At 37.2% G+C, this 72,089-nt stretch overlaps 1 protein-coding gene across 1 annotated transcript; it reads left to right on the forward strand.

The window, feature by feature from the left end:
* Positions 1-7,863: 7,863 nt before the first annotated feature.
* On the forward strand, positions 7,864-35,604 carry LOC128641453 (dual specificity protein phosphatase 12). The gene is made up of 7 exons (XM_053694094.1): positions 7,864-7,980; positions 9,414-9,696; positions 18,363-18,476; positions 20,396-20,514; positions 25,997-26,087; positions 29,919-30,096; positions 35,052-35,604. Exons 2-7 carry the CDS (start codon positions 9,443-9,445, stop codon positions 35,211-35,213), a joined length of 918 nt encoding a protein of 305 aa, XP_053550069.1. The 5' UTR covers positions 7,864-7,980; positions 9,414-9,442; the 3' UTR covers positions 35,214-35,604.
* The last annotated feature ends 36,485 nt before the right edge of the window (positions 35,605-72,089 follow it).

Genomic DNA, 72,089 nt, shown 5'->3' on the forward strand with positions numbered 1-72,089 from the left:
TCAATATATGAATGAACTAGAGAATAAAATAGACAACCTTGAAAACCGGTCACACAAAGCAACCTTAGATTCAGAGATATACCTGAATCAGTTCAAACCGCTGACATTCTAACTTATCTACTGGACTGGACATGTTCTCTGAGTTAGCTAAAACTAATGACTCTGACATCCCTGAAATCATACTGGATAGGGCGCACCGTTCGTTATGCCTTAAACCGGCTGATAGCCAGTGAGATATCATTGTGAGATTGCAGCACTATCAACATAGAGAACTGATCTATACATATGCTAGAAAACATCAATACTTTTCATTCCAAGGTTCTCGCATACAGATATTCCAGGATTTATCCACAAGAACATTTCAACAAAGAAAAGATCTTTTAGTCCTGACCTCCCATCTTCGCTCCATTTAAATTCCTTATCTTTGGGGATTCCATACAGCAGTCACAGTAATCAAAAGAGGGAAAAGATTTGAATGCAACTCTATGCAAGACATCACTTAATTTTGCAAGGCAATAAGCATCCCACCCCCAGATAATGAACCTTCTACACAAAACCTTAAATCTACTACCACACGAGATGCACCCAAGCCCCAACGACAAACAGGGGCTGAACTTCCTTCTAAACAATACAAGCGGAGACAACTTCAGGATCAAGTAAAGGACCCAACATGAGGTTTGACTATATATTAAAGGTTTTTCCCTCACTGGTTTATTTACTATCTAGATACACAGTCCTTCCTGGATAGTAGGCCTTTTCTTTAATTTTCTTTTTTCCTACATACAGGCTATGACATGTCCAGGAACTAAATTCAATTTAAATGTTAGAAAATATGTTTTACCCTATATTGCAGTATATGTTAATAACTTTGTTTTCATACCAGTTAAAGTTTTGCAACTGCAGATTTTACATCTTTTTTTATGCATGATATGGGTTAAGATTAATTAAAGGCAAGAAATATCTATTAGGACCACACGAGTATAAACACCATTTGTCTAGAATTTCCTGTATCTATGTTTGTCTCTTCTCTTCTTCTCTAGGTTTAAAGATCAATATCCGGTTTAATCTAATTTATATAATTGCTAAGGTAAAGGATGTTATATTTGATATTTCTTCTAATACAATATGTTGACGTGTATATCTTTCTAAAATTGTAACTGTCATCAAATATAACATGGAATACACTTGGACCAGATTGATCATTAGCCCCTAACACATCAATCAATAAGGAAATTGCAGAGATAATTTTGCTTTCTGCAATCTTATAAAAAAGCTACATATTTACTCTAATCGCTTTATACATACTTCCCCCTCCCTAATTCTCCCGACCTAATGAACCAAACCTTACACCCCCCCTTAATACTCCCCTAAACAGATCACTCAAGCCAGATATTATTACCACTGATTACACACCTGCTTTTTGTTATAACATTAGCATAATGAAACGCCATATATACGACGGACCAGTAAATATAGCCACTCAAAACATCAAAGGGTTCCTCTCAGCAGAGAAAAGATCAATAGCTTACCATGATTTCCATCAACACACATTAGCCATCCTCTCCACTGATGCAGAAAAGGCTTTCAACAGGGTCGACTGGACCTTTATGTGGTCAACCCTGTCAAAGTTTGGATTTTTCAATACCTTCATATCCAGAATTAGGGCATTATATACCAATCCCTATGCTAGAATTAATATTATTAACACGTTATCTCAACCATTCCCTATTTCCAATGGCACCAGGCAAGGCTGTCCGCTATCCCCCTTGCTTTTTGCCCTAACGGCAGAAATACTCTCAATACAGATTAGAAATCATCCAGATATCATAGGTGTCACTTATGGAAATATTACCCAAAAATGCCTCCTTTTTGCTGACAACATAGTCTTTACTTTACAAAACCCAGTATCATCCTTACCAGCATTAATTCACACATTAGAAGATTATAAACGGGTCTCAAATTTTTCTATTAACATGGGAAAGTCCAATGCCTATAATATGACACAGAATGATATTAACTATATAAAACAGAATACGATATTCCCGATAGTAAATAATCTTAAATACCTTGTACTCCATATATCACTTAACCCACAAGACCTATTCCAGAATAACTATATCAACCTCCAGACCACTTCATCTAAGTTGTTAGAGAACTGGCACAAACAGGGACACTTGTCATGGATAGGCCACAAAAAAACGATCAAAATGATGATCATACCTAATTATCTATATATACTCCAAACTCTGCCTATACCCATACCCAACAAATATTTAGCCACACAACAAAAGATGATGGAAAATGTTATATGGTCTTATAAAAAACCCAGGGTAGCCAGACAAACCCTATATTTAAGTAAAGAGGATGGCGGATTTAACATTCCTAATCTTAAAAATTACTATAGTGCATCACACCTAGCTCGGATTATTGCCTGGAATCATAACAGCCCCCCAAAAATATGGGTCCATATGGAAGCAAACATATCTAAACTACACAGCATGAGAGATGTATGCTGGTTACCCAAATCTGCTAGGCCAGAGAGCATCTCGAAGAATAAACTTATTAAAACTACTCTGGAGATCTGGGATGACACAGTTAACTTACTTTCTACTCCAGTCTCGCCCCTGACCCCACTGTTAAATAACCAACTTTTCTTTATTCAGTGCCCCTTTCCATGCAATAAAGAAAAAATTGAATATCAAAATCTACCTATTTTTCTATTAACTGACACAAATTATATCAAAGACAGAACCACATTGAACGACACTATTGGAATGCCATTCAATACATGGTTTGCATATCTCCAAATCCATCATGCAATAACCACTAGCCCACATTAACAAAACATCCTAAGACCCCTTACCCCATTTGAAAACATCTGTACCAACACCAAACTATATAAATCACACCTGGTCATCACATATAAATTACTCAGAGGATCTTTTCCTACCAAATGACCCATATATTTATTAAAATGGGAATCTGAACTTCAATGCCAACAAACTGACATGTTTTAGAAACACAGTTTTAAAACAACACATACCCATCTATCTATAGCTTTAAATGAACTAAACTTCAAAATTATTTCAAGATGTTACCTCACACCACACAGAATAGGGGAAATATTTCCTGGTGCCTCATCCAGCTGTTGGAAGAGATTTTGGGAAATAGGAACTCACTCCCACATATGGTGGTCCTGTCCTAAACTCAGGTCATACTGGACTCAAATTGAGAGGTACATCGATCAAACACTAATGTCTCTCTTACTGCTAACAATATACTTCTTAATCAGCCCCCGAATATAAACTGTTTATACAGATTAAAATTGTTTTATTTGATGATCTCTAGTGCCAAAAGATTAATTCCTAGACTTTGGAAACAACAACAACGCACACCAACCCTAGATCAATGGATCTCTGAAATGAATCACATTATCTCTTTGGAAAAGATGCACTATTGCTTTAAAGGAAAACGTGACTGTATTCTTGATATTATTTTTATCTGGGATCAATCAAAGACCCCAATCTCATTAGTTTGCTTAAAAATAAACACAAGGATACCACACTACACTTTACAACTAGAACTATACTGATATGTTGTAATCATTACTTACGCCTTCTTATTCTGGCAACTTTTCGCTCCCCCACTTTTTTTTCCCACCCCCACCCAATACCCCATTAAACTTCACAGAGAATATTCATGTGACATAGAAATGCGGAAAACGCTAATTTACTTTGTGTACTTTTGTGAACAATTGCTTTGTATTTTCTGAACAACCTAGTAAAAATTATTTAAAATAAAAGTCTATTTATATACTCTCTAGTCTCTGCTTGTCTGTCTCTAAGGGCCAGATTTAACAAAGTAAGGCGGACAGGGGTGTACATCTTCGACCCTGTCTGCCTGGATTCACGTCTAGTGGGCAGCAGTACTATGACTAGTGTGCAATATTGCGCCCTGCTCACGCGTGTGCAAGGGCCGCCAATCTCCCTGGTCGGAAAAGTCAGGGGGGATTGACAATGTGTTTTTACACCATAGCATTAACCACCATTATAAAGGAGAACATTTGAATACTAAGTGTCCTATCCTTTTACACAGTGGGGTCACATAGGATTTATTGACTTACTAGGAGGATCCAGCTACCAAATTTCATAATTATTAAAAAAAAATGATTTTATTTTAATAAATTAAAGGGACAGTAAACACCAAAAATTTTCTTATTTAAAAAGATAGATAATCCCTTTATTAACCATTCCCCATTTTTGCACAGTTATATTAATATACTTTTTACCTCTGTGATTACCTTGTATCTAAGCCTCTGCAGACAGCCTCCTTATCTAAGTGCTTTTGACAGACATGCAGTATAGTCAATCAGTGAAGACTCCTAAATAGCTTCATGGGAGTGAGTACAATGTTATTTATATGACACACATGAACTAACACTGTCTAACTGTGAAAAACTTTCACAATGCTCTGAGCTAAGAGGCGGTTTTCAACGATTTAGAAATCAGTTTGAGCCTAGCTAGGTTTAGCTTTTCAAAAATACCACCAAGGGAACAAAGCAAATTTGATGATAAAAGTAAATTGGAAAGTTGTTTAGAATTGCATGCCCTATCTGAATCATGAAAGTGTAGTTTTGACTTTACTGTCCCTTTAATATGTTTCACTTTTATTTCCCTTGTGCCCTGTGCTTCACTTAAAGGGACATTAAAACTTAGGGCTAGATTGCGATTTTTATCACGGCTCTTTCTTTGCATGTGTCGGAAGTACTTGAAAAATGTTATTGTTTAAAAAGATAGATAATCTCTTAATTACCCATTCCTCAGATTTGCACAATCAACACTGTTATATTAAGATACCTTGTATATATGCCTCTGCAGACTGCCCCTTTATCTCAGTCCTTTGCCATACATGCATTTTAGCCAATCAGTGCTGACTCTTAAAGTGATAGTAAATCCTAGCGTTTCTGAAACGCTAGGATTTACCATTGTAACAAATAAAGGGGACTTTCGTTCATGAACTATACAATACTTTATTCTGAAAGCCTTTTTATTTGTTAGCAGCGTTTGCTGCGCTGAGCTGCTAAAGGCAGCCCACAGCAGAACGCTATTGGCTGAGAGGTGACGTTTCCACCTCTTAGCCAATAGCCATGCGGGAAATCCAGCTTGGCGTGGTGTTTTGCAGCACCAAGCTGGATTTCCTGCACAGCTATTGGCTAAGAGGTGAAAATGTCACCTCTCAGCCAAATAGCGTTCTGCCGTTGGCTGCCTTTAGCAGCTACACGCAGCGAACGCTACTAACAAATAAAAGGGCTTTCAGAATTAAGTATTTTATACTTCATGAATGAAAGTCCCCTTTATTTGTTACAATGGTAAATCCTAGCGTTTCACAAATTTATGATTAAAGTACATTGGAAAGTTGTTTAAAATTGCATGCACTATGTGAATTATTAAACTGTCCCCTTAAACAGTTATAAGATCTGAAGTCTCAGAAACAAAAGGGCTGCAAAGGGCTTTAACATATGTATATGTATGTGTATATATATATATATATATATATATATATATATATATATATATATATATATATATATATATATTTATATATACCTGTACATATATATACTGTATGTGTGTTTACATACATATTTAAATATTTAATGTGTGTATATGTATTTACAGATGTATATACATATAAAAACACATAAATACATATGAATACATATATAGACACACACATACATATTAGAGGCAGATAGGCATTGGAATATGTAATATTAACATTTCATGTCAGGTTAGCGCACTTGAGAAAATGCGATTGGGTTTGCGCAACTTGTTGGGTGTTAGGTTTTTCTCCACTTTTCGCGCTCCATAGAAGTCTATGGGGTAATACGATAATGCAATAGCGATATTAGAAGTTAGGCTTTTTGCGCGCATCGGGTTAGTGTGCAAGCTAAAACTTTTTACTTTTAACTTGTAATAAGCACGCAATCCAACACGCGGGAGTGCAAACTACTGCTCCATTAGTGATGTAGCCCTAAATACATTTCATGCATTTTCTTCTAATTATGGGTTTCATTGCAGGAATGTGAAAGAGAATTGCTGCAAATGTGCAAACACATCAGCACTGGAATGTAGTGAGATAGATTATGGGGAAAAAACTTCAATACTATACTATGTGCAGCTGCAGGGGACAAACAATTTTTTTCTAGGCCTCCAGCATTTATTTTTCTAAGCCCCCTGCCCCTATTCTCTATGGCTGCGTTCGGCAAGCTCTCGAAGCGAACTGGGACTCGCTTGGGCGTTCTCTGAGTGCTCTGATGATGTAAGTCCCAGCGCTTCCAGCATGCTGGAAAAGCTGGTACTTTTCAGAGCAAGCTGAGACGCTTGACAACATGGCAGCCTCCACGAGCAACACGTGTGTATTTATACATACAATATATTTATATACACACACGTGTTGCTCGTGGAGGCTGCCATGTTTACAATAATGTAAAAGTGACTGTAAACGTTCTATCATTTTTGCTTTAGTTCACCCATCAATTATTTTGCACAGCTGATGCACTTTCAAATGGTTTTATTAAAACATTCTTACTTACCATCTCAGTACTCCCCTGCCCGCCCACAATGGCGAAGCTTTTTTTATTTTTTTATTTCGAGTGATTCACAATTCAAAAAGCATTGCGATGCACTGTTTATATTTCACCCGTTTCTTATTTTTGTGCATGAGCAGGAGTAAGGGGAACGAGCACTGTAAAAATCAATGAAGACATGCGTTCGCTCGCCAGTTGGCTAAGAGAAAAAAAAGCTCTGGCATTGTGGGCGGCCAGGGAGTGCTGAGATGGCAAGTAAGAATGTTTTAATAAAACGTTTCCAAAGTGCATCTGCCCTGAAATTAAACAAGTAATATATTGTTTTTAAGGATGAACAATTAATGAATGCGTGGTGACGTGGGACGTTGTGATAGGAGCGTTTTGTCAGAGCTCCCTAACTGGTGACGTACCCACAGCGCCACGTCATCACCCCTGCATATGTGCCGGCGCTGGGAGTAAGCGCTGCCCGAACACGGCCTATGATTCACTCATCTGTAACAGTCAAGACGGTTAATGAAATGTGAAAACATATCACTTGCAGTGTGAACATATCATTTTCATTCCTATTTCTTAATCTTTAAAATAATAATAATAATAATAATAATAATAATAATAATAATAATAATAATAAATACAGGTACAAATCCTCAAATCCAGAATTCCAAAATTCAAACTTTTTAATTAATATATTTTTTTCAAATAAATTTATCAAAAATTACTATTTTTTACACTCTTCCCTGCCTGCATCTTTGGTTAATTTTTTTTGTTTTAAATGTAAACAATAGTCAATATTTTCTATTTTTCTGAGGGTGCTATGTAAGCAAAAATATTAAAAATGATATAAAACTACCTTTAGTTGTGCATGTTGTATAATGACATGTAAATATTGCCTAAATGACATAAGATTATTGCTGTTTACACTTAGTCCCATCCCCTCTTCAAGCTGTCACATTTTACAAGAAACAAATATTCCAAAATCCAAACTATTTTGAAACCCAATCTTTTCCCAGTCCCAAGCAGTTGGAATAAAGGTTTTTCTACTTATATTTATAGATCTATGTATGTATCAGTTGGTCTGTAACCAGACTACAAGGTTTATGTCGTTATAACAACACTGAAATACTCTTTAGCTAACTTTGTATTTGTTAATAAAGCTTTAAATTAAAAGAAAAAGAAAAAAAAACATGATAGCAGAGGCAGCCAATGAATAACATAGACAGGCATCATGTGATAGAGGAAGCAAGCATGTTTGCAGAGTGTAATCTTCCTGTCTGTGCTTGTGGCAGTGACCATGTGACAGCACAGGAGAGCTCAGCAGCTGGGTATATACTTGTTTAAACTGTGTCTGTCACATCAGGACAGAAACTCAGCATATATTTCTGATGAGAAAGGTTGGATATTTTATTTCTACACATTTACAGTTATGGGGAAAGTAATGCAATAAGATTATGCATATACAGTATATTTTCTTTTTTTTTTTTATTACGAATAGTAACAGCTTTAATTATATTCTGAAACTGTAGAAGATTGTATAACACATATTTATGATAATAATACTCATTACACTGCATATTATGTGTCTTTTGCAGGATAGATATGACATACCATATTATTATTAATTTAAAATATCATTAGTGTTATATAATGCATGTTTCACTGATATATGTAATCTTGTGGATTGTTAAAATCCTGATTTGATATATATTCCAAAATATTGTTTTGCCATATTACTCATAAAAAGATAATACATATCCCAAGTCTTTCTGGTATTATTTTTATTATTACTATATAAAACAAAACTGTGTATATGTTTAATAATATGAGATTGTTCTGTATCACTGTGTTTCACATAATAGTGGGTTTGCTACAGTATCATATGGAAGAATGTATTTTATATTGTTAATATTGGCAGAGAATCTATATTTGCATGCATAAGCTCACCACTAAACCAAGATTTTTGACTGAAGGGGTACAATTGCATTTTATTCTATTGAAATATAGTTATGTTTTATAAAGTAGCATTAACATCTTTTTGCATTATTGTCAAGCAATTGTCATTTTATGTATACATTTCTCAATTATTTCTTATTTAGAATATGTTTTAGATGAATGCAAATAAATTAACTGTAGAACTGTGTAAAACTATCATAATACGCATGAGAAAACAAAAATCAAGGACATTAATGTGTCAAATCTACCCCATATTTCATAGTTTAAAATCTGTTCCCTTTGCATCTTTTGGTATGGCGTCCTGTATTCTAGTGGGAAATTTAAATGTGAAACGTGTACAAAAATAAAATGCGTTATTTATTTATATATTTGTGCGTGTGTATTTATATGTAAAACAATTATGTTTATCAAAGAAGATTGAAATATTATTTAAACACCTCCTTATGCTATTCTAAAATGAAACTGATAGAAACGTCTGTATATTTATGTGTTTGTGTGTATATGTTGCGGGTAAAGTAAGAAATTGGGTAATCCAAGCATTACCCGGGTCAACCTGACATTACCCAAGCATCTGTGTAATGTAATTCCCCCATCTACACAATTTTTTTTGCCTCTGTCTGAGGGGTTGAAGGGGTAATGCTAGGATTACCCAATTTCTTACTTTACCTGTAAAGTTTTTTATATATATATATATATATATATATATATATATATATATATATATATATATATATATATATATATATATATGTGTGTATGAAAAACATTAAAGCCTCTTTTTATTTGTTACATCTAATAGATGAATGTTTGTTTATGTTTGTAGCAGGGGATTCAATTTATTCTCTATTATTTTCAATTTATTGGTTGCTTGCAGAATCCATTGCTAACTCTTGACTCTAGAAGATGATCTGCGTGCTGCCCAGACTCTATCTCGGCAGTATCAGTGATGCGGCAGATATTCCACGGTTGCAAGAAGCTGGAATTACCCATGTTTTGACTATTGACAGTGAGGAGCTGATGCAGATAGATACGTTCCACACCAAATATGTTCACTTGTTGGATGACTCAAGTGCAGATCTCCTGAGCTGTTTGCCAGAATGTTTACTCTTTGTAAAACAAGCCCTGGAAGTGTCTGGGTCATCTGTGCTGGTTCACTGGTAAGCTTGGTACTTTTTATTTACGTATTGGAATCAGGATTTATGGTAATGAAAAAAACGCAATACGCAAAATGACTAGATTCTTAAAGTGAAAGTAAATTGTGTACCTTTACAACACACTACTGCATTGTCTATATCTCTAACAACAAAATCGCTATATTTTTTTTAAATAAAATTATTGATTTAGTTATTTATTTGATTACTTTTATCGTTGTTCTGTTCTGCTCCTGACTCCTCCCATCTTCTACTTCCTATTATTTTGACTGTTTACGTATAGAGCGGTCCCACCCGCTCCATACGTATCAGAGATGCGCGTTCCCAAGGACCCTTACTATTGCGCATGCGCGATTCAAACACTCTAACCGCATTGCGCATGCGATTGTCACTCTGCCCGGTCTCAAGAGCGCATGCGTCTACTTCGAAAGTTGTGAAAATAAGAACAAGCCAATGTTAGCATAAAATAAAATAAAATCGTTGGTTTTGGCTTTCACACGGACCGAGGCACTTGCATTGCAATATGTCTGCAGATGACGTATATGATCACTCAGGCAAAAAAATGATGCGCATGCGCGAATCGGCTACGCGCATTCAAGCCTAAACAAAAGATAGTATGTGTAACGCATGCGCAGATGCAAGAATAAGGTGATGATGTTGCTGCACGGCCGCCTATCGGCCAGAATTTCAATTGGCCCACATAAAAACGTGATCAGGAAGAAAATAAGAGAAAAAAAACGGGTTGTTTTTAGCGACGGAAAAATTACTAGTTTATTACAGGTAAAACTTGATTTTAACACAAGGAACAACAATTTCATGAATGAAAGTCCTATTGATTTTAAAGCTAAAATTAAATTACGGTTAGCAGCAAAGTAAAGTTTACTTTCACTTTAAGTATTACTGGAATTGTGATGATTATTAACGCGTCTTAAAAGTGTAAAAAGAAAATGCTTTAATGCTTGGAGCATTTTATTTTTGCATCATTGCTTTCATATAACTGTTTCATTGCTTGCATATAACTGCGTCAGTGTTATCCCTATAACCTATTTAATGGGCATACCCCCTGGCTAATATTAAAGAGATGGTAAGCTTAGCCGACTTCAAACTTGTATTCGGATAAAAAATAAAAAAACTAAGTGGACTTTTATTCATGAAAACATGCAAACCGCTCGTTCTATTTAATTATTTAGTCAGAAATAGTTGAATTTTAATATACTTTCCTCCTCCTGTACCACGGCCGCCATTGATTTTTCATCCCACGTCATGTTTTGACATACCAACAGCAACACTGATATCATCAAACACGCCCTAAGTTAACGATGCGCATGCGCTAGACATTGGATCGATGACTGACAGTACAATAACATGTATTTGGAATGAAACGCATGCGCATAGCTAAAGTTGAAGATTTACATTCCAATATAATGACGTTGCAAGGGGTGGTTCTGCTCTCTGTCCGGCTATAGAAAATAACAGGAAGTAATGACGTGGGCAGAGGAAGGAGCGATAACGCTCTGTGAGTAAAACATTATTTATTATAGAATACAATCAAATAAATAAGGAAAAAACATAGCGATTTACGTTAGAAAGAACTGAGGATTAATAATGTTTCCCAATTATTGAAAATTTACCATCACTTTAAAGGGACAGTAAAGGCAACTGTGAATAACTTTACTATAAACATTGTTGCAAACACTGCTGCCAGATTGGTAAGAACTAGGGTTGCCACCACAGCCATGTTTTCCTGGACACTTACACATGCTGCAGGGTGTGCAGAGGGGAACATGAATTGTGCACCTGGCCCGCGCGCACATAGTGACCCTCTACAGCACTGTTCATGTTCCTGCCTGCACACCCTGCAGCATGTGTTACTCATACGTGTCCAGGAAAACATGGTTGAGGTGGCAACCCTAGTAAGGACACGTGCACGCTCCTGAGCTTACCTGCAATTACTCTTACAAAGAATGCCAAGAGCAGAATTGACAATAGAAGTAAATTTGAAAGTTGTTTAAAATTGGATCTAAATCATGAAAGAATTTTTTTTTCATATCCCCTTAAGTGTTTTCTATGTATGTTGCACACTTTATCATTTGATCAATTTATGTTTAATGATACAGTTAAAGGGCTATAATAGTCGAAAAATGACATATCCTCACCCTACATTACTTTGTGTTTAACCAAGCTTGCAGTAGCAATAACCAGCCACTTGTAATTGGCTGGTTAATTATCACACTCCTGCAAACTAGCAAATTTGCCCGTTTGCGGGCAAGCGATAATTTAGCGCTCCACTTGTAATCTAGCCCTAGATAAATGCTAGATAGAATGATGCAGTCAAAGAAAAGATTAGTCTGAGAATAACACATTAATATATTTTGTAGAGCTTCATTAGCTGTTTAAATATTGACAAAATAAGTGTAAAGTTTTAGTGTTATAAAACAAGGATTGTTCTGTGCTTCCATTTTTAACAGGAACTAAACGGCTCACAATGTCAGAATGGAATTACAGCAAAAGGGGACAAAATAAATAATGAAAGTATATTGCAGAGTTTTTTTATATATATATATATATATATATATATATATATAAAATGTATCATTTTATATTTCCATCTCATAGTGTTTAATGTCCCTTTAATGAATGTTATAAAGACTATACACATTCTCATCCATGCACAGCTAAGTGGCACAGCTTCACATTTTTGGAGATAGTAAAAACCTAGGTCACATGGAATAAAAATATAAATGGGGCCAGATACTGTTTATATGCTTTACACCGGTAGTATAACCATAGAAGTTCTGCTAATCAGCCCTTAAAGGGATATTATAGTGCAAAAATGGTGTGCTCAGATTCATTAGAGCAGGTCATTTTAGCACTAACAACCCTGCAGTGCTATGTATTTACCCCCAAAGGGAATAAACACATAGTTAAAGTACTGTTCAAGACCAGATGGTGATACAATCGACAGGTGCACGATCCAGCTGTGCAACTGACGCTGCTGATTGGCTTAGTGTGTGTTCAACCTACAGCATTGCAGGGTCACTAGTGCTAAAAGACATGTTTTTACGAATTAGAGCATGTCATTTTTGCAATATAATGTTCCTTTAAAAAAAGGAATGAAACAATTTTTTTTTTCTTTCATGATTCAGATAGAGCATGTTATTTAGGCATAAGAGCAGCAATACATTACTGGGGGCTAGCTGCTGATTGGTGGCTGCAGTTGTATGTCTCTTGCCATTGGCTATCCAGTTGTGTTCAGCCTGCTCCCAGAAGCGTATTGCTGCTCTTCAACAAAGGATACCAAGAGAATAAAGCAAATTTTATAATAAAAGTAAATTAGAAAGTTGTTTTGTCTATCTGAATTATCAAAGAAAAAACTGTACTGTACATTTAAGGTTCAGTTGTAGACAGACATGCACTTCCTGTCTACTTTAAAAATCAAAATAAACAGTTTTATCTAACGTGTGTAAATAGTGCTTTTTCATATGTAGGATTTATTTTTGTTTACTGTGCTTTATAAATTGACATTGTATTCTAATAATAAAGCTTGAACATTTTATTCTTAAAGGGACAGTCTAATCCAAAATAAACTTTCATGATTCAGATAGAGAATGTAATTTTAAACAACTTTCCAATTTACTTTTATCACCAATTTTGCTTTGTTCTCTTGGTATTCTTAGTTGAAAGCTAAACCTAGGAGGTTCATATGCTAATTTCTAAGCCCTTGAAGGCCGCCTCTTCTCTCAGGGCATTTTGACGGTTTTTCACAACTAGAGGGTGTTAGTTCATGTGTGTCATATAGATAATATTGTGCTCACGCACGTGGAGTTCCTATGAGCCGGCAGTGATTGGCTAAAATGCAAGTCTGTCAAAAGAACTGAAATAAGGGGGTAGTTTGCAGAGGCTTAGATACAAGCTAATCACAGAAGTAAAAAGTGTATTTATATAACAGTGTTGGTTATGTAAAACTAGGGAATGGGTAATAAAGGGATTATCTTAAAACAATAATAATTCTGGTGTAGACTGCCCCTTTAAATAATAATTGCAAGTGATGTGTTCAACCTATCCAAAGAATTAGAGAATTTTATTATTACACTTGAATAGGCCTTTATATCCAGCGAATGTTTATTTTAAAGGGACCGTCTACACCAGAATTGTTATTGTTTTAAAAGATAGATAATCCCTTTTTTACCCATTCCCCAGTTTTGCATAATCAACACAGTTATATTTCTATATTTTTTACCTCCTGTGATTATCTTGTATATAAGCCTCTGCAAACTGCCCCTTTATTTCAGTTCTTTTGACAGACTTGCAGTTTAGCCAATCAGTGATGGCTCCCGGGTAACTTCACGTGCATGAGCACAGTGTTATCTATATGAAAAACATGAACTAACACCCTCTAGTGGTGAAAAACCTGTTAAAATGCATTCTTAAGAGGCTGCCTTCAAGGTCTAAGAAATTAGCATATGAACCTCTTAGGTTTAGCTTTCAACTAAGAATACCAAGAGAACAAAGAAAAATTGGTGATGAAAGTAAATTGGAAAATTGTTTAAAATTACATGCCCTATCTGAATCATGAAAGTTTTTTTTGGACTAGACTTCTTGGGAAAAAAAATGAAAGAAAATAATGAGTTCCACATGCGGCTATAGTTAGAGAGTGCATCAGGATACTAAATTAAAGGCATTTTCTTGTTTTGTTTTCCTAAAGAAGGGCAGTTCACAATGTATTTAATTTTTTTTTTTTTTTTTAAACTGTACCTGTCCTTAGAAATGACATTGTTTTCTTGCCAGACAGGGGAGGTAAATATAGGGCACAAAAGCCCAAGGTGGCACTCGACAAATTTGCTGGAATTCCACCTCTGGGGTCTATTGCTTGGATTCATTGTCTGCAATTGTAGTGTTTTTATAAATATTTTTATGAATCCATGGTATATTTTAGTAATGCACACATTCATAAAGTTTACCACCCCTATTCTATATGATAGCATGAGAAAAATGGCAATGTATTTGTACTGACTGAATCGGGCGGGCTGTGGCGTTTGAGCAACTGCCTTAGAAGTGTTAGTTGTGACTGACCTTGGGAGAGTACTAGCGCAGTGCCGTTCTGTAACACCATTATTTCATTATCAGCATGTGCTGTCCTTTTTATGTTGTCTGTAGCAGTAACCAGGAGGGAACAGTGTATTAAAGGGACACTAAATCCAAACATTTTCTTTCATGATTCAGGTAGAGAATACAATTTTGAACAATATTTCAATGTACTTCTATTCTCTGATTTGCTTCATTCTTTAGATATCCTTTGTGGAAGAAATAGAAATGCACATGGGTGAGCCAATCACACGAGGCATCTATAAGCAGCCACCAAACAGCCTATCTAGATATGCTTTTCAGCAAAGGATATCGGGAGAATGAAGCAAATTAGATAATAGAAGAAAATTAGAAAGATGTTTAAAATTGAATATTCTTTCTTAATCGTGAAAGAACATTTTTGGGTTTCATGATCTTTTAATCTCTCAAATGCCAGTAAAACACATACGCCTAGATTACGAGTCTTGCGTTAGCCTTAAAAAGCAGCGTTGAGAGGTCCCAACGCTGCTTTTTAACGCCCGCTGGTATTACGAGTCTGGCAGGTACAGGTGTACCGCTCAATTTTTTTCCGCGACTCGAGCATACCGCAAATCCCCTTACGTCAATTGCGTATCCTATCTTTTTAATGGGATTTGCCTAACGCCGGTATTACGAGTCTTGGAAAAAGTGAGCGGTACAGCCTCTTCTGTCAAGACTGATACCGCATTTAAAAGTCAGTAGTTAAGAGTTTTAGGGCCTAACGCCGTAACATAAAACTCTTAACTAAAGTGATTAAAAGTACACTAACACCCATAAACTTCCTATTAACCCCTAAACCGAGGCCCCCCCGCACATCGTAAACACTTAAATATATTTTTTAACCCCTAATCTGCCGACCGGACATCGCCGTCCCTAACATCGCCGACACCTACCTACATTTATTAACCCCTAATCTGCCGCCCACAACGTCGCCACCACTATATTAAATGTATTAACCCCTAAATCTAAGTCTAACCCTAAATCTATCCCCCCCTAACTTAAATATAATTTAAATAAATCGAAATAAAATAACTAAAATTAACTAAATTAGTCCTATTTAAAACTAAATACTTACCTTTAAAATAAACCCTAAGCTAGCTACAATATAACTAATAATTACATTGTAGCTATTTTAGGATTTATTTTTATTTTACAGGCAACTTTGTATATATTATAACTAGGTAAAATAAGTACAAATTTACCTGTAAAATAAACCCTAACCTAAGTTACAATTACACCTAACACTACACTATAAATACATTTATTACCTAAATTAAATTAAACTAATTACAATTAAATAAAATAAACTAAAGTACAAAAAAACCCACTAAATTACTAAAAAAAACCACTAAATTACAAAAAAATAATAAAATAATTACAAGAATTTTAAACTAATTACACCTACTCTAATCCCCCTAATAAAATAAAAAAAGCCCCCCAAAATAAAAAAAGCCCTACCCTATACTAAATTACAAATAGCCCTTAAAAGGGCCTTTTGCGGGGCATTGCCCCAAAGTAATCAGCTCTTTTACCTGTAAAAAAAAATTACAATACCCCCCCAACATTAAAACCCACCACCTACCCAATCCCCCCTTAATAAAACCTAACACTACCCCCTTGAAGATCACCCTACCTTGAGACGTCTTCACCCAAACGGGCAGAAGTGGACCTCCAGACAGCCAGAAGTCTTCATCCGATCCGGGCAGAAGTCTTCATCCAGATGGCATCTTCTATCTTCATCCATGCGGAGCGGGTCCATCTTCAAGCCAGCCGACGCGGAGCATCCTCTTCCAACCACATCCATCTGAAGAATGAAGGTTCCTTTAAATGACGTCATCCAAGATGGCGTCCCTTGAATTCCGATTGATTGGCTGATAGGATTCTATCAATAGAATGCGAGCTCAATCGCTGATTGCATCAGCCAATAGGATTGAACTTCAATTCTATTGGCTTATTGCATCAGCCAATAGGATTTTTTCTACCTTAATTCCGATTGGCTGATAGGATTCTATCAGCCAATCGGAATTTAAGGGACACCATCTTGGATGACGTCATTCAGTTGGATGTCGTTGGAAGAGGATGCTCTGCGTCGGCTGGCTTGAAGATGGACCCGCTCTGCTCCGGAGGGATGAAGTTAGAAGATGCCGCCTGGATGAAGATTTCTGCCCCTCTGGAGGTCCTCTTCTGCCCGGATCTGATGAAGACTTCTGGCCGTCTGGAGGTCCACTTCTGCCCGGTTGGGTGAAGACATCTCAAGGTAGGGTGATCTTCAAGGGGGTAGTGTTAGGTTTTGTTAAGGGGGGATTGGGTGGATTTTAGAGTAGGGTTGGGTGTGTGGGTGGTGGGTTGTAATGTTGGGGGGTTTATTGTTTGTTTGTTTTTTTTGTTTTTGTTTTTTTTTTACAGGTAATAGAGCTGATTACTTTGGGGCAATGCCCCGCAAAAGGCCCTTTAAAGGGCTATTTGTAATTAAGTGTAGGGTAGGCATTTTTATTATTTTGGGGGGCTTTTTTATTTTATTAGGTGGATTAGATTAGGTGTAATTAGTTTTAAAAAATTGTAATTATTTTATTATTTTCTGTAATTTAGTATTTTGTTTTTTTTCGTACTAGTTTATTTAATTGTAGTTAGTTTAGGTAATTAATTTAATTATAGTGTAGTGTTAGGTGTAATTGTAACTTAGGTTAGGGTTTATTTTACAGGTAAATGTGTTAATATTTTAACTAGGAAGTTATTACATAGTTAATAACTATTTAATAACTATTGTACCTAGTTAAAATAAATACAAACTTGTCTGTAAAATAAAAATAAATCCTAAGATGGCTACAATGTAACTGTTAATAACTATAATGGCGGTGGCGGTGTCCGGAGCGGCAGATTAGGGGTTAATAATAAAATGCAGGTGGCGGCGATGTCGGGGGCGGCAGATTAGGGGTTAATAAGTGTAAGATTAGGGGTGTTTAGACTCAGGGTTCATGTTAGGGTGTTAGGTGTAGACATAAAATGTGTTTCCCCATAGGAATCAATGGGGCTGCGTTAAGAGCTGAACGCTGCTTTTTTGCAGGTGTTAGGTTTTTTTTCAGCCGAATCAGCCCCATTGATTCCTATGGGGAAATCGTGCACGAGCACGTTTAGCCAGCTTACCGCTACCGTAAGCAGCGCTAGTATTGAGGTGAGATGTGGAGCTAAATTCTGCTCTACGCTCACCTTTTTGCGGCTAACGCCGGGTTTAAAAAAACCTGTAATACCAGCGTTACTTTTTAGGTGAGCGGTGAGGGAAAACTCTGCGTTAACACCGCACCCCTGTTACCGCAAAACTCGTAATCTAGGTGATGGTAACTAAGGCGTATATCGCTTCTTACACAGTTTTGGTTTGGGTTTTTGTTTAAAAATAAGTCCACACATCACTTTTTATAAAAATATGTATACATAGGGGTATTATAACTCATGTATTACTGTTTCCGGATAGCACATGTAAATATTCATGTCTTTATTGATTGGCTTTGTTCTAGCAGCCAATTATTTATTGCATTTTTTGCCCGTCCTTTATGGATCTCTTTCTTTTCCAGCCATGCTGGAGTGAGCCGCAGTGCTGCTGTAGTCGCCGCTTACCTGATGAACACCAACAAGCTAACATTGGAAGATGCCTACGCAAAGCTCCAGACTCTCAAAGCTGACGTCAAGTAAGTTTTTTATTCTGTGTACTAAATCAGGGCTTGGCAAACTTAGATAAAACGTAGGAGCCAGGCATTTTTTTAATTTTTGTTTAGGTTTTGGGAACCAAGATAGATCTAGGTGGCCCTGCCCTAGGGTGTTAATAAATAACTGAAATATTCAGCTTTGTATATTGGACATGTTTGTTATAATGAACATGCAGCACTGTACAGAATTAAAAAACTGTGCGAATATTATGCGTATATTATTTGGTATGTTCAGCAGTTGTTGGATTTAGGAATGAAACCCATATAATCCTAGCACTACAATTTGAGTGATTTAAACATGGGTAGCAAGTATTTCTTGCTGTTATATACTTTTGAGGTACCCACGTACTCTCTCACTAACATATCTTTTAAATATGCTGTTTTTTTTATTAAATACAATATACCAATATGGACCATGTTCTTGATTAACTCTGTAGGGAAAAATTGCATATTTTTCTTTTCTTTTTATTCCTATGATTGCTAATATCTTGTCTCGTGATTGCTTTAACCTGCACTTCTTAATTAGCTATTAAAGGGATATACTTAATTAGCTATTAAAGGGATATACAATTTTTTTAATTTTTTTTTCCAGTTTTCTTCTATTATCAAATTTGATTTGTCCCCATGATATTCTGTGTTGAAGAGATACCTAGGTAGGCATTTGGTGCACTAAGTGGCAGGAAATAGTGCTGTTATCTAGTGCTCTTGAAAGTAGATAACATTCTTGTAAAACTGCTGCCATATAGAGCTTCAGAAATGTGCACACTTCTCTTTGTATCTTTTGTTGCAAAAGCTGTGACAAACTCAGAACAAAGACAATGTTCTAATAGAAGTAAATTGTAAAATTGTTTACAATTGCATGTTCTATATGAATCATGAAAGATAAATGTTGGATTTTGTATCGCTTTAATTCCACAGGAGAATCCTATTAGATTAAATGAATGGCACAATTATTTTATACAGGAAAAAAATCAGAACTATAGGATTTGTGGCCCCAGGAATAAGGTGAAATAAAAATGTATGCTTTTAGGTGGTCAATATGGAGATGAGAACAGAAGACAGAGGGTACCCTGAAACCTTACCTATATCTGACCCTCTACCACTATTTTTAGGAAATCTGTTGTGTGTTTTATAGCCATACATTTATTTTTGGCCCTTAATGCCTCTACAACATTGATCTGTGGCCCCCGTGTGTTAGCTTTCAATGACCCGATCCCATCATTGGAAATCATACGATCGGATGAACAATCGCATGATTTCAATTTGTCAAATTAGTCCTGGCGGGAAAGGGTTAACCACCATAGAAAATACTGCAACCCCTTGTAAAACATCTGACAAATTTGTCCTGTCTAGTGTATCTTCTACTTAATTTTATTGTAGTATCTCTAAATGATCTGTTAGTTTTTGTTTTTTTTAGGAAAAATTAATTTTAATTACCCCATTCTTTGCATTTATTTTATAATTGTTATTACTTTAAAAAAAATCCATGTTTATACTCTTTAAAGATAAGTGGCAAAATAAACTTGTAGGAAACCAGGCTGACAAACCAACACCAGCACTCTTCAACCACCTTCACCCTGATGGTCCTAGGTCCTTTAGAAATGTCTCTACTCTCTTCCTGGTTCAGTTCAGAACAAGGTTACAGAAAGTTGCTCCTTCAATCCATTGACCAATTACTGATGTGCTTTGTGTCGATGAACTTGATCACTGCACAAAATGCTTCTGATTGGGCCATTCCTCCCTTTGTTTTATATATTTATTATTTATATATTTATGCTATAGAACAACAAAACTCTGTTTTGAAAACATGATTTTCATTTAAATAACCATTGAAAAGTAAATAGTTTATACGTTGTATTGCAATTTTGTTGATCTGCTTTTAATAAATATTTATATTGCAGAATTAATGAGGAATTTGTAAACCAGCTTTCTCTTTATGAAGCAATGGGCTGTGATGTGGATATGACGAGTGCAGGTTACAAACAGTATCGCCTACAAAAAGTGACAGAGAAGTACCCAGGTGAGTGTCACAGGGCCGATGATCAAAAACTCGCCAGCATGGAGATAAATTGTGTAAAATCTTTAGGATCTTTTTTAGATCTTATATTGTAATGTAGTGGTCTCACCGTCACACCCAGGATCCTGCATAGTGAGATAAATAGTTCTTAAAGGGACACTGAACCCAAATGTTTCTTTTGTGATTCAGATAGAGCATGAAATTTTAAGCAACTTTCTAATTTACTCCTATTATCAAATTTTCTTCATTCTCTTGGTATCTTTATTTGAAATGCAAGAATGTAAGTTTAGATGCCGGACCATTTTTGGTGAACAACCTGGGTTGTTCTTGCTGATTGGTGTATACATTCATCCAACAATAAAAAAGTGCTGTCCAAAGTACTGAACCAAAAAAAAAAGCTTAGATGCAAGAGAGCGAAGAAAAAGTGATAATAGGAGTAAATTAGAAAGTTGCTTAAAATTGCATGCTCTATCTGAATCACAAATGAAAAAAATTTGGGTTCAGTGTCCCTTTAAAGGAACATGAAACCCAAATATTTTCTTTCATGATTTAGGTAGAACATACAATTTTAAACAACTTTCCAGTTTACTTTTATTATCAAATTTGCTTCATTCTCTTGGTATTATTTGTTGAAGGAGCAGCAATGCACTACTGGTTTCTAACTGAACACATGGGGGGAGCCAATGACAATCGGTGTGTATGTGTGTGTGTGTATGTGTGTGTGTGTGTGTGTGTATGTATATATATATATATATATATATATATATATATATATATATATATATATATATATATATATATATATATATATACGCAGCCACCAATCAGTAGCTAGAACCTAGGTTATTTGCTGCTCTTGAGCCTACCTAGATAAACCTACAGGAGAGGATAACAAGAGAAGAAAGGAAATTAAATAATAGAAGTAAATTGGAAAGTTGTTTAAAATGGTATGCTCTGTCTAAATCATGAATGTCTAATTATGACTTTACTGTCCCTTTAAGTTAAAATTTACATTTAGTACATTATTAGAGGGACCTCGCCATACTGACAAGACAAGAACTTTAGATCATCTGGCCCGTAGTTTGTAAGCATTCTTTATTACATTCGTTGGACGTCATTCCCGTGAATACCATGTCTCATGATGATATAGATATTGCAGGATATCCGTGAAAAAAGTACATGAAAGGGACATTAAAGTACAAGTAAAACTTCAATAGATTGGATAGAATATGACATTTTAAACAACTTTCCAATTTACTTTTATTATCAATTTTGCTTAGTTCTCTTGGTATCCTTTTTTAAAGAAAGACGATAGGTGAGCTCAGGAGCGTTCACGTGTCTTTAGCCATCTGGCAGCAGTTTTTGCTACAGTAATACATACTTACAAACCATGCTGCCATTGAATACTTTAGACACTCAATGGCAGCAGAGTTTGCAACTATGTTTAAAGGGCCATAATACCCAAATGTTTAAACACTTGAAAGTGATGCAGCATAGCTGTTAAAAGCTGACTAGAAAATATCACCTGAACATCTCTATGTAAAAAAGAAAGATATTTTACCTCAAAAGTTCCTCAGTAGCCACATCCCATTGTAAAGGATTTCTAAGCAGCAAATTAGTATGTCTGTCCCGGGACGGCGGAAGGGGCGAGCTTACGTGCACTCTCATCTTATTTCCCTATTCAGTGTAAGGAAGTTTGCTATGAAATCTTATGAGAGTTAAGTGAAATCTCATGAGATCACAGTAAAAGAGTTCATGACCTCAGCACTGCTGATGCTGATTGGCTGCTGTTCATTTCTTCATTTTTTTTATTTTTTTTTACCTGCAGCTGGGCTGCAGCTGAGTATAACATTTTACACAAAACTCACTCTGCTGAGCTGAGGAGATTGTGAGGTAAAATATCTTCCTTTTTTTACATAGAGATGCTCAGGTGATATTTTCCTGTCAGCTTTTTACAGTTATACTGCATCAGTTTCAAGTGATTTAGCATATGAGTATTATGTCCCTTTAACATTGCTATAAACTTTGTGGCAATTACTGCTGCCAGGTGGTTAATAACACGTGAATGCTTCTGAGCTCACCTAGGATTACTGTTTAACAAAGGATACCAAGAGAATTAAGAACAATTGATAAAAGAAGCAAAGTAGAAGGTTGATTACAATTGCAAGTTCCATCATGAACATTTCATTTTGATTTTACTTTAAACTTGGAATTGTTGAAGGGATATCAAAGTAATACATTGATGTTAACCCCTTAATTCACATATATAAGTATCTCACAAGGGTGTATAAAGATCTGTGTGCGTCTCAGAGAACCCATCTTTAGACCACTGACCTTTCTCTCAAAGTGAATTTTATACGGCAGTTGCATGGAGCCAGTTGGCTGCATGCATTCTTTACCCCATAGCTGCCTGAACCAATCAGGTTGCCTGTAAAGTAACACAGCATATCATAGACCAAAATAAATTTAGTGCAAAATATTCCCATTTGTTAAAGGGATATTACAGCCAAAATTGAAATACACCTGCACATTTTACTTTTGCTTAGAGCAACTTTTTTACAATGTACTTGTATTTGCTTTTACTGGAAGCATGTTTTTTTTCTCACTACACAGCTAATATATACACTGACACTGGGTAAATTATAACTGCCAGGCCACTGAACAGGTGATGTTACAGAATTTGAGTACATTTGACCTACAATGCATGCACCTGTAATAATCTGTACTTACAAAACAGGAATAATGTGTAATTGTACCCCAGCACATATAGTAGCATTCTGGATAATCGTAAAATGGAACTCAGAATAAAAATTCTCCCAAGCTGTTTTGTAAAAAGATAGATAATCCCTTTATTACCCATTCCCCAGTTTTGTATAACTAACACGGTTTTATTAATGCACGTTTTACCTCTATGATTACCTTGTATCGAATCCTCTGCAGACTGTCCCCTTATCTCGGTTCTTTTGACAGACTTGCATTTTAGCCAGTCACTGCCCTCTCATAAATAACTCCACGGGCATGAGTACAATGTTATCTATATGCACACATGAACTAATGCTCGCTAGCTGTGAAAAACTGTCCAATGCATTCAGGTAAGAGGCAGCCTTCAAGGGCTTAGACATTAGCATATAAGCCTACCTAGGTTTAGCTTTGTACAAAGCAAACTTGATGAGAAAAGTAAATTGAAAGTTGTCTAAAATGACATGCCCTATCTGAATCATGAATGTTTAATTTGGACTAGACTGTCCCTTTAAAGTAAAAATTAAACTTTCATGATTCAGATAGAGCACATCATTTTAAACAACTTTCCAATTTACTTCCATTATCTAAATGGCAACATTCTTTTTATCTGCACACTTTCTGAGGCACCAGATCCTACTGAGCAAGATTAACAGGCTATATACGTATATGCATTTTGTAATTGGCTGATGGATGTCACATGATGCATTAGGCTTAAAAATGTAACTAACTTTGACATTTGACAGAAAAACGTATGCTACATCAAAATGATTCAGCAGATGTGAGAGTACAATCTATTTTGTAATAAAATAAACTTAAATTATGCAAAGCAAAATATCGAGAAGACAATTGCAATCATTTTAGCTAGAAGTTAACCCTTGGCTCAGTAGGAATTAGGCACATGCATTCGAGTAGTATGTAGCTTCATTCGGCTCTTTTTGGAGCTAGAATTGTTTTGTGTAAAAGTGCAACAGACACAGATCTGGATTTGCACAAAGCCATATGACGCTACCAACAGCTTTATTCTGCATTTGTTTAAATATACCAATGCATAATATTATTTATTTTACACTACATGTAATACATTAACCATCGTACTAGGAAAAATTATTGCAGTAAAAAAACAATTCGTATAATTTACAATATGAAATTTAGATAATTTAAACATAATTAAAGGGGCATGAAACCCAATTTTTTTTTCTTTCATTATTCATACTGAGCACACAATTTTAAACAATCTTCCAATTTACTTCTATCATCTAATTTGCTTAGTTTTCTTTGTTGAAAATCATACCTAGGTAGGCTCATGAGTTGGGAGCTAGCTGCTGATTGGTTGCACATATACGCCTCTTTTCATTGGCTTATCAATGTGTTCAGCAAACTCCCAGTAGTGTATTGCTGCACCTTTAATAAAGGATACCAAGAGAATGAAGCAAGCTTGCTAATAGAAGTAAATTGAAAAGTTCTTTACAAATGTATGTTCTATTTGAAGAAAGAAAGAAAATATTTGGGATTTCATGTCCCTTTAAGCAACTGCATTATTGTGATAAAGAAAATTCTGTAACGTTAGTTTTTGTGGTGGCGAGAAATTGATGTGGTGATTATTATTATGATAAATTATTTCCTCCAAATAATAGTGAATAAAGGAAATTAGTAAATGTATTCATCTTATTGGAGTAATATCCCCACGTAAGGAAACATTATTATAGTTTTGTGTGAAGATGGGGAGTGGGAAGATATTTAGGGGCCAATTTATCATGGCCCGAATAGAGCCAAATACCCCCGTTTCTGCGCGAGTCTTCACGCTCGCCGGAACCAGGAGTTAAGAAGTAGCATATCATGTATGCCAGACATTGATAAATCAGCCAATTAGTCTGTACGATGCTGTAGGTTTTGGAGTCTGCTTATGTTAACCCCTTCTGATCTAGGTGTAATACGACCACCATTTCTGCAAGGAATTCCCTTCCCCCAATGTATGGTGTGCTCCATATTTTACGGATAGGCCTGTATGTAAATGTTGATCCAACCTTTGCCACGTGTTTTTTCAACCTCATGCAAGAACATTTGAATAACCATGCACAATTTATAGGGCTAGTTAAATAATAATCACCCATTGTCATTTTTGTACCATAATACATTTAAAAAAAATAAAAAAAATAAACAGCTTCCTGTTGGGCTGCTAAGTTGTTTGGTAATATTTTTGAAATGTACATAGTATAGTTTAGTCATGGCTATCACTATTACTTTGGCTCCAGTGTGTATTATTAAAGGGACACTAAAAGCCAGAATCTTTCTGTCACGATTCAGAAAGACAATAGAATTTTAAACATTTTTTCACTTCTATTATCTAATTTGCTTAATTATCCTGTATTCTTTGTTGAAGCAGCATTGCATTACTGGGTGAAACAATAACATGAAGCATATATGTGCAGCCACCAATCAGCAGTTCCCGAGCCTACCTAGGTATCCTTTTCAACAACTGATACCAAGAGAACAAAACAAATTAGATAATATAAGTAAATTGGAAAGTTGACTAAAATCAATTGCTATATCTGAATCATGAAAGAAAAAATAAAATTGGGTTTCCTGACCCTTTCTAAATAAGCAATCTTAATGTTAAAAGTAAATTGCATGCCCTATTTGAATCGTAATTTGGACTTTACTGTCCCTTTAAATTTAATCTCCATGATTAATTTCTTGTTGTGAGATAAATAATCTGAATTTGTTCTCTTTTTCCATCCTGTAGAACTTCAGAAGCTGCCAAAAGAGGTCTTTGCCTTAGACCCCAATTCTGTGGGGCAAACTACAGATGCCCTCTTCAGATGTAGAAAATGCAGGTAGTTGGTTTATAAGTTGAATTCAAAAGTAGAGACAATTGTAATGTGGCATTCATATTACATACACACATATATGAGAAAATCTATGTGTGTATGTGTGTGTGAGAGATCATCAGTATGTGTAAGTATGAGAGCATGTGTGAGTGACAAAGCAGGTGTGTGTGTGTGTTAGAGAGATCATCTGTATGTGTAAGTATGAGAGCATGTGTGAGTGACAAAGCAGGTGTGTGTGTGTGTGTGTGTGTTAGAGAGATCATCTGTATGAGCATGTGTGTGTGCATATACGTGTGTCTCGGCATATCATGGCCACTGCCTCACCAGCCTCTGACCTCACCGCACGTCATATATATATATATATATATATATATATATATATATATATATATATATATATATATATATATATATATATATATATATATATATATATATATATATATATATATATATATATATATATATATATATATATATACTTCACATCACTCACAGGACTTGATTCAAAAACGTTATTTATTCATAAACAAATTACTACATAAGGTCGATGTTTCGGCTTATAACTTAAGCTGTCTTCAAGACCAGAAATTGAAGACGAAGTCAAGAGCTCAGCGTGTCGAACGCCATTGGAAAAGCTGCACAATTAGTTATTCCTTTACTGTATCTTCATTTGAGTGGCATGGAAGTCTGATGGGTGTGCAAACCACATTTTGTAGAGGTGGAAAATGATTGTGACAAAGTTAGCAGGTTTTATGCATTATAACATTTCAGAGGTGAATTTTATAGACGTCCAGGTTTGTGACACCATTTATCATCTTAAACACCTTTTATATATTGGATACTTATAATTCTTTAAGATAGGGTTTACAAATGTGTTTGAAACGCAGGATTATAATCAGCAACCAATACACCCTTTTTAGTACCTGGGCTGAATTCATGGGCATCTGCAGACATTTTTCCAGGAGGGGGGAAAAATAAAGCAAAATACCCTAAGCATAATAATATTGCACAGTGCAGGTGCAGGGTGGCAGTCACTGTCAACCACATTGAGTTTAGCACCCGTAGAGAGTGGGGGCGGAGTAACTATACAACACCACAGAATTTCTTGATAAAAAGTCTTACTTTATTCTTCACAGATAAAACACATCATGCAATGTTTCAGCCCCACTGGCCTTAATTTGATATGCATGATTTACAGGGACAGTTCACCCCAAAAAATTCTCCCATTTAAATTGTTCCCAATGATCCATTTTACCTGCTGGAGTGTAATTAAATTGTTTAATTGTTTACAAGTAGCTCCATTACCCCTATTTTCGCCTTTGAAATAGCTGATTTAGCTTGTGGTTTCCCAACCTATACTGAAAGTTTTGATACTGAAGTCTCAGCTATTGAATAGCCTAAGTAACACAGTCAGCAGAATAAATTACACTCCCAGTGGGGTCCAGGATAGTTAAGTAATAAAATGATAATTTTCCATTGTTCTCTCTATGTATTGAGCTTTAGTTTTCCAGACAAATATAAGATAAGGAAGCAAATGTGTGTACACAAAGTGATAATATAATGAGATATATTACCTGAAGCTCAAACCATTTAATAGGCTGTGGTTTAAAAGCACAAAACCAGCTACTTCATATACACAAATAAACCTGAAAATGCAATTTCTCATACATTTTATACTCTGCAGCTGGTATAACAAGTCAATGAAAATACATTCATATAAAAACAATTTTACAGTGTACTGTCCCTTTAAGGCCAGTTGGGCCAAAACGTTGCATAATTTAGTTTTTATCTGTGAAGAATAAAGTAAAGACTTTTTATCAAGAAATTCTGTGGTGCTGTAGAATTGCCTATGTCTTGCTGTACTACTTAGGGGGAAGCAGTAACCCCTTCTATGTGCACCCAATAGTTATAGAAAGATTGGTGACTCGAATAGTGCTGCGCACAGAGTGAAATAAATATTGGTAGTAGCAGTAGTGATAATGTAACAAGATATTCAGCAATGCTATCTAAGGAGTAAAAAAAAAAGTGAAGACAGACATAGGTAGAGTGAGATAAAAAGACTGGAGGACTCTGCTCCCTGGAGAGCTTAAGAGGTTTGAGCATTACTTTTTACTACAATTAAAGGGACACTGAATCCAAATTTTTTTCTTTAATGATTCAGATAGAGCATGTAATTTTAAGTAACTTTCTAATTTACTCCTATTATCAAAAAATGGGCCGGCATCTAAACTTACATTCTTGTATTTCAAATAAAGATACCAAGAGAATGAAGAAAAATTGATAATAGGAAAGTAAATTAGAAAGTTGCTTAAAATGTCATGCTCTATCTGAATCACGAAAGAAAAAATTTGGGTTCAGTGTCCCTTTAAATGTTAAAAATACCCTTTAAAGGGGCAATGTATTTCATTTTCCCTGTGCTGTCTGACACTTTTTTTTCTAAATATACTGTAAATACAGACTGTATATGGAGGCATATATTATGGAGGTGTGTATATTGGGGTATTATAGTTGAGATATGGTGAGAGGTCCCTAGGGCCCATTTAGCTTTTGCATTGCTTTTTGGTAATTAGAAGGCCGCTAAATTCCGCTGCGCACCACACTTGTTTTATGCCCAGCAGTGACAGGGTTAATTAGGAAGCTTGTTGGGAGTTTGAAGGGTTAATTTTAGCTTTAGTGTACAGATCAGCCTCCCACCTGACACATCTCACCCCCTGATCCCTCCCAAACAGCTCTCATCCCTCCCCCACCCCACAATTGTCCCCGCCATCTTAAGTACTGGCAGAAAGTCTGCCAGTACTAAAATAAAATGCTTTTTTTTTTATATATATATTTTTTTAAAATAATATATATATATATATATATATATATATATATATATATATATATATATATATATATATATATATATATTCTGCTGTGTAGGATCCCCCCTTAGCCCCCAACCTCATTGATTCCCCCCCAAAGAGCTCTCTAACCCTCCCCCCACTAACTACTTTCCACCATTTTGACCCACTTTGCATTTAAATGTGTTTTTTTTTTCTTCTTTTTTTCTTCAAATAAACCTCTGTTTTTCTGTAGTGTAGCTTCCCCCCCCCCCCTCTATACCCTACCCCCTCCTCTCCCACCCACAACCGCCACCCACCACCCTCTCCCACCACTTCCACATTATCAATACCGGATCGCGGGTGCATGCGCACACACCCCCCGCGCGCGCTCCGGCCCGCACCCGACACTCGTTTCCGACTGCTGGCCGGAAGATTGCCAGCGATGGGCCGCCCACCCAGCTCACTGCAGCTGCTCCCACCCACCAACAATCGGCACCATCGCTGGCCGATGCAGAGAGGGCCACAGAGTGTCTCTCTCTGCATCAGTGTTTGAAAAAAGGTATTGCAGTGATGCCTCAATATTGAGGCATCACGGCAATACCTTGAAAGCAGCTCACTTCCAGCCGCTTTAAACCCCTATCGACGTACAGGGTACGTTGTTGGTCTTTAAAGACCAGTTTGTGTTTGATGTACCCTGTAGGACGTGTGTCGTTAAGGGGTTAAATAAACTGATACTATTTAGTAGTATCTATCTGTTTATCCAAATATCTACAGTTTAGTGGAGAAGATATCTCACACCCTACAATGAGACAGATTTTAAAGAGACAGCATTTTTTTTCCCTGCTTAGGTGAGCCAGTGGCTCCATCATTGACTCAACTCACATGTTCTTGTCCGGAAGTCGTATAACTCTGGTTTTCAGAGGTACTTTGAGGACTGAATTAGGAAATTTGTCTTTCTCTGGTAGGTACCCATTAGCTAAGGAATCCATTGTGTGTGTTCTCTTCTCAGACGCTCCTTGTTCAGGGTAGGAAGTATTCTAAATCATGCCTTGGGGTCTGGCTCTGCTGCATTCACCCACAAGCGGGTGACCACTCTTAAAGCCAATGATTCTACAAACTGCACTTCCTATTTTGTGGAGCCTGTTCAGTGGATGGAAACGTCGCTGCTGGGGGTGATGGACGGACAGGTAAGCCCAGAGGTGTAATGAGCTACTTTTTTAGTTTTATGCTGCATCATTTTCTCTTTTATGTATGATAATACTTTAATGTGTGGTTCATTTGTTTCTAATTGATAAATAACATCTAATAAAGATATAATGAGAAAATATAAATATGTAAGTTTAAAATACTTTATGCACAATTCCTCCCATGCACTTTGTTACTCTGCACGTTACTCCACACACAACTTTCCAATTTACTTCTTTCATCAAATTTTGCTTGGTTATCTTGGTATTCTTTGGTGGAGCGTGCACGTGCCTATGGCAGCAGTGTTTGTAACAATGCTATAAACAATGTTGCAAACACTGCTGCCAGATAGCTAAAGTATTGTGCACGCTCCTGAGCTCACCAAGGATTACTCTTTAGCAATGGATACCAAGAGAACTAAGCAAAATTGATCACAGAAGTAAATTGGAAAGTTGTTTTAAATTGTCATGTTCTATCCAATCAAGTTAATTTTAATTTTGAAACAACTGTCCCTTTAAGACATTTTAGAGGCTTCTGACTTCAGTCTGTACTTTCAACCAATCCTGTAGTGTTTATAAAAGCAGGGGAGTTGCCATACTTCATTTAAAGGAGTGCCCATAAGAGATATTAACAAATAAAATAATTGCAAGATATTAAATGTACAAATTCTCAGCACATACAAATGACTTAAAACATCATTATTTGTGTAAAATGTTTTTTTTAATTAAAAAATCATCAAAGCAAAATAGAAATTAACCATAAATGATGATCGTCCCCTAAAACTCACACAAACATCCAAAATAAAACATTCTTGCGTACAAACATCTGTTTACCTGGAATCTGTATATACAAAAAGAGAGACGCGCTCAACCTTGGAACGAACAATAGCGTAATAACTTGTTCTATGGCCTAGTTACCACCCTAGGAGCAGCCTCTTTTTGATTAAAGGGATAGTAAACCCGATTTTTTTTTTTTTTTTTTTTTCTTTTTTTTTCTTTCATGATTCAGATAGAGCATGCAATTTTAAGCAACTTTCTACTTTACTCCTATTATCAATTTATCTTTGTTCTCTTGATATCTTTATTTGAAAAGCAGGAATGTAAGCATAGGAGCCGGCCCATTTTTGATTCAGCGCCCTGGCTAGTGCTTGCTTTTTGGTGTCTAAATGTAGCCACCAATAAGCAAGTGCAACCCAAGTTCTGAACCAAAAATGGTCCGGCTCCTATGTTTACATTCCTGCTTTTCAAATAAAGATACCAAGAGAACGAATAAAAATTGATAATAGGAGTAAAGTAGAAAGTTGTTTACAACTGCATGCTCTATCTGAATCATGAAAAATTTAATTTTGACTTTAGAGTCCCTTTTTAACATTTGCCTTTCACAGAGAAGAACTTTCCTGTAGTATATCAGTCTGGTGGTAACTGGCCATAGAACAAGATATGACGCTATTTTTCGTTCCCTGGTTGAGCACTTCTCTCTTTTTGTGTAACTTTAATTTGTCCAGAGGAGAGCTACTAAAGTGGTACTTGGTCTAAAAATGTAAACTTCCCAGGAAAGGACTAAATAATATCTATAGCTTATAGGAGAGCAGGGAAAGAGGTTATATGATAGAAACATTCAAGTATATTAAGGGGATTATAAAGCCGAGGCTGGGAGTATTTTTCACAAAAAGGGCAATTTCAGAATAAGGGATCATGATCTCAAGTTGAAGGGAAGTAGGTTCAGGAGTAATTTACACTTCTTCACATAAAGGGTGGTTGAATCATGGAATAAACTGCCGTTACAGCTGGTAAAGACGAACACTGTGAGGGACTCTAAGAACGCCTGAGATAAGCCTAAGGCTATAGTACAAACTACTATTACAATTTAAGGAAATATTAGGCAGACTTGTTGAGCCTACTGTTATCTACCATCAAAATGTTTGTTACTATGTCATCTCATCAGCTGTCAGTGGGAAGAAAAAAGGCAGAGGATGTCAATATCTTCACATAAATTAGTTCATTATGCAGTATTCAACATATTGTCCAAACTTGTTTTAAAAGCAGCCCCATTGTGCAATGAAGGAAAAAGTTCTCAACACGTCAACATTGTAAAAATAGTCAATAAAGTTGTCCAGGTACTACCAGGAAGTATATTTATGCAGCTTGTTTCTGTTCAGTTATACAATTACTATAAAACAGACTGGACCCTTTATCCAACAATTCAATTTTTTATTCCAATCACTTATAATATTTTTTAGTAATTTTGTATGTGCTGGGAATTAGTAAATGTAATATTTTAGATGTATTGGCTGCATCCATCCCTGGGGACTATTTTATAGTGTTAACATAAATGGTTTAAATATGTGTAGTTAAAAAAAAAAAAAAAAAACACACAACCCAGCAACTTTGAAGTATACTTTTAATTATTTATTTTATCTCTTTTTCCTAGAATTTAAAGGGACAGTCAAGTCCAAAAAAAACTTTCATGATTCAAATAGGGCATGTTATTTTAAACAACTTTCCAATTTACTTTTATAACCAATTTTGCTTTGTTCTCTTGATATTCATAGTTGAAATCTAAACCTAGGAGATTCATATACTAATTTCTTAGACCTTGAAGGCTGCCTCTAATCTAAATGCATTTTGACAGTTTTTCACCTCTAGAGGGTGTTGGTTCATGTGTTTCATATAGATAACATTGAGCTCATGCATGGGATTTTACAGAGGAGTGAGCACTGATTGGCTAAAATGCAAGTCTTTCAGAAGAACTGAAATAAGGGGGCAGTCTAGGGTTGACACCCGCCCCGGTTTCACCGGGACAGTCCCGTTCTGAGGCTCTGTGTCCCGTGTCCTCCCGGAACTAGACTCAAATGCCCCGGGCTGAACGCTCCCCTGGCGCAGCAGTGAGCACAGACTTTACAAAAAATAAGATGGCCAGAGGAGCGCTTAGCGCGGGGTTACTAACCGGGTAGGTGGAGTCTGCAGGAGAGACGAAGCATGATGTGGGAGGGGGAACAGAGTCCAGGAGGGGAGTCGTCACATCCTACAGCAGACAGAGAGGACGTTGCGCGTGCGCGCCCGCCCACCAGTTACCCCAGTTACCCGCCCACTAGTTACCCGAGTCCGGTCACACGGGTTCATGATGACCCCAAGCTTAGCAATCCCAGGTAATGCGCGGTCTTATCTCCATCTTTCTCATCTCCAGACACTGCTCCAATAATTTTGTAAAGTTTTTTGCCCAAAAGTTAGTGTCAATTATATTTTCTCTTAAACTTGTTAATCTGAGTTTAGCTTTTCTATTAATTTTCTCGGCTATACTTACAGCACTATTTTACTTGGTTTTGGGGTTTCAACTTGGGATAGATATATATATATATATATATATATATATATATATATCTATATATATATATATATATATATATCAAAGTGCACTCCAAACTTCACTAAAACTAGCCTTGGGTGCAGCAAACAGAGTATGCAGTATTGAGGAAAAAAGCACACTCCAAATCAGCTCGAAAACGTTCACAGAATAAAGTGGATATTAATGTAAGTCCTTTGGATATATATAATGTAGCAGAGAAGTGCACTCTCACTTAAACGTCAACTACCAGGGTGCTAGTAGATAATAATAATAAACAGCATACAGAAGAAACTTGCACTCGCTGGATTTTTCAAAAACAGATTTTACTTGTGACCGTGTAACGTTTCGGGGATAATGTATCCCCTTCCTCAGACGTCTGAGGAAGGGGATACATTATCCCCGAAACGTTACCCGGTAACAAGTAAAATCTGTTTTTGAAAAATCCAGCGAGTGCAAGTTTCTTCTGTATGCTGTTTATTATATATATATATATATATATATATATATATATATATATATATATATATATATATATATATATATATATATATATATATATATATATATATATATATATATATATAATTTCATAATGAATTTGAGGCCGTGACAAGCCATGCCCCAAGCCACACACCCAAGCCATGCCCTCCACGCCCACTTAAATAGTGTCCATAAATTTTTTGGGCAAAAGGTGGCAACCCTAGGACAGTCTGCAGAGGCTTAGATATAAGGTAATTACAGAGGTAAAACATGTATTATTATAACTGTGTTGGTTATGCAAAACTGGGGAATGGGTAATAAAGGGATTATCTATCTTTTAAAACAACAAAAATTCTGGTGTTGACTGTCCCTTTAACTAGATTTCACTGGGTTTCCATAAAGTAATGGGCATTGTCGTGTTGAAATGTAGGTTTTCCTCTAATCTTTCTCTTCTACTGAGGAGAGTTAGTGCCAGATATAAAACAAGCAGTAAAGGAGAGTGTGTATCTTCAATATTTAAACAACTAATTAAAAAAAATACATCTACGTGCGATTATCAGGCTAATCTTTGTTTTTATTATAGCATTATACCTAGTATTTATTTACTGTTAAATATCCCTATAAGATAGAACAGTGGTATTCTTGCACATAATATTTCTTAAAGGACCTCTAAACACAGTGCAATAACATAATCCGTAAATGCAATTTAAAAAGACAATGCAAAAAACACTTTGAATTACATATGAGTAGAAGATTTCTTTCTGACAATTTTTAAAGTTAGTTCTATTTTCCCTCCTACTGCATCATGTAACAGCCATCAGCCAGCCAATCACACAATGTATATAAGTATAATCTGTGAATTCTTGCACATTCTCAGTAGGAACTGGTGCCTCAGTAACTGTGCACATAAAAATACTGTGCAAATTTAGATAATGGAAGTGAATTGGAAAGTTGTTTAAAATGTATGTGTTCTATCTGAATCTTGAAAGTTTAATTTTGACTTGAGTATCCCTTTAAATAAAATAACTGATTCTGTTTCAAGTTGATCGTATGTTGTTTTAGTAACTGAAATGCCACTAAGATTGCCATTTTCCTTTTAGCTGCACTGTCTAATAATACCCTTCTCTTCCAGCTCCTCTGCCCTAAGTGCAGCTCCAAGTTGGGATCCTTTAACTGGTATGGAGAGCAGTGCTCCTGCGGGCGATGGGTAACTCCGGCATTTCAGATTCACAAGAATAGAGTGGACGAAGTGAAAGCCATTCAGATCCGCAGCTTACAGAAAAGCAAGACCTGAACAAGAGACAAAATCTGAGCACTGAGCGCTCTACTTATCTACAGATAAAATTCAGCAACAGTCAGTTAATACAGTTCGCTTTGGGACAACAAGGGTTTGAATATGCATTAAAATGTATTGATCCCTTTTGAGAATGCTGCAAATTGGAGATTGGATTATTATTAAATATAACTCTATGTTATTACTCTGTTTAAAGATGGTTTGAATTTTTTTTTTTTATGATAAGTAACTCATTCATGGATTAGTCCTTTTATCCATATTTTTTTATATTGTTTGAAAAATAGCTTTGTATTTGTCATCTCTCGACCAATAATTACTTGCCAGGTTGTTGGTCTTTTAAAGAGACATTTCAATAATGCTTAAATAAAGAATGACCTTTTTGAAATTTGAAGTTAATGTTTTTGAAGAACTTTTTCTTTATAACGGCAGTGAGAGTCCACAGATTCATTCATTACCTTTGGGAAATACTTCACCAGGCCACCAGGAGGAGGCAAATACATCCCAAACAAAGCACTAAATTATCCCTCACTCTTCCCCTTACCCTCCCAGTAGTTATTTGCCTTGAGTTGTGGAGGTAGGCAGAGAGGTTCTCTGCTGAAGATTCTGATTTCCTTCCTATGTCATGGAGAGTCCACAATGTCATTCCAATTACTAGTGGCCAGCAGGAGGAGGCAAAGAGCACCCCAGCAAAGCTGTTAAGTGTAACTTACCTTACCCATAATCCCCAGTCATTCTCTTTGCCTTTGTCAATGGAGGATGTGCGAAGATGGTGTCTGAAGATATTTAATCCTTTTATGGGTACTTTTCCCTGCAATTTTTAAAGTTAGTTCTATTTTCCCTCCCACTGCATCATGTGACAGCCACCAGCCAGCCAATCACACAATGGGGTTATGCTGTGTCCATGTCAATCTCTTTAGTAAGAGTGGCTATTAGCAGTTACAAATAAAAACCTTGCCACTTTCTAACATTATTGCTACCCCTTCACAGAAAGCCAGGGTTGGTTACTCTACTCTTTCTTTTTCTTTAAGTCCCTGATAAAGAGTGGAGTATCTATCACCTAAAAAGCTGTTCCTGCCCTGCAGCTGGATCCACAGGTTAGTGCATTTGCCTTCTAGGTATTGAAGGACAACACTTGGGAGGTTAATTCCTCTGGTGGATCATTTCATTGAACAAGACCTTACAGTTAGTTTTTCAGTTGGGCAGTTTGGCATGCACTGGCATGTGATATTTTATGGAAACGTTAAGGGGTTAATAATGTTTACCCTTAGTTAGTTTGTGGAGAGACTGGCTGAAGGGGTAATTTAAGGCAATTTTGGAACCATAGGAAATTTCTTTATTATTATGTGAGGTAGTGTGGTGTACTTTAGTTTTATGCAGGTCGGACAGAAACGTGCGTTTTTACAGTGACACAGTTTTCTTTTTTAGTCCAATCACGTGACCCGCTTCTCTTCCGTCTTTAATATGCGGAGTGAGTTAGACATCTTGCGATCTTGTTGCCTATCTCTGTGCCTGCTTCGGTTGGATCACTAAACTTTGCTACTCTGGCATCCTTCTGATAGCAGATCCAATCAGATGTCACTTGCTGATTTTCTGGAGTGACTCGGTGTGGTAAGACTCCTCAACTCAGCCTGAGGTATAGAGAGAGGTGTGAGGACTTTTTTCTAAAATATTTTTTTTTCCTTTTTGTATGTTTAGAGGTGTGTAGTTTACTTTTCCCGTACTGGTGTTAAATAATTCTCATATTTTATATATTTGATATATTTTAAAATGGATTCAGACCATAGTTCATCCATTTCTTTTGACAAATGTTTGCTTTTGTCTGGAGGCTCAGGTTGGTACCTCCTGTGCAATTTTGTTCCACTTAATGCTTATCTAAGGCCTTAAAATTTAAAGATACATTACTCCCTTCTAAGCCTTATGTCTCTCAGGATAATGCTGTTCAAGATATGCCTCAGCTTTCTCCTCAAACGTCTCAAGCTATGGTTGTTTCATATGCAGTGTCCTGCGGTTCCTCTTGCTGCGCAGATAACTTCTGCAGTGTCTGCAGCTTTATCTGCTTTCCCTACTTCGGGTAAGCGTAAGAGGAAATCCTACATTTTTCTACTAGTAAGGTTTCTGACCCTTCTAAGTCTCCTCTGGTCAACCTTTCTCAAATGTCTGAGGAGGATACTTCAGTAGCTTCTGAAGGTGAAATCTCAGACTCTGACATGATGGGGAAAATGTATTCAGAATTTGAAAAAGTTAATTTCAGATTTAAGCTTGAACATCTCTGGTTGCTTCTGAAGGAGGTTCTAGCTACTTTGGATGACTCTGAACCTTTGTTTGCTGTCTACTAAACTTAATAGAGTTTATGTATCTCCATCTGTGGATGCTTTTCCTGTTCCAGACAAGATGTCTGAAATTATAGCTCAGGAATAGGATGTCAGGGGTTTCCTTTTCTCCTTCCCCTGTTTTTAAAAAGATGTTTCCTGTTGCTGACGTCATTCGTGATTCATGGCACACTGTGCCTAAAGTAGAGGAAGCTATCTCTACTTTGGCTAAAAGAACTACCATTCCTATAGAGGATAGTTGTTCCTTTTAAGGATCCTATGGATAAGAAGCTAGAGGCTTATTTAAAAAAAGATGTACATCCATCAAGGATTACAGTGGCAACCTGATATCAGAGGAGACTACAATAGAGGAGATCCAAGATAGGATCAAAACTTTTAACTGTCCAATACATTTATCTGTGGTGCTAACATGCAGGTTACTAGACTGGGAGCTAAGATGTATAGCTTTATTGTTCTAGCTCGCAAAGCTCTGTGGTTAAAATCCTGGACGGCTGATTTAACTTCAAAAGCCAAGCTTTTGTCTTTACCTTATAAAGGTAAGACTTTATTTGGACCTGGTCTGGCGGAAATTATTTCTGAAATTACGGGTGGAAAGGGATCTTTCCTTCCTCAGAACAAGATGAACAGATCTATTGGTCGCCAGAATTCTAATTTTCGCTCCTTTTGTAACTGTAAAGGACCAAAGTCTTCCTCCTTTTTCTTTCAAGCCATAGCAAGCCAAGGCCTCTTGGAGGTCCAGTCAGCCTTGGAATAAGGGGACGCAAAACAAGAAGCCTTTCGCTGACTCTTAAGTCAGCATGAATGGTCTGCCCCGATCCAATTTTGGATCAAGTGGGGGGCAGGCTTTCCTTTATTCGACAGGCTTGGATATGCGATGCCCCAGATCCGTGGACATAGTTTCTCAGGGTTACAAAATAGGTTTTAAGTCAAGCTTTCTCCTGCCAAGACTATCCTCAAACCAGTTAAAGAGGGAGGCCTTCTTAAATTCTTCCATTGGTTCAGGAAGGTCGGTTCATGACAACCATAGACCTGAAGGACTCGTATTTACATGTTCCCATTCACAGGGATCATCACCAGTTTCTAAGGTTTGCCTTTCTGGACAAGCATTTCCAGTTTGTTGCACTTCCATATGGTCTTGCCACGGCTCCCAGAATATTCACAAAGTTTCTGGGGGCTCTATTGGCAGTGATCAGATCCCAGGGAATTGCTGTGGTTCAGGTGTCCTCTTTTCAACTTGCAAAATCTCATACGGAGATGTTGTTGTCTTTTCTATGTTCCCACGGGTGGAAAGTGAATCTGGAAAAGAGTTCTCTAGTTCCAGCTACAAGAGTGTGTTTCCTATGGACAATCATAGATTCCCTGTCCATGAAGATTTTTCTGACTGACATCAGAAAATCCAAATTCTTGCTTCTTGCCTATCTCTCCAGTCTGCTATTCGTCCATCAGTGGCTCAATGCATGGAGGTGATTGGTCTGATGGTGGCATCAATGGATATCATTCCTTTTGCTCGGTTCCATCTACGATCTCTGCAGCATTGCATGCTCAGTCAATGGAACTGTCAATGGCAGATTTATTGCAGAGGATAAATATGGATCCCCTAACAAGAAGCTCCCTCTCGTGGTGGATTTCACAGGAACATCTGTCTCGGGGCACTTGCTTCCTGAGACTTTCCTCGGTGATTGTGACTATGGACGCCAGCCTGTTAGGTTGGGAAGCTGTTTGCAGTTCTCTAAAGATCATGGCCTGTGGTCTCGGGTTCTCGTGGTTCTCTTCCCATAAACATCTTGGAGTTGAGAGCAATCTTCAATGCCTTGACAGCTTGGCCTTAATTATCTTTAGTCCGGTTTATCAGATTCCAGTCGGACAACATCACCTCAGTGGCTTACATCAACCATCAGGGAGGAACTCTGAGTTCCTTGGCCATGAAGGAGGTGACTCGCATTCTGCAGTGGGCGGAAGCTCATGATTGTCTCCTATCTGCCATTCACATACCAGGAGTGGACAATTGGGAGGCGGCTTTTCTGAGCATACAGACTTTTCATCCCGGGGAGTGGGCTCTCTATCCGGAAGTGTTCTCAAGGATAACCCTCAGGTGGGGCGTTCCATCAAAACGCCAAGCTTCAAAAGTACAGATCAAAGTCAAGAGAACCTCAGGCCGCTCTGATAGATGCTCTGGCAGTTCCTTGGAGTTTCAGTCTAGCATACCTGTTTCCTCTGTTTGCTCTCCTTCCATTAGTCATTGCTCGTAAGAAACAGGAGAGATCGTCTGTGATTCTCATAGCTCCTGCCTGGCCTTGCAGGATCTGGTTCGCGGATCTGGTGAAGATGTCATCTCTTCCACCTTGGAGGTTACCTCTGAGGAAGGACCTTCTTGTGCAGGGTCCATTCCTCCATCCAAATCAAGATATTCTGAAGAAGACTGCTTGGAGATTGAACGCCTAGTCCTGTCTAGACGTGTTTTTTCTGAAGCGGTCATTGATACTATGCTTCAGGCTCGTAAACCTGTTACTCGCAGGATTTACCATAAGGTATAGCATAAATATGTTTTTTGGTTCAAATTTAAGGGTTTCTCCTGGAGCCGGGTGAGGATTCCCCGAATGTTATCCTTTCTTTAGGATGGCCTGGAAAAAGGTTGGTCAGTCAGTACTCTGAAGGGTCAGATTTCTGCACTGTCTATTCTTTTGCACAAATGTCTGTCAGATTTTCCAGATGTTCAAGCTTTTGTTCAGGCCCTGGTTAGAATCAGGCCTGTTTTTAAACCTGTTGCTCCTCCTTGGAGCCTTAACCTAGTTCTTAAAGTTTTGCAGCAGGCTCTATTTGATGTTGATATAAAATTGTTATCTTGGAAGGTTTTGTTTCTCCTTGCTATTTCTTCCACTTGCAGAGTTTCTGAGCTTTCAGCTCTGCAGTGTTATTCCCTGTACCTATGTACTAAATTGGGGCTTCTCCCTAAGGTGGTGTCAGAGTGAAACCTTAATCAGGAAATTATTGTTCCTTCTTTTTGTCTTTAATCCTTCTCATAAGGAACGTCTTTTGCATAACCTGGATGTTGTGCATGCTCTAAAATTTTACCTACAAGCTACTAAAGATTTTCGGCAATCTTCTGTCCTGTTTGCTGTTTTCTCTGGAAGGTGTAAGGGTCAGAAGGCCACTTCTACTACCCTTTCCCTCTGGTTAGGAAGTATGATTCGTTTTGCTTATAAGACAGCTGGACAGCAGCCTCCTGAGAGAATTACAGGTCATTCCACTAGGACTTTCTCCTTATCTTGGGCTTTCAAAAATTAAGCTTCTGTGGAACAGATTTGCAAGGCGGTAACATGGTCCTCTTTGCATTTTTTTCTCAAACTCTACAAATTTGATACTTTTGCCTCGGCTGAGGCCTCTCTTGTGAGAAAGGTTCTTCAAGCGGTGGTGCCTTCGATTTAGGTCCTCCTGCCTTGTTCTCCCTCCCTTTTCATTCTGTGTACTCTAGCTTGGGTATTGGTTCCCACTAGTAATTGGAATGATGTTTTGGACTCTCCATGTCATAGGAAAGAAAACAAAATTTATGCTTACCTGATAAATGTATTTCTTTCCGGGCATGGAGAGTCCACGACCCCGCCCTCTTATAAATAAATATTCGTCAGTTTTTTTTTAGTAAACCTCAGGTACCTCTATACCTTTTTTGTGTTTCCTCTTTTTCCATTTTCCTTCGGCTAAATGACTGGGGATTATGGGTAAGGGAAGTTACACTTAACAGCTTTGCTGGGGGGTGCACAAATTGGTTAAACACACAGTAGAAATACTGTTCGGAGCTCACAGAGCACTGCTGGTCCTAAACAGAAAACGCTACTAATTTAATCAGCAGTGTGAGTTACACATCCACTCTGGACCAGCAGTATTCTGTGAGTCCTGAGCGGTATTTCTACTGTGTTTTTAACCCCATTGCGGGGTTAAACGCACAGTAGTGTAGAGTCAATAGATAAAATGAAATGATCAAAAAGAATAGAAAGTGTATATATATATTCACCTTTTTTCACTTTATTTTTTGGATGAAAAGCTTTTTCTTTATCTACCCTAAATACTCACAAAGATGACACTAGATACCTTTTGGATTTATATATTTATTTATTTTTTATATATTTTTGGATAAAAATATATCCTTCTTGTCTTTGTAATACTCAAAAGGATGGCGCTAGATTTGTTTTCAGTATTTAGATTAATATATATATATCTTATTTTCTACTTCCTCATTTATTTTCACTGCTTGAAATGTAATAAATAAAAACCAATTGTATTTTCATTTCGCCTTAAAGGGACATGAAACCCAAATATTTGCTTTCATGATTTAGGTAGAACACACAATTTGAAACAACTTTCCAGTTTACTTCTATTATCAAATTTGCTTCATTCTCTTGGTATCATTTGTTGAAGGAGCAGCAATGCACTACTAGTTTCTAACTGAGCACATGGGTGAGCCAATGACAATCGGTTTATATATGCAGCCACCAAACCAATCAGCAGCTAGAACCTAGGTTCTTTTGTTGCTTACCTAGTTAAACCTTTCAGCAAAGGGTAACAAGCGAAGGAAGCAAATTAAATAATAGAAATAAATTGAAAATTTGTTTAAAATTGCATGCTCTGTCTGAATCATGAAAGAGATTTTTTTTGGGTTTCATGACCCTTTAAAGTCGGAAATCAAGCATTGATGCTCTGAACAGAAAATGGAGGTTGAACCAATCAAAAACAGCATTTCTATGTAGCTACCAATCACTGTCCTCAGGGAATGCAATGTTTGTACCGCACATCAATCCATATAACACAAGATTGGTTTGGATTACAGCCAAATTAATATCCGCTGTTTTGTGTAACTATTTGGTCTCATTGGCTGCACTCCCAAAGTTGTATTTAAAGTGATGGTAAATTCACAAAGTTTACTTTTCTTAAAATAAAAGATTTAACTTTTAAAATATATATGTAGCTCACTATTTTCCTCAAATATTAATTATTTCCAATAATAAATTATATTTTTAAGTCTCTTCGTTACCTGCCTCCGTTTCACAATTTTAATTTTTGTTTGATAGGCGGCTTGTTCATCCAATACGGGATGCACCATACGCCATTTAGCATCCGCACGCTCGCGAGCTGATAATTGAAAGTAGCATTAGGTGATAGTCGAACTGCGCAAGTGCATCTCTAACTCCGGTGAATATTCCTCATCTTTAGCGATTCACTGTTTACTGCTGCGATGAGGAATATGTCATTAGTGTAGTTATTTTTTGTTAAATAAGTTATATGAGTTTTCATTATAGCAAATCAATTGCATGTCATGGTAAAGAAAATATCTGGCCCGACACAACTGCCCCCTCCGCCATGTTAATAGCTAAAAATGGATATATCTCATAGATATAATTAAAAGGGCTTTTACATTAAAAATACAATATCAATAATGATATATTGCTTGTTTTTATTAAGGGGTTTCTTGCACAGTAAATCCATGTGCTGCTGTCACCGCAGCAGTAAACAGTGAATCGCTAAAGATAAGGAATATTCACTGTTTATATGATGGTGTGGTGACCGGAGTTAGCGCTGCACTTACACAGTTAGACTAGCAGCTGATGCTGCTTCTAGATACCAGCTTGGAAGCATGCGGATGCTAAATTACATAGGGAGCGTGGTGCATCCCCTATTGGATAAACCAGCCGCCTGTCAAATTGTGGCCAGGACACAAGTAACGGAGGGACATGAAAATAAAAATTATTATTGGAAAGCAGTTATTATTGAGGAAAACAGTTTGTTACCTATATTTCTTTCATGTAATTAGCAAGAGTCCATGAGCTAGTGACGTATGGGATATACATTCCTACCAGGAGGGGCAAAGTTTCCCAAACCTTAAAATGCCTATAAATACACCCCTCACCACACCCACAATTCAGTTTTACAAACTTTGCCTCCGATGGAGGTGGTGAAGTAAGTTTGTGCTAGATTCTACGTTGATATGCGCTCCGCAGCAAGTTGGAGCCCGGTTTTCCTCTCAGCGTGCAGTGAATGTCAGAGGGATGTGAGGAGAGTATTGCCTATTTGAATGCAGTGATCTCCTTCTAAGGGGTCTATTTCATAGGTTCTCTGTTATCGGTCGTAGAGATTCATCTCTTACCTCCCTTTTCAGATCGACGATATACTCTTATATATACCATTACCTCTACTGATTCTCGTTTCAGTACTGGTTTGGCTATCTGCTATATGTAGATGAGTGTCCTGGGGTAAGTAAGTCTTATTTTCTGTGACACTCCTAGCTATGGTTGGGCACTTTGTTTATAAAGTTCTAAATATATGTATTCAAACATTTATTTGCCTTGACTCAGAATGTTCAACTTTCCTTATTTTTCAGACAGTCAGTTTCATATTTGGGATAATGCATTTTAATTTAACATTTTTTACCTTAAAATTTGACTTTTTCCCTGTGGGCTGTTAGGCTCGCGGGGGCTGAAAATGCTTCATTTTATTGCGTCATTCTTGGCGCGGACTTTTTTGGCGCAAAAATTCTATTTCCGTTTCCGGCGTCATACGTGTCGCCGGAAGTTGCGTCATTCTTTGACGTTATTTTGCGCCAAAAATGTCGGCGTTCCGGATGTGGCGTCATTTTTGGCGCCAAAAAGCATTTAGGCGCCAAATAATGTGGGCGTCTTATTTGGCGCGAAAAAATATGGGCGTCACTTTTGTCTCCACATTATTTAAGTCTCATTTTTTATTGCTTCTGGTTGCTAGAAGCTTGTTCTTTGGCATTTTTTCCCATTCCTGAAACTGTCATTTAAGGAATTTGATCAATTTTGCTTTATATGTTGTTTTTTTCTTTTACATATTGCAAGATGTTCCACGTTGCAACTGAGTCAGAAGTTACTTCAGGAAAGTCACTGCACAGTGCTGGAGCTACCAAGCTAAGTGTATCTGCTATAAACTTTTGGTATCTGTTTCTCCAGCTGTTATTTGTATTGCATGTCATGTCAAACTTATTAATGCAGATAAAATTTCCTTTAGTACTGTTACATTACCTGTTGCTGTTCCGTCAACATCTAATTTTCAGAGTGTTCCTGATAACATAAGAGATTTTATTTTTTAAATCCATTAAGAAGGCTATGTCTGTTATTTCTCCTTCTAGTATACATAAAAGTCTTTTAAAACTTCTCTTTTTTCAGATGAATTTTTAAATGAACATCATCATTCTGATACTGATAATGGTTCTTCTGGTTCAGAGGTTTCTGTCTCAGAGGTTGATGCTGATAAATCTTTGTATTTGTTCAAGATGGAATTTATTCGTTCTTTACTTAAAGAAGTGTTATTTGCATTAGAAATAGAGGATTCTGGTCCTCTTGATTCTAAATGTAAACGTTTAAATAAGGTTTTTAAATCTCCTGTAGTTATTCCAGAAGTGTTTTATCTCCCTGATGCTATTTCTGAAGTAATTTCCAGGGAATGGAATAATTTGGGTAATTTATTTACTCCTTCTAGACGTTTAAGCAAATTATATCCTGTGCCATCTGACAGATTAGAGTTTTTTGAGACAAAAATCCCTAAGGTTATGGGGCTATCTCTACTCCTGCTAATGTACTACTATTCCTACGGCAGATAGTACTTCATTTAAGGATCCTTTAGATAGGAAAATTGAATCCTTTCTAAGAAAAGCTTACTTATGTTCAGGTAATCTTCTTAGACCTGCTATATTTTTAGCGGATGTTGCTGCAGCTTCAACTTTTTGATTAGAAGCTTTAGAGCAACAAGTAACAGATCATAATTTTATAGCATTATTATTATTCTATAACATGCTAATAATTTTATTGGTGATACCATCTTTTGATATCATTAGAGTTGATGTCAGGTATATGTCTCTAGCTATTTTAGCTAGAGAAGCTTTATGGATTAAACTTGGAATGCTGACATGTCTTCTAAGTCATCTTTGCTTTCCCTTTCTTTCCAGGGTAAATAATCATTTTAGTTCCTTTCCTTACAAGGAACAAAAGCCTGATCCTTCATCCTCAGGAGCGGTATCAGTTTGGAAACTATTTCCAGTTTGGAATATATCCAAGCCTTATAGAAACCTATAGCCAGCTCCTAAGTACCTATGAAGGTGCGGCCCTTATTCCAGCTCAGCTGGTATGGGGCAGATTACGTTTTCTTCAAAGAAATTTGGATCAATTCCGTTCTTAATCTCTGGTTTCAGAAACATTGTTTCAGAAAGGTACAGAATTGGCTTCAAGTTAAGGCCTCCTGCTAAGAGATTCTTTTCTTTCCCGTGTCCCAGTTAACACAGCAAAGGCTCAGCATTTCTGTAATGTGTTTCAGATCTAGAGTTGGCTGGAGTATTTATGCCAGTTCCAGTTCTGGAACAGGGGCTGGGGTTTTATTTTATCTCTTCATTTGTACCAAAGAAGGTCAATTCCTTCAGACCAGTTCCGGATCTGTCATTATTGAATCGTTATGTTAGGATACCAACATTCAAGATGGTTACTGTAGGACTATCCTGCCTTTTGTTTAGCAAGGGCATTTTATGTCTACAATAGATTTACAGGATGTGTATCTGCATATTCCGATTCATCCAGATCACTTTTAGTGTCTGAGATTCTCTTTTTAGACAAGCATTACCAGTTTTGTGGCTCTACCGTTTGGTCTAGCCTCAGTTCCAAGAATTTTTTTCAAAGGTTCTCGGTGCCCCTTTTTTCTGTAATCAGAGAATAGAGTTTTGGTATTTCCTTATTTGGACGATATCTTGGTACTTGCTCAGTCTTCTCATTTTCGAAGAATCTCATACGAATCGACTTGTGTTGTTTCTTCAATTTCATGGTTGGAGGATCAATTTACCATTCAGTTCATTGATTCCTCAGACAAGGGTAACCTTTTTAGGTTTTTGTACATAAATTCAGTGTCTATGACTCTGTCCTTGTCAGACAAGAGAAGTTTAACATTGATATCAGCTTGTCAAAACCTTCAGTCACAATCATTCCCTTTGGTAGCCTTATGCATGGAAATGTTGGGTCTTAGGACTGCCGCATCAGATGCGATCTCCTTTGCTCGTTTTCACATGCGACCTCTTCAGCTCTGTATGCTGACCCAATGGTGCAGGGATTACTCAAAGATATCTCAATTAATATCTTTAAACCGATTTTACAACACTCTCTGACATGGTGGACAGATCACCATCGTTTAGTTCAGGGGGCTTCTTTGTTCTTCCGACCTGGACTATAATCTCAACAGATGCAAGTCTTACAGGTTGGGGAGCTGTGTGGGGGTATCTGACGGCACAAGGGGTTTGGGAATCTCAGGAGGTGAGATTTCCGATCAATATTTTGGAACTCCGTGCAATTTTCAGAGCTCTTCAGTCTTGGCCTCTTCTCAAGAGAGAGTTGTTCATTTGTTTTCAGATAGACAATGTCACAACTGTGGCATACATCAATCATCAAGGAGGGACTCACAGTCCTCTGGCTATGAAAGAAGTATCTCGAATTTTGGTTTGGGTGGAATCCAGCTCCTGTCTAATCTCTGTGGTTCATATCCCAGGTATGGACAATTGGAAAGCGGATTATCTCAGTCGCCAAACGTTGCATCCGGGCGAATGGTCTCTTCACCCAGAGGTATTTCTTCAGATTGTTCTAATGTGGGAACTTCCAGAAATAGATCTGATGGCTTCTCATCTAAACAAGAAACTTCCCAGGTATCTGTCCAGATCCCGGGATCCTCAGGCGGAGGCAGTGGATGCATTATCACTTCCTTGGAAGTATCATCCTGCCTATATCTTTCCGCCTCTAGTTCTTTTTCCAAGAGTAATCTCCAAGATTCTGAAGGAATGCTCGTTTGTTCTGCTGGTAGCTCCGGCATGGCCTCACAGGTTTTGGTATGCGGATCTTGTCCGGATGGCCTCTTGCCAACCGTGGACTCTTCCGTTAAGACCAGACCTTTTGTCTCAAGGTCCTTTTTTCCATCAGGATCTGAAATCCTTAAATTTAAAGGTATGGAGATTGAACGCTTGATTCTTGGTCAAAGAGGTTTCTCTGACTCTGTGATTAATACTATGTTACAGGCTCGTAAATCTGTATCCAGAGAGATATATTATAGAGTCTGGAAGACTTATATTTCTTGGTGTCTTTCTCATCATTTTTCTTGGCATTCTTTTAGAATACCGAGAATATTACAGTTTCTTCAGGATGGTTTAGATAAGGGTTTGTCCGCAAGTTCCTTGAAAGGTCAAATCTCTGCTCTTTCTGTTCTTTTTCACAGACAGATTGCTATTCTTCCTGATATTCATTGTTTTGTACAATCTTTGGTTCGTATAAAGCCTGTCATTAAGTCAATTTCTCCTCCTTGGAGTTTGAATTTGGTTCTGGGGGCTCTTCAAGCTCCTCCATTTGAACCTATGCATTCATTGGATATTAAATTACTTTCTTGGAAAGTTTTGTTCCTTTTGGCCATCTCTTCTGCCAGAAGAGTTTCTGAATTATCTGCTCTTTCTTGTGAGTCTCCTTTTCTGATTTTTCATCAGGATAAGGCGGTGTTGCGAACTTCTTTTGAATTTTTACCTAAGTTGTGAATTCCAACAACATTAGTGGAGACATTGTGGTTCCTTCATTATGTCTTAATCCTAAGAATTCTAAGGAGAAATCGTTGCATTCTTTGGATGTTATTAGAGCTTTGAAATATTATGTTGAAGCTACTAAGTCTTTCCGAAAGACTTCAAGTTTATTTGTTATCTTTTCCGGTTTTTGAAAGGCCAGAAAACTTCTGCCATTTCTTTGGCATCTTGGTTGAAATCTTTAATTCATCTTGCCTATGTTGAGTCGGGTAAGACTCCGCCTCATAGGATTACAGCTCATTCTACTAGGTCAGTTTCTACTTCCTGGGCGTTTAGGAATGAAGCTTCGGTTGATCAGATTTGCAAAGCGGCAACTTGGTCCTCTTTGCATACTTTTACCAAATTCTACCATTTTGTTGTATTTTCTTCTTCTGAAGCAGTTTTTGGTAGAAAAGTACTTCAGGCAGCGTTTTCAGTTTGAATCTTCTGCTTATGTTTTTTCATTAAACTTTATTTTGGGTGTGGATTATTTTCAGCAGGAATTGGCTGTCTTTATTTTATCCCTCCCTCTCTAGTGACTCTTGTGTGGAAAGATCCACATCTTGGGTAGTCATTATCCCATACGTCACTAGCTCATGGACTCTTGCTAATTACATGAAAGAAAACATAATTTATGTAAGAACTTACCTGATAAATTCATTTCTTTCATATTAGCAAGAGTCCATGAGGCCCGCCCTTTTTTTGTGGTGGTTATGATTTTTTTGTATAAAGCACAATTATTCCAATTCCTTATTTTATATGCTTTTGCACTTTTTTCTTATCACCCCACTTCTTGGCTATTCGTTAAACTGAATTGTGGGTGTGGTGAGGGGTGTATTTATAGGCATTTTAAGGTTTGGGAAACTTTGCCCCTCCTGGTAGGAATGTATATCCCATACGTCACTAGCTCATGGACTCTTGCTAATATGAAAGAAATGAATTTATCAGGTAAGTTCTTACATAAATTATGTTATTTTAAAGGCAAATCTTTTATTTGATCAAAAGTAAATTTTGTGAATTTAGCATCACTTTAAACTTTTTGTAAAGGTGTGCTAAACCAAACTGTGGATTTGTATTTAAAAAAGGAAGACTGACCATCTTCCAGTGTTTAAGCAACCCACCCACACTCAGGTGTACTCATGACAGTGTAATGGAGTTGTGTATATAAAACCAGGGAGTTTCATTCTATTATAAAGAGTTAAAGCAGGAATGATCAGCCCATAAAGGCAAAGTTCTGTAGTGTTAGGACCAGTATTCCCTCTAAGTTCAGTTTGTAAGCAGCCCAGCAGTGAAACAGTTAATTAAGGAACCACACCCTGCAATTCGCAAACACTGCACAATACAGACTGCAAGGTATGATTCTCTTATTAACAGTTTCATTGCTGGACCGCTCACAAAACTGGCCTTAGAGGGAACACTGGTTAGGACCAGTCAACATTGGGAAACTTTGTAAGTTGGTGACTGGCTAATTAGAATATGGCCATATTATGCAAGATCCCAATTTTAATATAAAAGCGTAGGTGTTTTTTGCAGGCAATTTTTGCATGTTTTATTTATTTGCAAGTAGATGTGTGCCAATACCCCCTGTTTTGTGTGTATGTATGTATATATATATATATATATATATATATATATGTGTGTGTGTGTGTGTGTGTGTGTGTGAGCTAGCTGAACTCAACAGGTGAGCCAGTGACAAGCTGCATATTTGTGCTGCTACTAATCATTACCTCTTAGTAGAGCACTGCTGCTCCTAAGCCAACCTATATGTTTTTCAACAAAAGATACCGAATGAACAGTTATTTTGATAAAATATATAAATTGGAAAGGTGTTTAAAATTTGTTTGCTGTATCTAAATCATAAACATTTAATTTTGACTTTGTCCCTTTAACCTTAAAAGAGATTATAATCACAGGCATATTTCTACTCCAGGTTTATATTTAAATTAAAGTTGTTTTGTGGATCGTTATCTCCCTCTACAGGTAAATTTATATACATCCAGGAAAATATGAAAGTTTTCTTTTTTCTTCTACAAAGCTGATATTACATTATGAGAGTGTGACATAGTATTTAAAGGGACAGTCTACACCAGAATATTTATTGTTTTACAAGATAGATAATCCTTTTATAACCCATTCCCTAGTTTTGCATAACCAACACAGTTATAGTAATGCACTTTTTACCTCTGTGATTGTCTTATATCTAAGCCTCTGCAAACTGCCTCTTATTTCAGTTCTTTTGACAGACTTGCATTTTAGCCAATCAGTGCTGGCTCATAGGAACTCCACGTGCGTGAGCACAATGTTAACTATATGAAACACATGAACTAACACCCTCTAGTGGTGAAAAACTGCCAAAATGCCTTGAAATAGGAGGCGGCCTTTATGGGCTTAGAAATTAGCATATGAACCTTCTAGGTTTAGCTTTCAACTAAGAATACCAAGAGAACAAAATTGGTGATAGAAGTAAACCTCAGAAAAATGTACCCATTTATTGTTTCTGGTGATGCCACTGAGGAGTTTGTTTCACATTATACACTGAGCATGGTTTAAGAGACATAGTGCTTATCTAGGTGTGTGTAAATATTCTTTAATATTTGTACTTCTTTTTCTTTTTTAAAGTGCTTAAAGGGACATGAAACCCCAAATTTTTATTTTATGATATTTAGAGTGTTCAATTTTAATAAAGTTTATAACTTGCTTCAATTATCACATTTTATTTGTTATCTTTGCTGAAAAGTAGGTATGTAGGTTAAAGGGATATAACCCAAAATGTTTCTGTTGTAATTCAGACAGAGCATACTATTTAAAAAAAAAGTTTCAAGTTTACTTCTATTATCAAATTTGCTTTGTTCACGTGATATTCTGTGTTGAAGAGATACCTAGGTAGGCATCTGGTGCACTACATGGTAGGAAATAGTGTTCTTGCAAATGGATAACATTCTTGCAAAACTGCTGCTATATAGTGCTCCAGAAATGGGCCAACTCTTAAGCATACGTCCCTGCTGTTCAACAAAAGATATCAAGAGACTGCAGAAAAATGTATAATAGAACTAAATTAGAAAGTTGTTCAAAATCACATGCTCTATCTAATTCATGAAAGAAACATTTAGGGTTTCATATCCCTTTAAAGGTATACTAAACCCAAAAAATTTATTTTACGATTCAGATAGAGAATACAATTTTAAACAACTTTCCAATTTACTTCTATTATCTATTTTGCTTTATTTTTTAGATATCCTCATTGAAGAAATAGCAATGAACATGGGTGAGCCAATCACACAAGGCATCTGTGTGCAGCCACCAATCAGCAGCTACTGAGCCTATCTAGATATGCTTTTCAGCATAGGATATAAAGAGAATGAAGCAAATTAGATAATAGAAGAAAATTAGAAAGTTGTTTAAAATTGCATGCTCTTTCTAAATCATGAAAGAATAAATTTGGGTTTAGTGTCTCTTTAAGGAGATTTTGCACGTGTCTGAAACACTACTTGACAGCGGTTTTACAAAAATGCTTTTAACAGTGCTATACTGTACATTGTGAAATCACTGCCATCTACTGCTCAAAAGTATTATTACAAAACTGCATCTTTATACAGTACTTCTCTATACATGTGTACCCTACCTAGGTATCCCCTTCAACAAACAATACCATGAGAATTAAGTAAGTTTTACAATAGAAGTAAATTAAAATTGTATGCTCTACCTGAATTATGAAAGAAATGTGTATGGTTTCATGCGCATGAAATACATTGTTTAGAGTTTTCTATTTATTGGTTATAAAACCTTGATTTGATGCTGTTAATCTTCAGGTCATTTATTTAGTATAAGAAGGACAAACCACACTTATTTTGTATACATTTCTGTATATCCTGTTTTGTACTATGCCATACAAGTCTTTTATTTACATAAGACTATAAATAGTGTTGCCAGATGCCCTCCTCAAAAATACTGGTCAATCTGTTGGTGACTTAGCATGACGTAAGATAGGGTCACACAACCCCCCCCCCCTCCTAAATCACTACCTTAGTCCTCTCTCTTGATCCCACCATGCATATTTCTTTCATAAGGTGGTGAGAGTCCACAAGCCATCACTCCTGGGATTCAACTCCTGGCCACTAAGGAGGAGGAAAAGAGCACTTAATCCCTCCCACTTCTCTGGTAAGTCCAGTCTTTTCTTTGCCTCACAGGAGGAAGGTAAAGAATTGAGGTACTCCAGATTCTTCGTTGAGAGGGGTCCTCAGACTGATTTGAGGCCCATTTTCCCATTAGAGAGCTTATCACTTTACCCTTTGGCTGCCAGTAACATTCAAATAAATAATTTTGCCTCTTTGGCTGACAGTAAGACTCGTAAACATAAGTGATCTTACCTTTGACTGCCCTTTACTTCTTCCTGTTCTATATTTGTTATGTGTTGAGGGAATAGGAGGCCTTTTACATATAGCTAACACTCAAGAGACTTTAAAAAAACTGTCCAATATTTTTGTGAAGATTATACTGGACAACCTGCTAAAATAATGGACTGTCCGGTTGAATACTGGACACCTGGCAACCATAATTATAAATAGTTTATTCCTATCACAGGGGTCTGCAACCTATGGCACACGTGTCATGTCTGCCACTGTCATTTTTCATGGCACTTTAAGGGCCCCTAAAGTCAACATTAAAGTTCATTATTCAGATAAAATATTACAATATACTGCCATTATAAAATGTACACATTATTTTTGCGTCTGCAGCTCCTACTGAGCATGTGCAAAGTTCACAGTATATACATAGATGCATTTTGTGATTGGCTGATGGCTATCCCATCATACAGGGGGAGGGAAAATTGGATTAAACTTTGAAATTTGCCAGAAAAGATTCTACTGCTCATTTTGAGTTCATAGTAGATGCTTTTGCGTTGTCTTTTTATTGGTATGTCAGTTGTTCAATTCTACTGTATTCAGTGGCCCTTTGAGGGATAGTAAAACACTTTGAGATTTTTATATCAAATGTTTAGTTACGTATAATAAAGCAATTTTGCAATATATTTTCATTATTTGTTAATCCCCCTTTTTATGTAATTTAGCTCTGAAATTTATACTAACTTTATGACAGTAGCTAGTATTGTTGTCTGTGAACTAAAGTCCAGATTGGTTATTGAAATATAATTACAGCAAACAAGATGCTTCTTTTTAAAATGTTTAGACTTGGCTATGTGATTTTATAGCAATACAACAGGCCTACTGTGATGGCTAACACCGGCTATCAGGCAATGTGGCCCTGCATGTTGTGCTGGAAAGTCAGTAGCAGACAGGTGGCCCAAGGGGCTGATAGAGGGATGTTTTATTTTTAATATAATAATGCTAATAATAATAAATATACATTCTTTAAAGGGACAGTAGCCACCTAATAATTACATTTTTCTGCAGTCTTCAAATAGATTAAGAAGTATGAATGTTATTAAAACAGATTAATTATTTCCTCCATTTCTTTTTCAAATGTCAAACTTTACCCACCACTGTCTTTATTTGGAGGAGCCTTTCAGTACTTGAGCCTACACATGACAGGGTTTGCCCCTGTCATTGTGTTAACAAAATCCTCAGCAGAAATGATAAGTTAAAGGGATACTAAACCCAAAATTTTTCTTTAATGATTCAGATAGAGCATGACATTTTAAGCAACTTTCTAATTGACTCCTATTAGCAATTTTTGGTTCAGTACCCTAGACAACACTTGTTTATTGGTGCTGTCCAATCAACAAGGCCAACCCAGGTTGTGAACCAAAAATGGGCCGGCTTCTAAAGTTACATTCTTGCTTTTCAAATAAAGATAGCAAGAGAATGAAGAAAAATTGATAATAGGAGTAAATTAGAAAGTTGCTTAAAATTGCATGCTCTATCTGTATCATGAAAGAAAAAATTTGGGTTCAGTGTCCCTTTAACAAATGGCAAATTGGGGACAGTTATGTGGCAGGGTTAGGCTTGTGAAACCTTACATGTGCTCTTTCTGTTCTCATGACCAGAAAATCCATAATTTTCATACTTAAATTAGAGTAATTGGGGCAAAATAAACAATGAAAATATAAGGAAAGTTGTTTTTATTATCCATAATTAAATATTTTATATTATAGTCTCAAAGTGTTTATTGACCATTTAAGCTATAAACTTGATTAACAACACATTTGGTTGCAGCCTTGGCACATCACACATAAAAGGTTGCTTGTCCTTAGATCTGATGTAGGTATGGGCTTACAGTGGGTCTGCAGGGTCTTTTGGGTCTGAGCTGGTTATGGTTTTATAGAGTGGCTGCAGTGCCATTTGGATCTGGTGTGGATATAAGGCTTATATGGGCTGCAGGGTTGTTTGGATCTGGTCTGGATATAAAGCTTATAGAGGGGCTGCAGGGTTGTTTGGATCTGGTGTGGATATAAGGCTTATAGAGGGGCTGCAGGGTTGTTTGGATCTGGTGTGCATATAAGGCTTATAGAGGGGCTGTAAGGTTGTTTGGGTCTGGTCTGGATATAAAGTGTATAGAGCAGGGCTTCTTAAACTTTTTCCACTTGCGACCCTTTTTCAAGCAAGAAATTTTTACGTGACCCAGGGTATATAAAATAGGTATACAAATCAAATATTTACTGATAATAAATCATACTCACCCCTTCATGCTCATACTCCCCCCTTCCATGCTCACTGTACATTTGTGTGTAACGCTATAGGATGTGTATATATTTATATGCATGAATGCGCACTAATACTACATATATAAATCATTCAGTACAAACGTACTGTACACACAAGATGGTACTGTATGATTTATATATGTAGTATTAGTGCAGACTCCTGCATATAAATATATACACATCCTATAGCGTTACACACAAATGTACTGTGCACGCAAGATGGTACTGTATGATTTATATATGTAGTATTAGTGCACACTCTGCATATAATATATACACATCCTATAGCGTTACACATAAATGTACTGTGCACGCAAGATGGTACTGTATGATTTATATATGTAGTATTAGTGCACACTCCTGCATATAAATATATACACATCCTATAGCGTTACACATAAATGTACTGTACACGCAAGATGGTACTGTATGATTTATATATGTAGTATTAGTGCACACTCCTGCATGTAAATATATACACATCCTTTAGCGTTACACATAAATGTACTGTGCACGCAAGATGGTACTGTATGATTTATATATGTAGTATTAGTGTACACTCCTGCATATAAATATATACACATCCTTTAGCGTTACACACAAATGTACTGTACACACAAGATGGTACTGTATGATTTATACCTTCTCTGCAGGGCTCCCTCTTCTCTCCTGAGCAGAACAGTGCACTGGGAGGTAAACACATATGATCACTTCCTCCCAGCGCTGCCGCGGAGGAGGGAAGAGGGAGAGTGCTGGGATTAAGCAAGCAGCTGGACAGCGCTTGGAGTGTGTGACCTGTGCGATGGCACAGGTCGCACACTTCCCTGCTTGAATTTTTAGCGACCACCACATTAGGGTTACCCACAGTTTAAGAAGGGCTGGTATAGAGGGGCTAAAGGGTCATTTGGGTCTGGTGTGGATATGGGGCTTATAGAGGGGTTGCAGGGTCGTTTAGGTCTGGTATGGATATAGAGAGTATAGAGGGCTGAGGCATCTGGGTCTAGCCTGGATATAGACCGTATAGATAGAGGGGCTCCCTCATGCTCTCAATGTGGAAATTGTAGCAGGTCCCATCCTCTCCTCCTGCATTTAGAGGGTCCCGCCTTACGTGATTTGTCCTAAATGATGATCAGCTCCATCATATTGTTTGTACCTCTCTCCCTTAAAGGGACAGTCAACACCAGAATTGTTGTTGTTTTAAAAAACTAGCTAATCCCTTTATTACCAATTCCCAAGTTTTGCATAACCAACACAGTTATAATAATACAAGTTTTACCTCTGTAATTATCTTGTATCTAAGCCTTTGCAGACTGCCCCCTTATTTCAGTTCTTTTGACAGACTTGCATTTTAGGCAATCAGTGCTCACTCCTCGGTAAATTCATGTGCATGAGCTCAATGTTATCTTTATGAAACACATGAACTAACGCCATCTAGTGGTGAAAAACTGTCAAAATGCATTTAGATTAGAGGCGGGCCTTCAAGGTCTAAGAAATTAGCATATGAACCTCCTAGGTTTAGCTTTCAACTAAGAATACCAAGAGAACAAAGCAAAATTGGTGATAAAGTAAATTGGAAAGTTGTTTAAAATTACTTGCCCTATTTGAATCATGAAAGTTTGTTTTGGACTTGACTGTCCCTTTAATTTTTAGGATTCTGGTGTGGAAAAGTGAAGGTCTTAAAGGAACATATCCTTAAAGGGACATTTTCCCAAGATAAACTCAACAACAGAAACCAGTCTAAAAGACTATATCCTTTAATAACAAGTGCACATTGTTGTAAATTACTATTGTTTTATTTTTATGAAGTGTTTTATACTTCATGACTGAAAGTCCCCTTTATTTGTTGCACTGGTAAATCCTAGCGTTTCAAAAACACTAAGATTTACCATCACTTTAAGGGGTTAAAGTGAGCATTCACTGAGTTGTGATAGTTAGGGACAATCTACTTGAAAAACTGTTATTGTTTTAAAAAGATAGATAATCCTTTATTACCCATTTATTACCTAGTTTTGCAAAACCAACATAAACTTTTTACCTTTATGATTACCTGTATCTAAGCCCCTGCAGACTGCCCCCTTATTTCAGTGCTTTTTACAATCTTGCATTTTAGCCAATCAGTGCTGGTTCCTGCATAACCATTATCATTCTCCACAAGGAGTGAGCACAAAATGTTATCTATATGGCAGACATGAACAAGCACTTTCTGCCTGTAAAAAGCTAATAAAAAGTAAGAAATAGGACGGCAGCATAGGTCATAGAAACAGCAGAGGTTTCTAGAGGATATAAAGTATTTTAATGTAACAATGTTGGTTGGTATTTATCTTTTTTTAAAAGATAAATAACAAGGGGGGCTTTTCCCCCCTTGAACTCCGTAGGCGGAGGCAAAATAGATAAGTGAAGATAGGCAATTACAGTCCCATCTGATTGGCCCGTGTCTCCATGAGGGACAGGATGCATAACCAATCAGATGTATGGATTCACCGGAAGTGACGTTGTGATGAGAGCAGGAAGTGAGGTCACTGTTTGTGGGCGGGGCTAAGTCTGGTTGTCTGTGTCGCAGTTAGTTAGTGAATCAACAAGACCAGATGTATGTTTCTATGCTCTGTAATAAAATAGAGTTGTACCAACACTGCTGTGTCTGCATATGTCCTGCATCTCATGACATGGTGTCAGAAGTTCTTGCCTGCGCTTCTGTTCCTGATCGATGACGATGTCAAAGTTTACCCCACCTGAGCCTTTTTAACTTCTCTCAGCCTGCAGCTTGGCCCACATGGTGTCAGCGGTTTCAGCACTTCAGGATTGCTTCCAAACTGAACAAGGAGAGTGGGTGAAAGTACAAGTTAATTCTCTTTTCCTACTCTATGGGGGAAAGATGTGGAGCCAGTGTTCAATGCTTTTACTTTCCAAGAAGGGGAAGAATTTAACTTTGATATAGTTATGGATAAACTTAGTGCCCACTTTGTGCCCAAAAGAAATGTGATTCATGAGAGAGCTTGTTTTCACAAACGTAATCACAGCGTGTGGGAGAATCTGTGGAGTCATTTGTGCGCCAGCCTGTATGAACTAGCTGAATTCTGTGAGTTTGGTGTATGCTAAAGAAGAGCAAATCAGAGACAGAATAGTTATTGGAATTGCAGATGATGAAGTCTCACTGAAGCTGCAGTTAGAGCCTGATTTAACATTAGATGGCGGCTATTAGGATGGCCCGCCAGAGTGAACTGGTGGAAAAAGCAAAGTGCTGATCTGAGGTCTGAGGAGTATTGTGCATGAAGTGCAATAGTTCAGGAAAACTGCTAGTGAAAGGCACAGTGGTGAGCGGTAGATCTAAAGTACTGGAAAGGCCTAGAGTGGATGGGCGCAACATGCCCGATGCACACGGTGCTACCGGGCCCATGATCAGAGTGTTATATGCCCGGCCAAAGATAAAAGATGCAGAAAATGTAACAGAATGGGCCATTTTTGAAGTGGTGTGTAAACTGAATACATTAAGGAGATGCAGGTGGATAGTGACCAGGAGGGTCAGGAAGTGTCTTTTGTGGGGTCTGTTGTTGAACGGCCAAGTTCAGAGGAAGATTGGAAGGTTACTTTTACTGTAATGGGAGCCAAAGTTGATTTTAAAATTGACACAGGAGCAGATATCACTGTAATGTCTCTCGCTGCATTTATGAAACTGCCTCGACAGCCCCACCTAGGAAGGGTTACTACAAATGTCCATAGTCCTGGTGGCCGCATTTGATTGTGCGGGGAAATTTCTTGCCAGCTGCGAGAGTACCAAGCAAAGGAAATTCACCATGTGGGTGCATGTGATTTGAGGTCAGTGTGTTAGCAATTTATGGAGCAGAAAAGCAGCTGTGGCTTGGGCCTAGTAGCCAGAGTGAATGAGATCTCTGAAGATATGTTTGGTGAATTGGGCCTACTGAATTCCAAGCCAGTCCCATATATCCACTTAAAATTGACGCTCAGTCCCATACAGCATTTCTACTCCCCGTAGAATTCCGTTCCCACTCATGCCTCAAGTGGAGAAGACTATGGGGGTTATTGAAGAGGTTGTTGAAGCAACTGACTGGTGTGCCCCCATTGTTCCTGTTGCAAAGAAAAACGGAAAGGTGCGATCTGTGTGGACCTGAAAAGGTTGAATGAGGCAGTGAAGAGAGAGAGATTTGTGCTTGCCGACATTAGAAGACATAGCTCGAAATTAACTGGGGCGAAGGTTCTTTTCTACATTGGACCGTTTCTAGCGGCTTTTGGCAGATCCCCTCTAGATCGAATTGCCGCAACTGACTACCTTTATTACACCGGTAGGTTGGTTTTGCTTTTGCAGACTCCCCTTCGGGATATCCTCTGCTCCTGAAATCTTTCAAAGGGAAATGAGTTCTCTCCTAAGAGACACATGGCACGGCAGTCGTCTATGGACGACATTCTAGTGTATGGGTCTACGGTGGAGGAACATGAATCAGCGTTTAAGTTGTGTGCTGCAGGCTATCAAAGAGTCTGGGCTGAAAGTTAAATAAAGAAAAATGCCATTTTAGGAAAACTGAATTATGTTACTTTGGACATTTCATCAATGAGGATGGCATCAAACCAGACCCGAGAAAATTTGTGCTATTGAACAGATGAAAAGTCCTTCTGATGTACATGAGCTGAGACAAATATTGGGCCTTGTAAATTATGTGGGCAAGTTCCTTCTAAGAAGAAGTTGCCTGGGTCTGGGGACCTTCACAGGAAAATCTTTATGCAGGCCAAGTCCCTGCTGGGAGTCTGCCCCCAGTGCTGGGGTTCTACGATCCTTCCAAATAGACTGTGGTTAGTGCTGATGCAGCAGTTATGGGTTAGGGGCTGCTCTCCTGCAGTTAAATGAAAATAAACTACAGCCCATTGCCTACTGTTCACGCAACACTGACGGCTGCTGAGTCCAAATACGCTCAAATTGAGAAAAGAGTGCCTGGCTGCAGTTTGGGCTGTGAGCGCTTTCTAGCAGTGTTACCTTGTAGGTTTAGAGAAATATAGTCTGGAGAATGATCATAAACCGCTAGTCCCTCTAATCAACTCCTACGATATCGACAAAACACCCTTAGATAGCCAGAGACTTCTAATCAGACTACTCAGGTTCAATGTTCAGGCAGTGCATGAGCCGGGGAAACAACTGGTTGTGGCAGATACACTATCCAGGCTCCCGCTGGCTGCTGCTGAAGAGTCTTCAACCGAATCTGATGTGAAAGTGTATGTTGATTCAGTTCTGGCCTCAAAGTCCATTTCCTCAAGGAAACTGGAAGAAATAAAGAAAGAGACATATTTGGACACAGATCTGCAAGAGGTTATAAGAGAGCCGGGCAGCCTGGATGTCTTTAAGTTCTTACCAGTCAGAGAGGTCGCAGCTCACAGAGCTGGAGGGGTTGGTGCTGTTCCAAGACTGCATCGTTATTCCTGTCAGTATGAGGAAGGAGATGTTAAACAGGATTCACGATGGTCACTAAGGCATTACAAAGTGCAGAGAAAGGGCAGCTACAGCTGTGTGGTGGCCTGGGATCAGCTCCGACATTGCAAATCACGTGTCTAAATGTGCCTTTTGCCGGGAACGCCGGCTCCCCAGAGAAAGGGGGCCCTTGATTTCTACTCTGCTGCCTGCGGGGCCCGTGGCAGAAAATAGCTGCTGATTTGTGTGAACTGCACGGATGAAGTTCCTAGTTGTGATCGACTACTATTCCAGGTATTTGGAAATTGCACCTTTGAATGATATCACAAGTCAAGCCGTTATCATTCGTCTTAAGAGCTTGTTCACCCAGTGGGGCATTCCAATAGAGCTGAGTGAGTGATAACGGCAATGCAGTACGCTTCTACAGAGTTCAGTGCTTTCAGCAGGGATATGATTTTGTACATTCACGTCAAGTTCACATACCCGCAGGCCAACGGATGGCTGAAAGGGCAGTTCAAACAACAAAGTTAATTTTAAAGCAATCTGAGCTGTACCTGGCCCTCTTGTTTCCTATAGGGCGACGCCCATTCAAGCCACGGGTTTAGCCCGGCACAGCTGATGCTAGGACGCCAGATTCGCACCACCTTACCCTCAGTGGAGTGTCTTCAAGCCGACTGGCTCTGTTCCTCGGGACAAAGTCCTTAGGAGGGATGAAGAGGCCAAAAAGGGCTATTGTCTCTTCTACAACAGGAGACATTCTGTCAGGCCCTTGCAGGAGCTAAATGCGGGGCAAGTGTCAGAGTTAAACTGGATGATGAGAAGGAAATGGAAGACGCCCTGCTACGGTAAGTGGAAGCTCTCCAGAACCAAGGTCTTATGTAGGTCCTTACTGAGGGAAGGGACGGTTACACGCAGTAACCGAAACCATCTTCAGCCTGTACCTGAGAGTTTGGAACTGGACTGCCTCAGTGCCACCGCTGGTGGGATTCCCCTGTTTTAAAAGGGTGCCTTCCCCTCAGCAAGATTCACAGTGGGGATATGTCTTTGCCTCCAGCGGGAATCTCATTCACCTTCTTTTGTATCAGAGGACAGTTCATGCAGAGTTACATCAAGCGGAAGAGTGGTGGAAAATTCCAGCCTGATATCGGGACTAACTTTAGTTAGAAACAGTGACCGGAAGTATGGGCAGAATAATCCCATGGTCACTGTGGAATAGGGTAGTCTACCCCGATGTTCAAGTCAGGATGTAATTTATGTTGTTTGTATTTTCTGTAACCTATTTGTTATATACTATTCAAAAATGTTGTTGTATACTCTGTTTGTATACAATGTTATTTGTTATATTCAAATGTATGCTTCGCCCTTTGAAAAGGGGGGAAGATGTGATGAGAGCAGCAAGTGAGGTCACTGTGGGCGGGGCTTAAGTCTGGTTGTCTGTGTCGCATTTAGTGAAATCAACAAGACCAGATGTATGTTTCTATGCTCTGTAATAAAATAGAGTTGTACCAACACTGCTGTGTCCTGCATATGTCCTGCATCTCATGACAGACGTAATCTTGGAGTTTTCAATGTCTTGGAGTTTTCTATATAACACCGGTTCCTATTTAAATTCCTGCTTTTTCAAATAAAGATATCAAGAGCACAAAGAAAAAATGATAATAGGAGTAAATTAGAAAGTTGCTTAAAATTGCCTGCTCTATCTGAATTGTGAAAGTTTAATTTTGACTAGACTATTCCTTTAAGGCTGTGCAGTGTGAACATTAGGGATTGATAAAGGGAATGGCTCCAGAAACTTTGTTTTTGTTTGTACTAGTTATAAGAATACATTTCTAAATATTCTCAATAAGTTTTGGTGCTGTGGATTCATACATTTGGATACTGGAGAGGATTGCAGTCACCTCTGCTCCACAGGCATTGAATAAATTCAGGAATAATCTACTGTTTGTAAGTTTGTTGGTGCTATAAGTAATTGGCAGCTAATACTATACTTATCTTTTCTCTTCTGTGCACCACGGGCTCACTGTCTAATTACAGTGAGCCTGATCACGCCATTCAACTGCATTTAACGCACTCAAACTAGGTAATGCTGTTGTGTTGGCTGCTTTACATAGCGTGGGAGTACTCTACATGTAGCTGAATGGCGCTATCAGGCTCGCTGTGATTAGATATTAAAGTGAATGTAAAGTCATTCTGGCTGCTAAACACAGCATTAAAATGTATTTGAAAATAGGTATACTTTAATTGATGATTTTTGTAATAAATTTGTATTTACCGAGTATTTTGTATTTAGATAGCTGTGATCGTACTTTTAATCCTCCGCCCGCCATGTTTGATGATTGATTGACATAGTAGGCTCGATCTTGTCAACCAATCAGTGAATCCACCACGAGGGGACCAAAACTTTTTCTCTACGTCATGCGTCCGTAATGTGCTTGCATTAGAGCGCTGTTCTAATACTGATCTCAGACACGCGTTCACATTTTGCGCATGCGCTCTTCAACGATTTTGGGTCTTAGTAATTTATTCCCCAATTTTGGATCGCAAGGTATGTAGCGATCATACAGGGGCTGGCTCGATCGCTGCTGTACTGTCTTCAACGATAGTATTCAATGAATGTTTTCATTCATTGAATACTATGTTACTATACAATTACATTGGCGTGTAACGCATGCGCAGATGTGCCGATAGCCGGGAGCGCGCATTTCCTCTACGTAAACAGCGGGTGGGACCGCTGTATATGTAACATGGAACAAAATCAGGAAGTTGTGGATGGGAGGAGCTGGTCCATAAAACGGACCAAATTGGTAATAAAAGTATAATATTTATTTTACATTTAAAAAAAAAAAAAAAGTGGCGGTTTGAATTGTACACCAAAAAGCAAATAAGATAAACGTTCAAAGTAGAGAAAATTTACATTCACTTTAAGCCTGTGATACGCAAGACGGCTTTACATGAGGTAGTTATAAGATTAGCAGCCGAATTACTTATTTACTATACATTTTTTTTCAAACACAAGGCTATCCTTTTGTTACATAATTAGTGCAGAATTATGTATTATTATTATCAGTTATTTATTATTATTATATGTAGGGTTGCAACCTCAGCCATGTTTTCCTGGACACTTATGAGTTACACATGCTGCAGGGTGTGCAGGGAGGAACATGTATTGTGTTTCTGGACAGTATTATTCATATTCCTCCCTGCACACCCTGCAGCATGTGTAACTTATAAGTGTTCTGTATTTTAAGGGACAGGTGGCAACCCTAATATATGTATTAAATTACACAATGTTTACTGTCCCTTTAAAATCTCTGTGTACAGTAAACAGTTACACATGTATAAAACGTACAGAAACTCATACAAATATATAGGCTGAGGATACCGTCTACATGTAGGTGAGCACAGTTCATGTGTAAGTGCTGGCTGGGAAAAGTCTATGGGGAAAACAGGGATTTTACTAACCATAGTTTAAATTCATCAGTGTCCGTATTTGAAATATATTTGCCCAATCATAAACCCTATCTAAGGAATTAGGGAACACCACTACATCAACTCAATACATAACTAATTTATATGGGACGTAGATAGTAAGTCACATGGCTCAATATATTTACATTTATAAAAGAAGTTGCCAATAACCAATCACCAACCAGCTCTCGCTTAGTAGGCGTATCCTTTACGTGTTGTATCTTACAGTAAGTTACACATGCTGGTTTTTGTTCTTTCGCGTTAGCAGGTTTTTGTTCCTACTCGGCCGCCGTACGAGCCAATGGTGTTGCTTAGAGAAGAAGGACGTGTATTTAGCAGTCAGTGCGGAAGTAGTTGATCATGGCAGCCGATCTTCAGAGCTGGAACCCAAGAGGGGAATTGGGTCGGGGACCTGGGCCAGGCGGGGGTAGTGCAACCCTTGATGGGCTTCACTGGGGTGAGTGCTGTATAGTTTGACATCTCTCTGTATAGTGTTACTGAGTACTACACATAGTGGAGCACCAGGTCATCTAGTGTTGTTCAGTGTGATGTAATGTGTCCTATAGTTTTAATATGGTTATGTATTATTATAAACAGTGTTATAAGCAGTGTAACTCCCTCCCTATTGCTACAGTATATAGCTACTCATTTATATAGTGTTATATAAACCTGCCTTATACTATTAATGAGCATCATGCAGTATGACTGTCATATACCATGTAGCTGCCTATTTTTAAATTATATACATAATGAAGGGTGATCACAGAGTTTTTTGTCTTAAATAGTATGCAAGGAGTATCTGCCTATATACAGTAAACGTGTATCATAAAGTATATGGTATACTGTGGTGTTGACTATTGTATAGTGTTGCTGGGTGTCATATATTGTATATGTTTTTTTCTAAATGTCACACAGTCTGACCTCAACCATTTTACTGTGTGGTGCTCTGTATTATACATTATGACTGAGTACTACACATTGTTTCTAAGTATTCTGGCTTTTGGGTCAAATATTTGTCACTTAATACCATAATGTCACAGTGTGACAGAACATGACCTAATGTGTATTTATAGCTGGTCACTGGTTATTTTACAAAACTTGACAAATTACATGAGCCTGGGCTCCTAAATTCTTTTACATTATTCTACATATATGTATTTATGTATCTTTGTTGAAAGCTAAGCCTAAGTAGGCTCATATGCTAATTTCTAACCCCTTGAAGGCCTCCTTCGCCCTGGGTAGCGCTTGCTGATTGATGGCTACATTTAACTACCAATCAGTTAGTGCTGAATCAAAAATAGTCTGTCTCTTAAGCTTACATTCCTGCTTTTCAAATAAAGATACCAAGAGAACGAAGAAAAATTGATGATGGGAGTAAATTAGAAAGTTGCTTAAAATTGCATGTTCTATCTGAATCATAACATTCATACTTTGCCGATTATGTTAATCTGTTGAAATACTGCAGAAAAATGTTGTAATTGCGAGGTGTTTACTGTCCTTTTAAGTTACAGAAAAAGGGGGTAAAATAAATAATGAAACTATACTACTTACGCACTCACTGGGTCACTTGCCAAACTCATGGCTAAATGTAGCCACCAATTAGCAGGCGCTACCCAGGTGCTGAACCAAAAATAGACCAGCTCCTATGCTTACATTCCTCCTTTTTCAAATAAAGATAGCAAGAGAACAAAGAAAAATAGGAGTAAATTAGAAAGTTGCTTAAAATTTGCATGCTCTATCTGAATCATGAAAGAAAGGAAAAAAAATGGGTTTTGTGTCCCTTTTAAACTTTCATGATACAGAAAGAACATGCATGAACTTCCCTTATCTAATTTGCTTTGTTCTCTTGGTATCCATTGTTGAAACGCCTGCATGGGTAGGCTCAGAAGCTATTCACTACTGTGAGCTAGCTGCTTGTCACTGTTTCACCCAATGTAATTCAGCTAGGCCCCAGTACAACATTACTCTCCTTCAACAAAGGATTCCAAGAGAATGAAACAAATCTGATAATAGAAGTAAATCTGAAATCTGCAAATTGTATGCTCTATCTGAAACCCAAAAGTTCTCTTTCATGATTATGTCCCTTTTAAGGTCCATTTATCAACTCTGTATGTTAATTTTATTACATTTTAGTGTGTAGAAGGGGCAAGTTATTTCTGCAGACGCAAATGCATAGTTTTGAGAACTACAAAACTAATAATATGTGATAATATCTACAAGATTGAAAAATTGTCCAAAATAATTTGATAGAAACCTTTGGGAGAGCATGACATTGTTATTGGAATTAATTTAGCAAAAAAAAACAAAACCTTACAGCATGAATATACAGCATTGTGTTATATAATTAAAAACTAATATATATCTCAGGATGAATAACATTTGGATTATAATGTATCTTTAAATAGAAGCTATCTTCATAACTATCTTTCGATTTTTTTTTTCCTCTCAAAAAGCATTTTATTTAAAAAAAAAAATAAAAAAATTAATTTAAATAAAAAGATTATAACATTTTTCGTTACTTAAATTGTCCAAAGCACAGATTAATTACATAATTTAACATACATTGCTTTAATTTTAAATACTTTTTTTATTAGTTTTTCATTTTTTATAATGTTACAAATACATTGCATACAACCTTATGTATACATAAAAATGACATTATTGCGCACAATGATTACAACAATATAACTATCATCTTGAAAGTTTATTTTCTGTAAAGAGGGTTATGTATTTGTGTTACAGTGGAATCATTTGCATTTGAGAAACTTCGATTTTAAATCAAGAAGAAGATTTACTCCTATTATCAATTTTTTTTGTTCTTTTGGTATCTTTTTTTAAAAAAAAGCTAGAATTTAAGCTTGGAAGCCGGCCCACTTTTGGTTTAGCACTGGGTAGTGCTTAGTGATTGGTGTCTAAATGTAGCCATCCAATCAGCAAGCGCTACCCAGGTCTGAACCAAAAATGGACCGGCTCCTAAGCTTACTTCTAACTTTTTAAAATAAAGATACCAAGAGAACGAAGAAAAAATGATAATAGGAGTAAATTAGAAAGTTGCTTTAAATTGCTGCTATATCTGAATCATGAATGTTTATTTTTGACTAGACTATCCCTTTGGCTAATTGCAGCTTAAAGGGATATTGCTTCCAAAATTGGAAACCACATAGGTGCATTTCGGTATTGAACAGAAGTAATTTTGTAATATCATTAATACAAAATGTAATATGCATTAGCAAAAAGGCTTCTAATAAAAGCTATAGCTGTATCAAAAGTGTATTTAAGTATGCGCTGTGCACCAGCATTTTAAACACAACACTTATTCGGAGAGCCTAAGGTGCTTGTACCATCTGGTAATGACTTAATTTGTTAATTGATGACATGATACAGGCCCCACTGATGACCTGAGCAGCTGCATTTTTTAAAATCTGGGTGCAGTGATAATATGCTTCACATGCAGAGAAAAATTTGAACACTAAAACAGTGATAACTTTTACTAGAAGCATTTTTGCCAATACATGTATAATGCAAATATTTTCTATTTAAAGATGCAATAAATCTATGTGCATTTATATTTTGACTGGAATGTCCCTTTTTAATATTGGCTTAAATTTTAGCAGTGGTTCACCCACTGAATAGACCATAGGGAGAACACTTTATAAAATAATCCAAGATTAGGGGCCAGTGCCCCTAAAACTATACCTAAAACTATACGGCAGATTTATCAAAAGGTGAATTGGTTGCAGGCTAGATTTGCAAACCTGGAACTTCTATTTATGATGAATCTTTGTAGATTGCTGCTTCTTAAAGGGATAGTCTAGTCAAAAATAAACTTTCATAATTTCAATAGAGCTTGCAATTTTAAGCAACTTTACAAATTACTCCTATTAATTTTTCTTCGTTCTCTTGCTTTCTTTATTTTAATGTAAGTTTAGGAGCAGGCCCGTTTTTGGTTCAGCACCTGGGTAGTGCTTGCTGATTGGTGGCTACATTTAGCCACCACCAATTGGCAAGCGCTACCCAGGTGCTGAACCAAAAATGGGCCGGCTCCTATGCTTACATTCCTGCTTTTTCAAATAAAGATACCAATAGAACAAAGATAAATTGATAATAAGAGTATTTGAAAGTTGCTTAAAAATGCATTCTCTATCTGGATCATGAAAGTTTAATTTTGACTAGACTGTTCCTTTAAGGCAAATTAACAGCTCTCACTAGACTGATCTGACCAGGGTGATTGACAAGCCATACTCTTGTGTGATTGGTTGTGTAAGAGCTGGGGTAGTGTTGCAGGAGCACCAAATTGTGCAATGATAAATAGGGGTAGGGAATGCAGTCCAGAAATTTTAAATCCCAGGTGCACAAGCTCATTACTTGTAAACCTTCTCTGTCCAGACAATGATAAATCTGACAGATCTAAAATGTAAATGTAACTGCCGTATGTATTAAAATGGAATTAGCTATTCAAGATCACAATAATTTCTACATTTTAGATAAACCCGGGTCAATTTAACATTTCTGAGTCATTTTAAAAATTAGTACAATCTAAATTTCAGCCAAATGTGTTTTTCTCGCTAAATGTTAGTTGCAGCCCTATAATTTTCTAACATTTCTAACTATTATTTTCATAATCGATTAATCGGCCGATTATTTTTTTTTATTAATCGGATACAAAAAAAAATAATAATTCCTATATCTCTTAAATAAAATCCACATACTGAGTGTTACAAATATAAACTTCAGATTAAAACTTTACATTAAACGACAACTGTTTGTCCACTTTTTAAGAAGCAGAGCAAATTTTTATAATTAAGCGAAAGAAAACCATGAATGGTTTCAAGAGGTAGAACTAAAAAGAGGTACTGTAAATTATTACTGTTTATAACATTCTGTTATTCACTCTTTCAGAAACGTTGCATTAAAATACAAAAATGTCAACATGTCCACAATCTCCTGGCTGAGGCTGACTCTCTTTATGCAAGCTATTTTGCCTGCAGCAGAAAAGAGAGACGCTCACATGGTGTTTAGGTGCCTGAGATGCATAGGGTTTTGTCGATTTCACCAAGGTGGGCTTTTTATCTTAACTCTGTCTCCACCAAGGCAAAGGGTTTTCTTCTTTGGCAAGGGGCCTCTTAAAATAAGTCCGGACTTCATTCTAACATAAAAATATCTTGAATATCTATATGCAATGGTAAATAACCAGCTATAAGGTTAGGGAAAAAAATATCTAGTCTGCTCTTAAAATAACAGATATATACTTATAGAGGTTAAATTTGGTACATATTACAATTAATTAAAAATATAAAAAAACAAAAAAAGTCAAAAGTGCTAAGGACTATATATCAATAACAGGACAAAGCCTTAAACATTTATCTATACAGTACATATAATCAGCAATAGCAAGCAATCCGCTAATAATTGTGCAAACAGATAATAGTGCACACTGCACATCAATTCCAACAACTCCCACCAATCTAGAGCTAGGTGTAAATCACAAGTTTGGCGATATATCATGCAATGCAAAGGCCCAAATCACCTGATTTAATATTAACGATCCAAATGATGACTCCTATTATTTCTGCGTTGCACATAAGCCAGGAGTAATTGTAAACCTAAAAATAAACTTGTACTGTCCTGAAAAAGTGAAAAGTAAACATCTGTAGACGTCCTTTAGGCTAAGGGCATAACCATAAAATACAATACCATGCGCTGGAGCCATGTGTAAACCAACTATTCGATTATGAGATTTGTTGGCAACTATTTTAATAATCGATTTTATCGATTAGTTGTTGCAGCTCAATAAAATTAGATTTAAAAAGGCTGTAACACATGGGTTGAAAGCTAGGCTCATCATTTTTATAGGAGCCATACAAGGATGTTTGTTTTGCATGCAAGCGAGTAGCAAAAAAATGCGTCTACTGCACAGCAAATGGCACTCTCATTTTTGTTCTAAAGTCTCCTGTATTCTCACACGCTTAAAGGGACAGTAAAGTTAAAAAAAAAAAAGTTCATGATTTAAATAGGGCGTGTAATTTTAGACAACTTTTCAATTTACTTTTATTACCAATCTTGCTTTGTTCTTTTGGTATTCTTAGTTGAAAGCTAAATCTAGGAGGTTCATATGCTAATTTCTTAGACCTTGAAGGCCGCCTCTAATCTGAAAGCATTTTGACAGTTTTTCACCACTAGAGGGTGTTAGTTCATGTGTTTCATATAGATAACATTAAGCTCAGGCACGTGAAGCTCCTAGGAGTCGGCACTGATTGGCTAAAAATGCAAGTCTGTCAAAAGAACTGAAATAAGGGGGCAGTTTGCAGAGGCTTAGATACAAGGTAATCACAGAGGTAAAAAGTATATTAATATAACAGTGATGGTTATGCAAAACTGGGTAATAAAGGGATGCCTTTTTTAAACAACAAACATTCTGGTGTAGACGGTCCCTTTTAAACTGAATGAGTTAACTATTAACAAGGTGAACTAATTGTGTTATCTGCTAAATGTTCCTTTACTGTGGCTGTAAGGTCAAAAATAGCATGGGATCTGTCCTTGTGACCAGCACCTGCAAAGGGACATTAAAACTTTTTTTTTTAATATGATATAAATATACATTTAAAGGGACGGTAAAGTAACAATTAAACTTCAATGGATTGTATAGGGCATAGAATTTCAAGCAACTTTCCAATTTGCTTCTGTTATCAGTTTTGCTTAAAGGGAAACTGAACCCAATTTTTTTCTTTCATGATTCAGATAGAGTATGCAATTTTCTAATTTACTCCTATTATCAATTTGTATTCATTCTCTTGCTATCTTTATTTGAAATGCAAGAATGTAAGTTTAGATGCCGACCCATTTTTGGTGAACAACCTTGGTTGTTCTTGCTGATTGGTGGATAAATTCATCCACCAATAAAAAAGTGCTGTCCAGAGTACTGACCTAAAAAAAAAAAAGCTTAGATGCCTTATTTTTCAAATAAAGATAGGAAGAGAACGAAGAAAATTTGATAATAGGAGTAAATTAGAAAGTCGCTTAAAATTGCTGCTCTATCTGAATCACGAATGAAAACATTTGGGTTCAGTGTTCCTTTAATTCTCTTGTATCCTTTTGTTAAAATGTAATACTAGGTGAGCTCATGAGCGTGCACTTAACTTTAGCCATCTGGTATCAGTGTATGCAACAAAGTTTATATCAATGTTATACATAGTTACACACATAGCTGCAACAGAATGCTACAGATACTCTATGGCAGCAAAGTTTATATCAATGTTATACATAGTTACACACATAGCTGCAACAGAATGCTACAGATACTCTGCAGCTATGTGTAACTGATTTAAAACCTTGTCACTTAGTGGTTTTACTATTTACAGTGCGATAACTGTTAAAGGGACATGAAACCCAATTTGTTTTTCCTTTGATTTAGAACACTGGTTTTCAAACCTGTCCTCAGGCATCCCCAACGGTCCAGGTTTTCAGGATAGCCTTGGATGAGAGCAGGTAAAATAACCATGGTTACTAATCAGCTGATTATTTCACCTGTGCTCCAGTTCAGATAACCTCAAAATGTGGCCTGTTAGGGAGGCCCGAAGACAGGTTTGAAAACCAGTGATTTAGAAGGAATATACAATTTTAAACAACTTTCCAATTTACTTCTATTATCTAATTTTCTTCATTCTCTTGGTATCCTTTATTGAAAAGCAGAACTTAATAGCTCAGTAGCTGCTGACATAGATGCCTTGTTATTGGCTCACCCATGCACACTGCAACTACAAAGGATATTTAAAGAATGAAGCAAATTAGAGAATAGAAGTATATTGGAATGCTGTTTATAATTGTGTGCTCTATCTGAATCGTGAAAAAAAAATGTTTGGCTTTCATGTCCCTTTAAAGGGACACTCAAGTCAAAATTAAACTTTAAGATTTAGATACAGCATGCAATTTTAAACAACTTTCCAATTTTTTTTTTTTTTTATATTTACACTTTTTGAGTCAACTCCTACTGAGCATGTGCAAGAATGCACTGCATATACGTATATGCATTTGTGATTGGCTGATGGCTGTCACATGATACAGGGGGAGTGGAAACAGACATAACTTTGCAATTTATTTAACAAAAATCTACTACTCATTTGAAGTTCAGACTATGTGATATTGCATTGTCTTCTTATCTTGCATTTGTTGATCATGCAAATCTACTGCATTGACTGGTCCTTTAAAATCCCATTGAAGAAGATGAAATTAGCTGCTTAGACACTTTTCTGCTAATAGAAACTAAATTCCTGCATTGTTAATCTTGTTTACTGATGCAAAACCCAGCATACCGGAAAACAGTACTTTCTCTCCGATGAGTCTTAATGCCCGCCCTTATCTCGCAACCAATCACACGAGAGAAGGGTCTGTCAATCACCCTGAGCGAGCGAGTTTGGGGTGATTTCTC

The sequence above is a fragment of the Bombina bombina genome, chromosome 10 (genome assembly GCF_027579735.1).
Source record: "Bombina bombina isolate aBomBom1 chromosome 10, aBomBom1.pri, whole genome shotgun sequence".
NCBI lineage: Eukaryota > Metazoa > Chordata > Amphibia > Anura > Bombinatoridae > Bombina > Bombina bombina.

Coding starts and splice junctions, on each gene's coding strand:
- LOC128641453 (XM_053694094.1), top strand. CDS start 9,443: ATGATCTGCGTGCTGCCCAGACTCTATCTCGGCAGTATCAGTGATGCG. Junction 18,477..20,395: donor ACTCTCAAAGCTGACGTCAA/GTAAGTTTTTTA, acceptor TTTATATTGCAG/AATTAATGAGGAATTTGTAA. Junction 26,088..29,918: donor TTCAGATGTAGAAAATGCAG/GTAGTTGGTTTA, acceptor TTCTCTTCTCAG/ACGCTCCTTGTTCAGGGTAG.